Source organism: Urtica dioica, chromosome 10, assembly GCF_054948205.1.
Source record: "Urtica dioica subsp. dioica isolate 48M chromosome 10, U.dioica_male_clone48M_v1_H2, whole genome shotgun sequence".
In the NCBI taxonomy this organism is placed as follows: Eukaryota; Viridiplantae; Streptophyta; class Magnoliopsida; order Rosales; family Urticaceae; genus Urtica; species Urtica dioica.
The window spans coordinates 8,249,056-8,320,521 of record NC_142765.1 but is presented as its reverse complement, the minus strand read 5'-3'; the positions used below and the strand labels follow the sequence as shown (position 1 = coordinate 8,320,521).

The 71,466-nt window shown below is 46.6% G+C and overlaps 4 protein-coding genes across 4 annotated transcripts; 3 read left to right on the top strand and 1 right to left on the bottom strand.

Annotated features, from left to right (window-relative positions):
- Positions 1-12,347: 12,347 nt before the first annotated feature.
- Positions 12,348-13,205, bottom strand: LOC149383381 (uncharacterized). The gene is made up of 3 exons (XM_089627768.1): positions 13,068-13,205; positions 12,749-13,001; positions 12,348-12,367 (listed from the first exon to the last, which is right to left on the bottom strand). Exons 1-3 carry the CDS (start codon positions 13,203-13,205, stop codon positions 12,348-12,350), a joined length of 411 nt encoding a protein of 136 aa, XP_089483894.1.
- A 33,390-nt stretch (positions 13,206-46,595) lies between these two features.
- LOC149383380 (uncharacterized) lies at positions 46,596-49,218 on the top strand. The gene is made up of 2 exons (XM_089627767.1): positions 46,596-46,789; positions 48,891-49,218. The coding sequence occupies exons 1-2, from the start codon at positions 46,596-46,598 to the stop codon at positions 49,216-49,218; spliced, it is 522 nt and encodes a 173-aa protein (XP_089483893.1).
- Positions 49,219-49,683: 465 nt separating this feature from the next.
- Positions 49,684-51,969, top strand: LOC149383379 (uncharacterized). The gene is made up of 2 exons (XM_089627766.1): positions 49,684-51,446; positions 51,615-51,969. Exons 1-2 carry the CDS (start codon positions 49,684-49,686, stop codon positions 51,967-51,969), a joined length of 2,118 nt encoding a protein of 705 aa, XP_089483892.1.
- A 782-nt stretch (positions 51,970-52,751) lies between these two features.
- LOC149383378 (uncharacterized) lies at positions 52,752-53,678 on the top strand. Its single transcript, XM_089627765.1, has one exon. It carries the CDS (start codon positions 52,752-52,754, stop codon positions 53,676-53,678), a length of 927 nt encoding a protein of 308 aa, XP_089483891.1.
- Positions 53,679-71,466: the final 17,788 nt, after the last annotated feature.

Here is a 71,466-nt window from a genome sequence, read left to right as displayed (position 1 = left end):
CAAGGCCCAATGATCAAGTCATGGCCGAGTGAAACATGTCATAAAATGACCTTGTCAAAAATTTATTGACATTCATTTCATCGTTTGTCTCAAAAGACAAAAATACCCTTTTCACTGTTTTCGTTCTTGTTTTGACTTAGCTTCCAGTTTAACTATTCCTATCGATGTGATTCGTGACAGTGACCTCATGGACCCAAATGAACAAAGCTTTAGCTAAACACTTGGACTCAAAAGTTCACAAACCTTTTCCAAGTTTAGCTTAATGCCAACTGACTCCACTAAAGAGCTGACACTGAAAATCTCTCGGTTCAAATGAATTTATTTTCTACTCAAGAATTCACCTAATTATGATGAGCGGATCCACTGAATATTATCTATGTTTACCCTTCATGAATGTCATCAGCTAGTCGGGATTTACTAAATTACCATTTTACCCTTCTAGCTGTTATTTCCTCAACTCCTTTGTCGCTTGTGAATAAGTTAGAAACAATGTATTGACGAGGAGCTAACAAGTCACATTGTTTCATCCAAAAAGAGTCAGGACTCAATTTGGACACTGGCCAGTTCATTTATTCACACTCCAAGGAACAAAGCATGAGGTGACATACATTGCATTTCAGCAATCTTGTACATGAATTCCATATCTATGAGAACTTCACAAAGTTACTCATGACAGACTCACAACTTAGTACTTCACCAATAGGCCTTGTTCGGAATCACATAGTGAGTCCGAACTTTGACTTTCTCAAATGAGAATACTAAGGTGTGAAATGGCATGTCTCATTTCAGGATTAAGGTAAGCATGATGTAATTCATACATAGTGATTTCGAGACATAAGAGGTTAAATGGTTTGTTCTTATATTGTCTCTAGAAGTGCACTGGTCAATTCAGTACCTTCGGAAGATACCTAGAAGAACTATAGAGTCCCCAACTCTCAATGCCTCATAACCAGACATCATAGATTCTTCTAACAATCATACTGAGGTCAATAGTCCTTTGACCCTAAGATTGCGAATATATCGTTTTAAGCAAACTACGAAGAGTTTGTTCATGCAAATCTACATTTGTCTCTTCGTAAGTTGTTAAGTTTGTTTATGGACTAAAAGACTATGGTTTTATCATAAAGCTTCAGACAAGGAAGATTGAATGAACGTTTCAACTTTATTAATGAATGAATAGGCAATTACAAGCAAGAGTCTTCATGAGACTTTATTACATCAAATGTTCAAAATAAAGACTACAACTCTTCTTGTGGGCACCATTGACAACATCTCCGACATGGATGACCCTGTTTCCTATAGCCAAGCGATGGCTTGTTCTGAATCAAACCTTTGGCTTGACGCCATGAAAGTTGAAATGCACTCGATGTATGTCAACAATGTCTGGAAACTTGTAGACCTTCCTGAAGGGATTAAACCCGTAGGGTGTAAGTGGATATACAAGAAGAAAAGGGGTCCTGATGGGAACGTCGAGACGTTCAAAGCACGACTTGTGGCGAAGGGTTATACCCAACAAGAAGGGATTGACTATGAAGAAACCTTCTCGCCAATCGCGATGCTTAAATCCATCCGCATACTCCTATCCATAGCTGCAGCTCTCGACTATGAGATCTGGCAAATGGATGTCAAGACAGCCTTTCTGAATGGCAATCTTGACGAGCGCATTTACATGGCTCAACCAGACGGTTTCGTGGATAAAGGTCAAGAGACCAAGGTTTGTGAGTTGCTTAAATCCATTTATGGACTAAAGCAAGCATCTAAGTCATGAAATATTAGATTCGATGAAACTGTAAAAAGCTTTGGCTTTGAACAGTCGATAGATGAGCCTTGTGTTTACAAGTTGATACACGAAGGTAAAGTTGTGTTTCTGGTACTATATGTCGATGATATACTACTCATTGGTAATGACGTGGGTAAGTTATCTGAGGTTAAGGCCTGGCTGGCAAAGCAATTCGATATGAAGGATCTAGGAGAAGCCGCATACATTCTGGGAATCCAAATCTTTCGAGATAGGAAAAACCGGACCCTGTCGCTCTCTCAAGCATCTTATATTGATAAGGTGATGGATCGCTTCTCGATGCAAGACTGCAAGAGGGGTCAAACACCCTTTAGGCATGGAGTTTCACTCTCTAAGGACCAGTCTCCCAAGACTGCACAAGAGATTGAAGACATGAGGAAGATTCCTTACGCCTCTGCCGTAGGAAGCCTCATGTATGCCATGCTTTGCATGAACAAACTCTTTGTAGTTTGCTTAAAACGATATGTTCGCAATCTTAGGGTCAAAGGAATGTTGACCTCAGTATGATTGTTAGAAGAATCTATGATGTCTGGTTATGAGGCTTTGAGAGTTGGGGACTCTATAGTTCTTCTAGGTATCTTCCGAAGGTACTGAATTGACCAGTGCACTTCTAGAGACAATATAAGAACAAACCATTTAACCTCTTATGTCTCGAAGTCACTATGTATGAATTGCATCATGCTTACCTTAATCCTAAAATGAGACATGCCATTTCACACCTTAGTATTCTCATTTGAGAAAGTCAATGTTCGGACTCACTATGTGATTCCGAACAAGGCCTATTGGTGAAGTACTAAGTTGTGAGTCTGTCATGAGTAACTTTGTGAAGTTCTCATAGATATGGAATTCATGTACAAGATTGCTGAAATGCAATGTATGTCACCTCATGCTTTGTTCCTTGGAGTGTTAATAAATGAACTGGCCAGTGTCCAAATTGAGTCCTGACTCTTTTGGATGAAACAATGTGACTTGTTAGCTCCTCGTCAATACATTGTTTCTAACTTATTCACAAGCGACAAAGGAGTTGAGGAAATAACAGCTAGAAGGGTAAAATGGTAATTTAGTAAATCCCGACTAGCTGATGACATTCATGAAGGGTAAACATAGATAATATTCAGTGGATCCGCTCATCATAATTAGGTCGAATTCTTGAGTAGAAAATAAATTCATTTGAACCGAGAGATTTTCAGTGTCAGCTCTTTAGTGGAGTCAGTTGGCATTAAGCTAAACTTGGAAAAGGTTTGTGAACTTTTGAGTCCAAGTGTTTAGCTCAAGCTTTGTTCATTTGGGTCCATGAGGTCACTGTCACGAATCACATCGATAGGAATAGTTAAACTGGAAGCTAAGTCAAAACAAGAACGAAAATAGTTAAAAGGGTATTTTTGTCTTTTGAGACAAAGGATGAAATGAATGTCAATAAATTTTTTGACAAGTTCATTTGATGACTTAATGTCACTCGGCCATAACTTGATTATTGGGCCTTGTGAATTAATTTCATTTCATAAGAATTTTATTGAAAATTCTTAATGGGCTTTTCTCATGTTGTCATGAACAAATGAAGAAGCTTCTAGAAGCTCCTTCTAGTTGAGAGTTGGGCGCCCAAAATACCCAAGAGAAAGAGTTTATTTTGTGCATAAATGTATTTAGATACTTGCCAAAAGAAAAAGAGGAAACAAATTTTGCATATGGGATGCATAAAGGATCGGCCATGTTGAGAGAAAAGGCAAGCCTTGAACAAAATAGGAAACAAATCAAGGCTTCTAGAAGCCCTAGCTTGGCCGAGTGTCTCAATAGGAAAGAGAGGAATCTGGCTCATGAATATGTGATATTCCATAGAAGAGGAAACTAACTTATTGAAGGTGAGACCTCTCCTATAAATAGGAGCCTCATTTCCTCACATTTCAATTCATCCAAGTTTAAGAGATTTGAGAGACTCTCTCTCTAGAACTTGTGGCCGAAAATCCTCTCTCCCTCTCTCTAGTTTATTTTCGATTTTTCTTGCTTTGGCACCTAGGTCCTCACTCGACCTAGTGTTTAGCTCTGCGACTTCGAGACTCGTTCTTAAGTCGTAGTGTTTAAAAGTGCCCACTCACTGATTCCTTCTTTTCGAGTGATTTAGTGATAGAAACTTTCGTGGTTGCTCGAGGTGCCGAGGAAAGAAAGAGAGACGTGGTACGAGGGGAGACGAGCGTTGCAAACTTTCCACAAGCTTCTTCAAAGTTCAAGATTCAAGAAAGGTTAGTAAACTTCTAGCTCATATTGGTTTTTAATTACATGTACTTGCACTTGTCTAGGTTAGTAAAAACTGTTTTACTTGTAAAAGAAAATTTTTAAAATTCCGCCGCTTACCGAAGCGTTAATTATTTTCTCAAACCCTAGATCGATTCCAACATCTCGAACTTGAGAAACGATGAGTAGCCAACCACCCGTACGTTCTGAGGGCGTGAAAAACCCCGAAAACGTCACTAGGACCAAGAAATACTTCTTGCGCTCCCGAGCGCATGGTGACGAAGAGTCGCTCCACGAAGAGAGCTCGACCCGCTCACCATCTCCATCTCCTGATAGCAGGGACAACCGCATCGTGGAGTTAGAGGAAAGTATCCGCCGACTGAAGGCGAGGAACACAAGGTACCACAGCCGACTGGCTGCGAAGCAACCTATGCGTGACACGACGATCCCCAATGGGGATCCTGAGCACCTCAACGAGGAAAGCCGCGACCCTGATTACGAGGTTACTGACGAGCCGGAGGATATCGAGACTTCTCTCACGAAGGACGGGGGACTCCCTGCCGTGTTTGAAGCCGGTCCGTCGAATCCCTTACCCCGAACAGGCGATGCGCCGGCAGCTTCTCAAGAGGGGAATTCCCGACGTTCGGCTCTCGACCGACTAGGTCCGAGGGAGAATGTTGCGGAAAGTCAGGACGCGCGGAGAGCGCACCGCCGCAAGCAAAGCCGGCGCCTCCGTACGGCCAGCCCTGATCTTAGGGACCACCCCACTGCTCAACGCGTTGGGCGTGGCAATGATCTGAGAGAGCGGCTAAGCTCTAGACCCAATATCCCGCTGGCAGCCCCAACTAACGGGAACCGCCGCGCAGGACGGGGGTCTAACGAGAGGCTGCAAGTGACTCCTCCCGATCAAGGGGTTACTCCAACGACAGGTCTCGATGTGGTCACTATGATCCACAACCTTCGAAAAGAGGTACGAGATCTCCGAGAATACGGAATAGGTGGAAGTGCCTACAGAGTCGTTGAGGAGAACTCATCGCCTTTCACTACACAGATATTGGCTGAGGTTTGTACGGGGAATTTCAAGCTCCCGAACCTCGCTCCCTATGATGGGAAAGCAGATCCTGCTTACCACATCCAGCACTATGAAACCTGGATGACGATGCAGGGTGTTTCTCCTGGTGCCATGTACCAAGCTTTTAGTTTGACCCTCGACGGACCCAGCTTTGAGTGGTTCAAAAACTTAAGGCCAGGAAGCATCCACTCGTTCAAAGACCTGAAGGACATGTTCCTAGCACGGTTCGCTACGTCTATGGTCCAAAAGAAGACCAAGATGTACCTGTGGTCAATCAGGCAAGAGAGTGGCGAGTCTCTTAGACGATACCTCGCCCGATTCACTGAAGAGTCAAACAAGGTCGACCGCTTTGACGACAGTGACGCAATTGCCGCTATCATAGAAGGCTTGCGCACAAGTGACTTCCTCAAGTCTGTCGTCGGCCGTGTCCCTTCCACCATGGCCGAGTTAATGACTCGAGCTAAGACCTTCATGGGAGTCGAAGACTACCTCGACGGCGGCAAGAGCACTAATCAAAGCTCTCGCCGCCGAGAAGAACCTAGCCGCGAGCAGAGCGAACCTCGTAAAAGGCGAAACAAGGGGAACCAGGTTCCTAGCAACCAACCCCCTGTACCTCAGAAACCGCGACTTGCAGAAAACTTCAAAGGGTACTCGTCATTCACGCCGCTGAACACATCGCCGGAAAGGATCTTGGCTCTGGCACGTGACAAGTTCACGCCCCCGGCTCCAATGAAGAAGGATCCCTCAACTCGTGATCGATCCAGGTATTGTGAGTTCCATCGGGAATACGGTCATTTGACCTCGGAATGCTACAACCTCAAAAGGCAAATCGAGGCTTTGATCCAACGGGGTGAGCTGAAGGAGTTAGTGTTGCGCATGATTGGCGCTGCGGGCCCCACCGTGAACAGACAACAGTCTGGTCAAGGAGGAGGAACAACCGCTTCTGCCGACCGAACCACGGCTACTGCCAACGCCAACCCACAACTGCACGTGGTAACCACCATACTGGGGGGTCCACAAGATGGAGATTCAGCCCGACAACGGAAGAAATTCCTTAGGGCCGTGTCTCAGGAAGAAGCTGCTATGCACGTCAACTTCACATATGAAGAACCTCCGTCCGTGCCTCACGAGACGATGTATTTCACCAATGAAGAGGCCAAGCGAGTTGTGCATCCGCACAATGACGCGATCGTGCTCAAAGCCCAAGTGGCCAATAACTTGGTGAAAAGGGTTCTCATCGATAATGGCAGCGCTGCCGACATAATTTTCAAGTCCACCCTAGAGCGCATGAAGCTCGGGGGGCTGCGCCCGACTCCGACCCAAACACCATTGTTTGGGTTCACTGGGGAAAAGGTTATGACCGAGGGCATTATCGACCTGCCGGTCACCTTTGGGACCCCTGGAGGGATCGAGGCCGTTCACATGGTCCCATTCCTAGTGGTCGATCAGGAGTCGCCTTACAACTTAATCATCGGGCGACCCACGTTGAACCGACTAAGGGCAATCACTTCCACGTATCACGTACTGTTGAAGTTCCCCACCGAAGGAGGAATTGGCATTATGGCTGGAGACCAATCCCAAGCCAGAATATGCTACGTGCAAGGAGTTGATGGCAAGTCCGCGGGAAAAGCGGTCAACACAATCTTCCAACTGGAAGACGATTACCCATGCAACCCAAGGGATGCAAGGAAGTTCGGAGAACTTGACCCCCGTGATGAAATCGAAAGACTTAAGGTGGAAACCTCCGATGATCTTGTGCCAATCGTCCTGGACAAATCGAAGCCTGATCAGGTTGTAAAAATTGGCACCCGACTTCCACTCGCCATCAAAACTCAGCTTACCGCCTTCCTTAGGGAGTTCAAGGATGTTTTTGCATGGACTCATGCGGACATGCCCGGAATCGATCCCGAGGTAATAGTGCACCGACTGAACAACGACCCAAAAGTCGCCGAAAAAGTGCAGGCTAGACGAACGTTCAACCCAGAACGATACCTGGCCATAAATGAAGAGGTCGAGAAACTCCTCACCGCAAACTTCATTCGAGAGGCTAAGTACCCCAAGTGGGTCGCCAACGTGGTAATGGTAAAAAAGCCCAACGGGAAGTGGCGAATTTGTATAGACTACAAAGATCTTAACAAAGCCTGCCCTAAAGACTGCTTTCCACTCCCGCGCATCGAACAACTGGTGGACGCCACGGCCGGCCATGAACTTCTAAGCTTCATGGACGCATATTCAGGCTACAACCAAATTCGAATGCACGAGCCCGATCAAATTAAGACAACCTTTGTCACCGATCGAGGTCTCTACTGTTACAAGGTCATGCCTTTCGGCCTTAAGAACGCGGGAGCAACGTACCAACGCTTGGTAAATCGGATATTCGCCGATCAAATCGGCAAGACGATGGAAGTGTACGTGGACGACATGCTCGTTAAAAGCCTACTGGCAACCAATCACGTACGCGACCTAAGGGAGATGTTCACAATCCTCCGCCGATATAAAATGAAGCTCAACCCCAATAAATGCGTATTCGGGGTTGAATCCGGAAAGTTCCTCGGTTATATCGTCAGCCGACGAGGCATAGAGGCGAACCAGGAAAAAATCAAGGCACTCCTTGAAATGAAGTCGCCAAGATGAGTGAAAGAGGTACAAAGCCTGACCGGTCGGATTGCCGCTCTGACACGCTTCGTGTTTAAAGCCACCGACAAGTGTCAACCGTTCTTCAAAGCTCTGAAGAAGACGGACGGCTTTGAGTGGACGGACGAATGCGAAAATTCCTTCCAAGAAATGAAGGCTTACTTTGGGTCCCCACCATTCCTCTCTAAACCGAGAGAGGGCGAGACGCTATACGTGTATCTCGCCGTCTCCGAAAGAGCTGTAAGTGTTGTCCTTGTCCGCGAAGAAAACAAGGTCCAGTGGCCGATCTACTACGTGAGCAAAGCCATACTCGACGCGGAAACGCGCTACACCGAGATTGAGAAACTTTCTCTGGCTCTCGTAACGGCAGCTAAGAAGCTACGACCGTACTTCCAAGCTCACCCAATTGCGGTGCGAACCGAGCATCCAATCGGTAAAGCTCTTCAAAAGGGAACATCGACTCGCATGGCGATCTGGTCCCAAGAATTGAGCGAGTACGGGATTGAGTTCCACCCAAGAACGGCTATAAAGGGGCAGGCCTTAGCCGACTTCGTGGCAGAATTCTCCTACGCTCCCGATATGGGAAGAGCGGAAGCCGACCTTAACGACGATACGCTAACTCGGAAAAGGAAGGTAGACCCAACGGGTCCCATCTGGGAGTTATACGTAGACGGAGCATCTAATGCTCGGGGGGCTGGCGCCGGAATAATCCTGATTAATCCCGACGGGGAAAAGCTGCGATACGCCCTTCACTACGGCTTCCAAGCCTCCAACAATGAAGCTGAATACGAGGCGCTCATTGTAGGGATAGAGCTGGCACAGAAACTCGGCTCTAATAACCTGCGAATACACTGCGACTCGCAGTTGATCGTAAACCAGGTTAGAGGAGATTACACCGCCAAGGAACCCAACATGATCGCGTACCTGGCTAAGACAAACTCCAAACTCGAGGCCTTCTCTTGGTTCGAGATTCACCAAATCCCGAGAGAACAAAATTCGGAGGCTAACGCGCTTGCTCGCCTCGGATCTGGCATCGACGAAGACGGATTGGGGACCGTACCCATTGAATCTCTCCCACGACCATCCGTCTCCCGAGACGAAGTCGGGACCATAGAGATGGCATCTCAGCCCACTTGGATGGACTCAATTGTCAAGTTTTTGCGAAGAGGGGAACTCCCCGAAGACCGCAAGGAAGCCGATAAACTGAGGGCCTTAGCATCCAAATACACGCTCCGTGAGGGCACACTCTATAAGCGCGGTTACTCGACACCGCTGCTCCGATGCCTCGATAGCGTTGAGTCGACCAAGGTCCTCCGCGAAATCCATGAGGGCATCTGCGGAAACCACGCCGCTGGAACTTCCCTTGCGCTCAAAGCGCTTAAGCAAGGCTATTTCTGGCCTACTATGAAGCGAGATGCTTGCGAATGGGCAAGGCGTTGCGATAAATGCCAGCGCTTCGCGGAAATTCCGCGACAGCCCCCGACCCCATTAAGCAGCATCGTTGTCCCACGTCCCTTTGCTAAGTGGGGCGTGGACATCATTGGCAAGCTCCCTAGAGCGCCAAGGCAATACGAGTACGCCATCATCGCCATCGACTACTTCACTAAGTGGGTAGAGGCCGAGCCGCTTGCCAGAATAACTGAAGCAAACACGACAAACTTCATCTGGAAGAACATCATATGCAGGCATGGTATCCCCGCCTCGATTGTGACCGACAACGGAGCACAATTTGACAACGCGCGAGTAAGAGATATCTGCGATCAACTAAAGATCAGCAAGACCTTCTCCTCGCCGCGTCATCCTCAGGCCAACGGCCAAGTCGAGGCAGTCAACAAGACAATCAAAAGCAACCTGAAAAAGAAGCTCGAAGACAAGAAAGGCGCCTGGGTTGAGGAATTGCCATTCGTCCTATGGGCATATAGGACAACCGCGCGAAACGCCACCGGCGAGACGCCATTCTCCCTTGCATACGGGGTCGAGGCCGTGGTTCCAATTGAAACCGAGGTACCCACATTCCGAGTCGATACATTCGACGAGGCGGACAATGACGAGGCCATGCGCCTTGAGTTGGACCTGATCAATGAAAAGAGAGCGGAAGCATTCAAACGCCTCGCCGCACAGAAGCGCAAGGTCGAAAGGTACTACAACTCCAAGATCAAAAGGCGGACCTTTGCCGTTGGAAGCCTCGTCCTCAGACAAGTGTTCCAGAACACACAAGTCCAAGGCGCCGGCGTCCTAGGCCCGAATTGGGAAGGCCCTTACAGAGTCCGCAAAGTCATTCATGACGGGACATACTACATCGAGCACACGGACGGAACTCTGATTCGCCACCCGTGGAACGCGGAGCACTTGAGGCAGTACTATCAGTAGCTAGCGTCCCCCGCATTTTTATCGCTTTTATTTCCCATTTTCAATAAGGCCTAAGAGCCAATGTTTTAGGATTTTAATTTTCTCGCAAGTTTTTCGCAAAAGTAATAAAACTCAAGTTTTCCATTTCAAATTTTGTTTTATGCAAATTTTCTGGTTATCAAAAATTAACTTATCACCCAAAAACATGGGGGGGGCTAGCTATGGTAAGGAAACTCTCAAAACAACACGCTCCACCAAAAAACGTAAGAAGCCTACATGGCGCAACCTAAGACTCCTACATGGCGCACTTAAGACGCCTACATGGCGCAACCTAAGACGCCTACATGGCGCACTTAAGACGCCTACATGGCGCAACCTAAGACGCCTACATGGCGCACTTAAGACGCCTACATGGCGCACGTAAGACGCGTAAAGGCGCAGCCCGTAAGACGCCTACATGGCGCACTTAAGACGCCTACATGGCGCAGCCCGTAAGACGCCTACATGGCGCAACCTAAGACGCCTACATGGCGCACTTAAGACGCCTACATGGCGCAACCTAAGACGCCTACATGGCGCACGTAAGACGCGTAAAGGCGCAGCCCGTAAGAAGCCTACATGGCGCACTTAAGACGCCTACATGGCGCAGCCCGTAAGACGCCTACATGGCGCAACCTAAGACGCCTACATGGCGCACTTAAGACGCCTACATGGCGCAACCTAAGACGCCTACATGGCGCACTTAAGACGCCTACATGGCGCACGTAAGACGCGTAAAGGCGCAGCCCGTAAGACGCCTACATGGCGCACTTAAGACGCCTACATGGCGCAGCCCGTAAGACGCCTACATGGCGCAACCTAAGACGCCTACATGGCGCACTTAAGACGCCTACATGGCGCAACCTAAGACGCCTACATGGCGCCCTTAAGACGCCTACATGGCGCACGTAAGACGCGTAAAGGCGCAACCCTTAAGACGCCTACATGGCGCAACTTAAGACGCCTACATGGCGCAAGTAAGACGCGTAAAGGCGCAGCCCGTAAGACGCCTACATGGCGCACTTAAGACGCCTACATGGCGCACGTAAGACGCGTAAAGGCGCCGCCCGTAAGACGCCTACATGGCGCAACCTAAGACGCCTACATGGCGCACGTAAGACGCGTAAAGGCGCAACCCGTAAGACGCCTACATGGCGCAACCTAAGACGCCTACATGGCGCACGTAAGACACGTAAAGGCGCAACCCGTAAGACGCCTACATGGCGCAACTTAAGACGCCTACATGGCGCACGTAAGACGCGTAAAGGCGCAGCCCGTAAGATGCCTACATGGCGCAACCGAAGACGCCTACATGGCGCACGTAAGACGCGTAAAGGCGCAGCCCGTAAGACGCCTACATGGCGCAACCAAAGACGCCTACATGGCGCCCGTAAGACGCGTAAAGGCGCAGCCCGTAAGACGCCTACATGGCGCAACCTAAGACGCCTACATGGCTCACGTAAGACGCGTAAAGGCGCAACCCGTAAGACGCCTACATGGCGCAACTTAAGACGCCTACATGGCGCACGTAAGACGCGTAAAGGCGCAGCCCGTAAGACGCCTACATGGCGCAACCTAAGACGCCTACATGGCGCACGTAAGACGCGTAAAGGCGCAGCCCGTAAGACGCCTACATGGCGCAACCTAAGACGCCTACATGGCGCACTTAAGACGCCTACATGGCGCAACTTAAGACGCCTACATGGCGCAACCTAAGACGCCTACATGGCGCACTTAAGACGTCTACATGGCGCAACCTAAGACGCCTACATGGCGCAATCCAAGACGCCTGCATGGTGCGCTTAAAACACCTACCTAGCGCGGCCTGATACGTCCGCTTTACGCAATCCGGCACACGTAAGGCGCCTACGTAGCATGGCTGACCCACAGTTGAAAATACTTAAAAACGCGAACCATCCAAGTGACTGGCGTGTTTGAAAAGGTACCCTGCTGAGGTAAAAGGATGGGCAAAACCATTGACACAAACAAATCGACCATCCAAGCATGCCATAAAAGATGAATGTGCGAAAACATTCGTAAGAATAAATAAAAAACCTTTCATAAAAGAAAGAGGCAACTGCCTCAAATCCTAGAAAGCATGCGCTAAGACAAGTGCGCTAAAGGGAAAAATCCTAGTAAGCAAGCACTAAGACAGGTGCGCTGAATGGGAAAACCTAAAAAGCATGCGCTAAACACTTGCGCGAGAAAAATAAATAAAGGAAAAGGTCACTCGGCGGGAACATCGCCTATAGGATCGGCCCCGTCGAGTGGTGGGAATAGCGAGTCGAAGAAGTCGAAGGTGACCCCCCGAGAAACATTCTCGGTAGCTGTGGCGTCCCGACACTCCACCGCCACTGCATGCCTTGTCTCCTCGACTCCGACATCAAAGTCGTCTTGGAGGTCGGACGCAAGCTGTTCCGCCGCGACTTTCTCCTCGGTGACCCGAACCACCTCCTCCGCCAAGGAGTCGCGCTTACGCTCCGCACGAACACGAGCAGCCTCACTCGATGTAAGCTGGCCCTGAAGAATGCCAACTTCTTCCGTGCGCGATTCCAACCGACGTCGAAGGTCCCGCGCTTCGCTCCGGAAGACCTCCGTCGATCGAGTCGCCACTTCGAGGGCTTGACGTTCCGTCGTTAGCTCCTCAGCCATCTTCGCCACCGCCGCCTGAGCGCGGTCGCACTTGCCGCGGGTAACTCCCAATTCCACGCGAGCCTCCTGAAGCTGCTCGCGGAGACTCGCAAACTCCGCCTTTGAGTGAGAACCTTGCTCGGCGTGGGCCAGCTGAGACTTCGCTTGAGCAAGCTCTTCCTGGGCACGGCTCATCCGCCTGATGAGATCGTGAAGGATCTTCTCGCCCCGGGTCGCTCGAGCAAGCACCTGAGAAGGCAAAAAGATAATTTAGCAAGAGAAAGGTTCATCACAAACGAGGCAAGGGAAACTTACTCTCTGTGCATCGGAAACGCCGTGACGAAAGAACTCCACGTCGCTGCTGGCCACGACGCTCTTCCACATCTTCATCGAAGATTGAGCGAGGCCCAGGGAACATTCCCCCCTAACCTCCGCAGCCTCCACGTCAACCATCGAGTTTACGCGCTTGGAGTCCGAAGACGTGTCGGGTAAAGCCGAGGAGGAGGGTCGCTTCAAAGAAGCGCGAGGACCACTCCCCGTCCGATGATCGGTATCGGGTTTCTCCCGACCGTTCCAAGCGGCAATCCGGCAACGGACCGCCGCCAACGACTTCGGGTCCCGAGAAGCCTTCGCTTGGCGCGCTCGAGCCCTTGCCCTAGCCGAAGAGACTACAAAAGCAACAAAAGTAAAAAACCTAAGCTAAAAACAAGAAGCAAGAAGTGTGAAACATCGACATACCTTGCGGATCGCCACTCGAGAGAGATGAAGCGGCACTGGGGGCACTCTCGGTCCGCTGGCTAGGTGGAAATGGCGGGAACCACCCGGTAGAAGCCATCAGCTCAGGGGAATGAAATCGTTCGACGGCTTTCCGAGCCTCTGACATTCCCCGGATCTCCTTCACAAAGTCGAGGTCATCGGCCCCTACGTTAGCAGAAAACTCAGCCAAGGGGCCGAACCGGAGCGGCGCGTCGCCAAAAGCCTCCGCCGAGAACCACACCCATGGTCGTCGATTATACTTCTCTGAATCGACGATCAGCTTAGTATTCCGGCGATCGCGGGCCACAAAGAAACTGGGTTGCCCGGGCGCAGGGAAGACCGCGATGAGGTTGCGAAAATCACTCACGGTCATTACCCGCTCAGTCTGGCAATGCCACTCCATGTGGCACATCGCCACTATACGGTAGAATGTCGGGCTCATCTGACATGCGTGCACCCCCAGACGGGCGAGAAGCTACTTAACGATGGGTTGAAACGGTAGCCGCAACCCGCTTTTGAGACTTGCAACTGAAACTGCGGCAAATCAACGACGAGGCCGGAAAGGACGGTCGTCCTGTAAAGGACGGAGAAGCGCCACGGACGACGGAATGGCGAATGCCTCCCGGAGACCAACGAATGTCCGGTAGGTGAGCGAGCTTGAAGCATCGACCCCCGAACAATCGAAGTCCTCGGGAGCAGTAAGGCCCTCCTCGGGATACCACTCCATCCTAGCAAGCGACCTCGCCGATACTAACGCCTCTGCGTCAGGGGTCTCGGGCTGAGAACCCCCTGGCTCCACGGAAGGGTCCCTGCCCTCCGACACGACCGCGGCAGCTGCCGACGGTACCTCGGGACGCTCCGATGCGAGGCCTTCGGCCCCCGGACATGTCTCTGACTCACCTCCGGGATCTTCAGACTCGGGACCAAAGTCGTCCATGCAGTCTATCTCGTCGAGAACCGACTCTAGCGGAGTCACCGCATCCGCGTCTGTAACATCTCCCGGCACGCCTTGAAAGTCCAAGTCGGACTGCGGCACGTCGAGGCGGACTTTGTCGCGAACCCCCTCGCCAACTAAGTTGATCACGAGGCGAGGGGCAGGCTCCCCGGACGCGGGATGATCAAACTCCCCACCTGTATCGCGCCCAGTTGGCGCGCACTCTTCAAGAGGCTGAGCAGCGGGCACGGTCGCACCCAGCTCGCCTTCCTCCAGCCACTGCTCTACTCCGCTTGGATTTTCTTCCACGTGCAGAGGAACTTCCCTTAATCCCGCGAAGAGATCATCCTCTGCGTGTTCAGAACCCTGAAACAAGAGAAAGAAATCAATCTCGGGACTCTCAGCTGAGAAAAGGGGAGGGACACCCATAATGCAAGCGTAAAAAAAGAAAACAAGCGTACAGAAAAGAGAAAAAATAAAGTGAGGAATAAAGGGAAGGGGGGAGGTCTATTTATAGACTTCTAGGGGGTAGGAGTCGAAATCCTACTCCCACAAGGAGCAAAATCGGAGAAAAAGCTCCAAAAAGTCGGAATTCTCCCGCGCGAGGCGAACCAGCCCCGCGCACGGGGCGCGCCGCGCGCCAAGCCCGCCCGCCGCGCAGGCCACGCTGCCCAAACCGCGCGCCGCGCCGTCCAGGGCGCGCGCCGCGCGGCCCCCTAAAAAAAAAAAAGAAAAAGAGAAAGAGAAGAGGAAAAGATTTTTCCTAGGGGTCACAAGACACGGGAAATATTTTCCTCAAACACCCAATTAGAAGACAAAAAGATCATCGCTGGGACGCCTCCCGAGCGATGAACTTGGGGGGCTAATGTTGTCGGTCGTTTTCGGAAAACCCGAGACGCCAAGAAGGCACGTCGCTCAAAGGGCCGATGGTCTTCAAGCCCTCGCCCAAACTCTTGACTCCTCGAGTCGAGCCTTGAGTCAATCTCCTCGAGTCGAGCTTCGCTCCTCGAGTCGAGCCTTGAATTGTTCCTCGAGTCGAGCCTCGAGTCATTCTCGAGTCGAGTCTCGAGTCATTCTCGAGTCGCTCCTCGAGTCAAGTCGCTAGTTACTCTCGTCGAGTTGAGCCTTGCTCCTCCAATCGAGTCACTCTTGTCAAGTGAAAATCTTCCTATTTTCACGTGGGAAGAATGATATTCGAAGACCCGCAAGAACCCGGCAAGACGAGCCGTTCATCACGCACACAACACGCTACGCCGGCCAGCCGTGCAGTAGACGGCGCGCCGCGCCAGGCAGGCGCGCGCCGCGCGCTCTATGCGCCGCGCGACCTGCGCCGCGCCCGATGACCCTCGCGCCGCGCCCGGTGACCCGCGCGCCGCGCCCCCAGTACCGCGCGCCGCGCGTTGTGCGCCGCGCTTTGTGCGCCGCACGCGCCGTGCGCCTCCACTTGATGGCATGCGCGTTCCTAGTCCCACATGGACGAAAAAGGGACCTTCTAAGGCTCCCAAACACCTATATAAACCCCCTCCCATTGAGGGGAAAGCCATCCCATTGAATCCTATTCAATACACAAAAATTCTCTTCATCTCCTATCGACACGCTCGATTTCTTACTCTTCTCTGCTTCTCTGGATGCCATATTTGGCCTGAAGTAGACTCTCTTCTCCCTCCCTCGTTCTCAAAGGTTCCGAAGCACTCACGGGGACTTCCCGGACGTCGCTCCCTTTGACCGAACGTTCTCCGGTGCTCAAGCACGCCCCTAGGGTTCTCGACTAGAGTTACCCTCACGCGTCTAATACGCTAGACGCGTACGCGATCTCCGAAGTTCTGAGACGCTGCCGAGGACTCCTCGCGCCCCGTCTCCTTCGTCGAGCACGCCTCTCCACTAAGGCTCCGCGCCTCATACTGCGTCTTTCACGCTTGAACTACGTTCTGACCTGATCCCACGCACGGGTACGTAGGCAGCCGACAACCAAGGCACGGTCACTCCTCCTCCTCACCCCGTACCTCTCCCGAGAGGCGGGTTGATTGGACAAAACACTAGCTCGAGACTATCGAGTTCCCACTCTTGGCCCGGGTGCGATCACTTGGTCCGGCCTTGGATCGAACCGCCCGAGGTTTTAAATAGTTGTTCATTTTCGTGCGACAACAGTCTTTAAATGACACATCTACAACCAAGACATGTCCAAGTCGTACACTTACCACAAGTGTGGAATGCTCCCACTTAGTGATCAGCCTTCACCTATGTGTTCCACACATATGACTTTAGATATAGCTTTCCAGGCGTATATTAGTCATCGACCTCGTTTTAGCTCACCGCCCGAACTCAGGTGCCCAGCACGTGACTCAGTTTAATACGGAGGCGATGGAAGACAGTTGTTATTAATTCTAACTGTTTAGAAATCAACTCACTAATCATATAATGCTAATAAAGTAATCTTATTATCGAATTTAGTAATCATTTATTCATTATCTTCAAGTGGGCAATATTCCCAACAATCTCCCACTTTGACCAGAGAATATAAGTTTCCTTCAGCCAATTTAATTCTTTGTCATCATTATAGACAGTTTAGACTTTGACCCAGGATTGAGATTCCCATCATATGGATTCCCAGTTTTATCTATACTCTATCATTTTTGTCGATCTGACATATGTCCCATTTTCATATTATTCTAGTTCATGCATTTTTGCAAGTGATCTTTGACTTACCATTTAAGGTCAAGTCAAATTGTTCATAGTAAATAAATTTACTTTAGAACAAATTAACACTTCGCATACCTTTAGATTATACACCAGAGTTTATATCTAAATATAACAAGTCTCCCTATCAAGGTGTACATCCGTTTGGTGCCAAAACAGGTTGCACCATTGCATGGTTTGACCTCATCACCATTTACTATAGTGTGATTTATTGAACGTGTTTAAATAAGAACATTATTGACCTATTTCCATTACTTGGTTATTTATTGTTGATCCTTGTTTGTCGTGTTCATATTCAATATTTACACAGGACTTTGAGGATCTACTATATTTAAATAACTAAGTATCTCACTATTTCCAGAAATTACAGTGTTTACAACACATGTAGTTATTCTCGGAAATACGACATTGTCTAAGGTCTAATTATTAGTCCTTTTTTAAAGACAATGTCAATAGCCTCAACATTGAGCTCATACCTTATATCAATAAGTATGTTTGAGACATAATGGAACGAGAATGTCGTTTCTAAATTTAATTTTAGAAACAGTTAGCTCAGTCAATTTACTTGTGTCATAATGAGGTCTAGAACTATAATAGTAATGACTTTATTCATGACACTTGTTTAGGAGCTACACTTATCGATCATTCTCAAAATATTGACTATAACAAACACCCATGTATAATCATGATTAGTTTGTTAAGTACTTAGGATCTACCTTTCATATTTCAAAAGGTTTAGTAGTATAACTACTTCGATCCATGTCTTTATCTTGTTGGAACTTCATCCTCAAAAGACGGTTCATCTTCAATTTTGAAGATCCCAAATGAAGTGGTTCGTGGTATCAGAAAGAAGAGTATCATTGATGATAATGTCTCTCCTTAAGGGCTCAATCCCTTACCTTATAGCTTATTAAAGCTTAAACCATTTCATTAATCCTTTTATAGATCTCTCTATTCCTTTAAGCTAATAGCTTAACAGGTAGATCTATTAAATATGGGCTAATAACTTTCAGACAAGTTAGTTTGATCGAGAGTGATATCTCAAGATCATGTCTTTCCATTTAAGGAAAGTTTATTGTTGATGAGAGTGACAAGGATCCATTCTAGGATGCTCCCACTAGGTTATTGATTTTAACGACAAGATAATTCAAAATTATCCTTCCTTTCAATTCATTGATTTATGTGGCAAGGTAATCATTGATTACTCTTCTGTTGTCGGTCGTTTTCGGAAAACCCGAGATGCCAAGAAGGTACGTCACTCAAAGGGTCGATGGTCAGGCCGGAGGTCCTGAAGAGCGGCAAGTCTTCAAGCCCTCGCCCAAACTCTTGACTCCTTGAGTCGAGCCTAGCCCCTCGAGTTGAGACTTGAGTCGGCTCCCCAAGTTGAGCCTCGCTCCTCGAGTTGAGACTTCATACAGTCTCCTCGAGTCGAGCCTCTCTCCTCGAGTTGAGCCTTGAGTCAGTCTCCTCGAGTCGAGCTTCGCTCCTCGAGTCGAGCCTTGAGTCAGTCTCCTCGAGTCGAGCTTCGCTCCTCGAGTCGAGCCACTCTCGTCGAGTAGAGATCTCTATATTTTGTGTGGCAAGAATGGTATTCGAAGACCCCTAAAGGCCCGCAAGAGTCCGGCAAGACGAGCCATTCACCGCGCGCACAACACGCTGCGCCAGCCAGCCGTGCAGCAAGCAGCGCGCCGCGCCAGCAAGGCAACGCGCCGCGCCAAGATGCGCCCGCGCCGCGCGCTCTATGCGCCGCACATCCTGCGCCGCACGTTTTGCGCCGCGCATCGCGCGCCGTGCCCCCTGCGCCGCGCGCCGCGCGCTCCGTGCGCCTCCAATTGATGCCGCGCGCGTTCCTAGTCCCACATGGACGCCAAAAGACCCTTCTAAGGCCCCCAAACACCTATATAAACCCCCTCCCATTGAGGGGAAAGCCATCCCATTATTTTCTCAAGGAACTTGAGACTTCGCTCTGCTTCTCTGGATGCCATCCCTGGCCTGAAGCGGATTCTCCTCGATTTCTCGTTCTCAGAGATTCTGAAGCGCTTTCCGGGGACTCCCGAGTGCCGCCTCTCTTGATCGAACGATTAATCTCGAGCCCACGAGCGCTCTAACGGTTTTTGACTTAAAATCGCCTACGCGTCCACCATTTCTGACAAGAAATCACCTACGCGTCCGGCATTTCCAACTAGGAATCGCCTACGCGTCCGGAATCTCCGCCACAACAAGGAACTCTTGACTTAGAGTCTTCCACGTCTCCAAAAGAGAGAAAACACACATTCTCTCTCGCATACGCGGTCTCCGAAGTTCTGAGACGCTGCCGAGGACTCCTCGCGCCCCGTCTCCTTCGTCGAGTATGCTTCTCCATCAAGGCTCCGCGCCTCACACTGCGTCACATACGCTTGAACTACGTTCTGACCTGATCCCACGCACGGGTATGTAGGCAGCCGACAACCAAGGCACGGTCACTCCTCCTCCTCACCCCCTACCTCTCCCGAGAGGCGGGTTGATCGGAGAAAACCTAGCTCGAGACTATCGAGTTCACACTCTTGGCCCGGGTGCGATCACTTGGTCCGGCCTTGGATCGAACCGCCCGAGGTTTTCAATAGTTGTTCATTTTCGTGCGACACCATCTTCCACTTTAATTATTGAATAATAGCATATACATTCCGGTTAAGGATGTCATCTTCAATGATGGGTTTAATCCTATGAAGGATGTTGCTAATTTTTTTTGAACAACAAGTGGCTATATTTCATTAAAGAAAGCTCCCACTCTTTTTTGGACAATAGTCACTAGAATCCAATTAAGGATGCTCCAACTCAATAATATTGGTTATTTAGTGACTAGGTTCCATTTATGGATGCTCCCACTATGTCAATGAATAAGAGTAGCTAGGTTCCAACTAAGGATGCTCCTACTCAATTATTGAATTTTAGAGTGGATAGGTTCCAATTAAGGATGCTCAAACTCAATCAATAAATCTAGAGTGGCAAGGTTCCATTCAAGGATGCTCCCACTCAATCAATACGAATATTAGTGACTAGGTTCCAATTAAGGAAGCTCCCACTAATTTAATCCATCATCAACACTAACTTTTAGTTGTGTCTCCTTTATTACTTATTATTCGCACAAGTCATTGTCGAATAATGGTAATAATTATTTAGACGCTTTCAAAGCTCTAAATAGTTTTTAAACAATTAAACATATTCAACATAAGAATTTAATGAAGCAATAAAAGCTAATTAAATTCTAACAGAGATAATAACTTAGAAAATATTTATATTTATTTATTGTGCTTCTATATAGTATACGAACAGAAAGAACGTGACCTTCAGATCCTATATCTTTTTCATAAGGACATAAGCATTCATGCATATACAAATATCATAAAAGCAATCAAGGCATTCAATTACAGAAGGAAATATTTAAAGACACAACCATGTGTTCATAAATAATGTAATAAAACATAAAGAGAGAAAGATTCATCCTATCTGGAATAACCATAAAGGCTACAGTCCAGAAAACCTCGGATTATTAAATGACACATCCCATGTTCAAAAATAAATCCAAAAATGAAAGTAATAAAACTAGCGGGAAATTAGATCTTCAAACGGAGCATGAGCTTCTCTATAATTCGGGCTTGAATCCGACATTGTTCAGCAAGCTCGTCTATACACGTGTGCTCCATCAGATCTGCTCTGCAACAAGAAAAGAAGTATGCTCATGAATAATTATCCTCAATACATTTTTAGGATATCTTTAATCATGAATTTTAAGGTACCATACCAGCATTCTTCTTGTTTTTCTCAAGCTCAGCCAAGTACAAAGGACAATGCATCTTCCAATGGCCTTCAGTGTTACAGTGGTGGCATTTACCAATGCTTTCTCGCTTCTTCTCTTTTCCTTTTCCACTTCTCTTGAAGTTCTTCCTTTCCTTCTTAGCGGGACCTTTCCCCTTTGAAGTATTCGGGCGTGCCTTAGATGACTCAGCACCAGAAGTCAACTTCTTCTTGGTTTTAGGCGAAGAACTCTTGTCAGCATAGAGAGCTGACCCTTTGTTCTTCCCATGTCGAGTGATAGACTCGAAAGTCTGTAGTTCATTCAACAGCTGAGACAGTCCATACGTCAACTTGTTCATGATGTAGTTGGACGTAAACTGTATGAAATCACTCGAAAGGGAATTCAGGATTATTCCCACCTGAGTAACCTCATCCATCTGTGCCCCGTGGAGTTCAGCGTCGGTGAAGTAGTTAGTCCTTCATGACATGATCCCTCACTGGAGTTCCCGCAATCATCCTAGTGCTAGTGCACTTACGGGTGAGCTCAATGCGGGCTTGCTCGCTTTGCATCCCAAACATTTGTTGCAACGAGTCAAGGATCTCCACAGCGGTCTCCTTCCCTTCCATCTTAGTTCGCAACGCATCACATATGCTTGCGAGAATGTAGGCCACCGCCTTGTTATTGGCAGTAATCCACTTGTCATAGTCATCCCTCAAGTTCTTGGAGGCACCATGAGCAGGAAGATGAGGTCTGTCTTCAGTGAGGATAAAGCGAATGCTTTCACTCACAAGAACAATGTTGAGATTCGACTTCCACTTAGGGAAGTTATCTCTAGTCAGGACATCTTTTGACAACAGGGCCATCATAGGGTTTGACATGATTACTAAAAACATAAAAGCACATTTATAAGCAATATGAAAAGAAACAACCATCAATATAATTTAGGAAATTAAAACTATAATGCAAACATGCACGGGATAAAATACTAATAAAAAAGAACCCAGTTTTTATATTCCAAGGTAATTCGACTAATAGCCACAGTCCGTTCCACTCTGGTGACGTAAGGGAGTGCACCTAGTGAAAATGAGAACCATCTCAGATTAGTGAGCAATCATAGTACATGTACCTTCATAACTATGCTCACTAACTACCAATTTTATAGGAATCTTTGGCCACATGAGCAACCACCGGTTGGTTCATGCATGAGTCAACCCAACATTTCAGTGAAAGAAATCTAGCTCATACACACTAGCGTAACTAGTACACGCAGAGATCAACCCTCCCACCTATCGTCAGAGACACAACCATGGTATTGGAATCAGAAAATCCCTTCCGAATGGAATTGACCACCATGTTTAGAAAACCACCGGTCACGAAGGGATCTTTCATCCTCACGGTGTTGTGTCAATGCTGGAGACCTTACGACTCAATATACTTTCAGTATTTTAATTTTTCTAGCATTAACTTTAATCTAGGTGATCCACTCGAGTTAACTAAGTCATATTAAAAACTCGAGTGTTTCTAAGCTACCCTTAAAAACAGATGTTTTGATATAGCTTAGTGATTAGGAATTCGTGACATCTAGTCTTGATTATCCTAATAGTATTCCATCACGGAAAAGCTCCCAGTAGAGAAGGTGAGACACTAGGTCTTCTTAAGTACCTCTCAGCTTAGCCTCTTATCGGGTTGGTGACAGAGCTCTCCGATCCGTTCAACTCATTCATTAATTAAACATCCTAATCCAATTGGACAATTTTAATGAATGAAAGCCAATCACAACCATTAACATACGATACATGATACATGATCTAAGTTATAGCATACAAGCATGACATAGTAATTAAATAAACAAGCAAGAGCATGCAAGAATGGTTTGATACGGATTGATCGTTTCCTATTTGATTCTATAACGTAAATCAAGATGGGCCCAATCATATTGGCCCATGGATTCAATTGGGCCCATTCTTATGTCCCTAAGAAAAATAAATCAATATCAAATAATTTAATTTTTCTATTTTTTTTATCGAAAAAATTAATTAAGGGCCCATTCTAATGTCCCATTTAAAATAAATCGATATCATAATCATTTATTTTGTAATGTTTTAAATAAAAATCATTAGGGCTCAGCCCATACAATTAATTAAATAAAACATTTAAAAACTTAATTTTTTTTCGGTAAATTTTTTTTTAATAAGTGGACCCGTGGGCCCACTAGGGTTTCCGGGCTGAGGCCCGGACGAATCCTCTAATCTTGACCTAGGTCAAGATTAGACTTGAGGCTGCACCGGACCGCCGCGGCCACGAGGGTGCGGCCCGGCACGAAGAGGACGGCCGAGACTTGTTACAAAATTTTGTGACAAGTTTTCTTGTGGCGTATTCGTGGAGGCTTTCTTCGTCCGTCATGCTTCTTTGTTGTGTGTCCGTCTCTCGCCGATCGTCGTGATCAAGAATGTCGCACCATCGGATTACAACAATAATAATAATAATTACATAAAGCCTATACCCTTTGAATTTTGGGTTTACAAAAAATCTAGAAAAGCGAGAATCAAATATTCTACGATCAAACCACGAATCACATTGAATTGCATGAAATTCACATCCACATATAATTTCATTCAAACCATATTTAAATTAATTACAAACACGAATCGATTAATTAATCATAACATCTAGCTCTGATACCACTTGTTGGTGAATCAAACACATATCAGACACGAACAATCGCTCTGATACGACTCGTTGGAGATGATTCTACCATATAACCATATTAATGCAGAAAAATAATTAATTACGTTGATCATAAGCTAATTAAATTATGGTTATAATTAACAAGATCTAGTTATGTTTAATTAATTTAATTCACGAGAGCATATTTATCAAGCAACCGATTTGAGCGAAAAACGAATACTTACATTGATTTTCGGTTCAGCTACAGAACGCTCCTAAACCAATCGCGTACTCCTTGCATCGTCTTGATGAAGGACTCGAGGATGACACCGTAGTCTTCCGAAATGTAATCTTCAAGACGAATAAGAAAGATGACTGGGCACAGTCTTTATCTCACTAGATGAGAAACGTGGTGTTTCAAATCTCGCTCTTAATTTACTAAAAATGGAAACGAATTTCCGAGGGGGAGAGGCAAAAAATTTCGCACGGCCAAGAGGGAGAGCAACGAAATTTTCCACAAATTAATTGCTTATTTTTGCCTTCTCATGAACCCCTTATTTATAGTAGTAAAAGGAGATATTCATGGAATCTTCCAGAATATTTTATTTCATTTTATTGTGTTCACACTAGTGGATTAAATCTAGGCCATTGGATCTCAACAAGTGAATCCTACTTTTTCTCTCATCCATCAGATCAATATCTATGGGATATTATTCTCTATTTAAATAGAGAATATTTTATTTAGTGAGAGAATAAAGGAGAATATATTATTTCCCTTTAAATATATTCTCATATATTCTCCTAAATACTTTCCTTTAAATAAGGAGAGAATAAAAGACAATATCTTATATTATTCTCTCTCCTTTATTTAAACAACTAAAGAGAAAATATTGGTAAATACCAATTTGAAATTTTCGAACTTGATTTGCGCAATCCCTAGTGCTAAAAAACCTAATTCGACTTTTCCATGTGTGCAAGGCCCAATTGCTTAAAACCCAATTAATCATTTATTTACTTGGTCCAACAATAAACAAATACTTAATAATTGTTTATTTACTTGATCAAACAATAAATAAACAATTTTACCATAAATATTTATTCAATTCTGCGAATACCCGTTTTCCAGAATTAATGCTGTCAATCACTATTACAGCAAGTGAGATTAATAATGATAAACATTATTATACGAAAGTTCTTATCCGCCTTTATCAGAGCCGAATCGGGGACTATGGACCTAGTAATAGAAGCTTAACAAATCCGATGAAAAAGACGAAATAGTCATTTCTCTTTCTCCATCGATTCGTTTCATCTTGGTCAAATACTCCACTTTGTAAGCCAAGACTGAACTCTCCTTTATACTAGAATTATATTTACTCATCGTGACGAGTGTCCACTGATATAGTCAGTTCGTGATCAAGATCCTCCAGGTTCAACCCGTGTCAAGAGAAGTCAATTTTTCCGTTATACTTTTCTTGATACATATGAGCCCTAAGCATTGTAGCTTCCCCAGCGAAAGATTCTTTCGAACGTTACTTACTTCGAAAGTGCTAGCAATCTATCGGTTCTGGAATCAACCCTTAGGTGAGTGAACATTAACCTTCTTTCAGGAAGGCTGGATTTTGTATCTGTAAATCACTTACCACTCCAATCATGCTCTGAGAGACTCCCAAGACATAAGCTGTGATTAGCATGGACAACCCTTTAGCGAATGAGTCAAAGAGCTCAATAACATGACTCAGTGTCCATGATTACTTCAGGATTCACATCAAGTCTCACTGTGACCATCATAGCGGCCTCGGTTAGTGTGTTGTAACGGTCTTTACACGACACATCTACAACCAAGACCTGTTCAAGTCGTACACTTACCACAAGTGTGGAATGCTCCCACATAGTGATCAGCCTTCACCTATGTGTTCCACATATATGACTTTAGATATAGCTTTCCAGGCGTATATCAGTCATCGACCTCGTTTTAGCTCACCGCCCGAACTCAGGTGCCCAACACGTGACTCAGTTTAATACGAAGGCGATGGAAGATAGTTGTTATTAATTCTAATTGTTTAGAAATCCACCCACTAATCATATAATGCTAATAAAGTAATCTTATTATCGAATTTAGTAATCATTTATTCATTATCTTCAAGTGGGAAATATTCCCAACATTATTTGTGTTTGATTAGAAAGATAATAACATGGTATAAAATAAATAACAACAAGCATAAAACGATTCAAGTAAATAAAAGAAACTAGCAAGACAATATAACTAGTCACAAAAATTACTCGAAATTTTCTCAAACTTAAAAACACGTTTTTTAATATAAAAAAATAAAAACTTTTAGAACTCTTTCTAATGTGTTTTAATAACATCCCAAACTTATAGAAAATCAACATGATTTTTAATTTAAAGGCAAGAGCAATAAATTAAAAAAAAATCTAAGAAAACAGTTCTAACTTGTCACAAAAATTAGTAAACTTTCGAAAACGATTTTCAAGCTCATAATTTTAAATACATATACATGCATATCTTCGACCATAGCTCTGATACCATTTGTCAGAATTGATCTAGGGTTTAAGAAAAAGTTTAATGCTTCGGTAAGGCGGAATTTTAAAATTTTCTTTTAACATGTAAAACGATTTTTACTAACCTAGACAAAGAGCAAGAACATGTAAATAAAAAACCAATATGAGCATTAAAGATTACTAACCTTTTTAGAAGCTTGAACGTTGAGAAGCTTTTGGAAAGTTGCAACGTTCGTCTCCCTCGCAGCACGTCTCTCTTTCTTTACCCGCCAACTCGAGCAACCACGAAAGTTTCTATCACTAAATCTCTCGAGAAAATTAGGAATTAGTGTGTGGGCACTTTTAAACACTTCGACTCAAGAACAAGTCTCAAACGAAGAGCTAAACTCGCTAGGTCAAATGAGGACCTAGGTGCCAAAACAAAAACGAAAAGAACTTAGAGAGAGAAGGAGAGAGGATCGGCCAAGCTAGAGAGAGAAGCTCTCAAATCTCTAAAACTTGGGATGAATGAAATGAGGAGAATAAGGCTCCTATTTATAGGAGAGGTCTCACCTTCAATAAGGTAGTTTCCTCTTCTATAGAATATCACATATTCATAAGCAAATATTGCCTTATTCCCTCATGAGTCACACGGCCAAGGCAGCCTTCTAGAATGCTTGGATTTGTTTCCTTTTTTGTTCCTTGCCTTGCCTTTGACTCTCTTGGTCGAAATTCCCTTATGCATGCATGGGAAATTTGTTTCCTCTTTTTCTTTTGGCAAGTATCTTGATACATTTATGCACAAAATATTCTCTCTTTTCCCTTGGGTAGTAGGCGCCCAACATCATCTAGAAAAGGCTTCTAGAAGCTTTTCCATTTGTTCATGACAACATGAAAAACGCCCATTAAGAATTTTCAATAAAATTCTTATGAAATGAAATTAATCCACAAGGCCCAATAAAACTAATATTGGCCGAGTGATGCATGTCATTAAATGACCATGTCAAAATATTTATTGACATTCATTTCATCCTATATCTCAAAAGACAAAAACGCCCTTTTGACAATTTTCGTAAAACTTGTCTCGTTCTTGTTTTGACTTAGCTTCTAGTTTAACTATTCCTGCTCGATATGATTTGTGACAGTGACCTCATGGATCCAAATGAACAAAGCTTGAGCTAAATACTTGGACTCAAAAGTTCACAAACCTTTTCCAAGTTTAGCTTAATGTCAACTGACTCCACTAAAGACTTGACACTAAAAATCTCTCGGTTCAAATGAATTTATTTTCTACTCAAGAATTCAACCTAATTGTAATGAGTGGATCGACAGAATATTATCAGTGTTTACCCTTCATGAATATCATCAGCTAATCGGGATTTACAAAATTACAATTTTACCCTTCTAGCTGTTATTTCCTCAACTCCTTTGTCGCTTGTGAATAAGTTAGAAACAATATATTGACGAGGAGCTAACAAGTCACATTGTTTCATCCAAAAGAGTAAAGACTTAATTTGGAGACTGGCCAGTTCATTTATTCACATTCCAAGGAACAAAGCATGAGGTGATATACATTGCATTTAAGCAATCTTGTACATGAAATCCATATCTATGAGAACTTCACAAAGTTACTCATGACATTCTCACAACTTAGTATTTCACCAATAGGCCCTGTTCAGAATCACATAGTGAGTCCGAACTCTGACTTTCTCAAATGAGAATACGTAAGCTGTGAAATGGCATGTCTCATTTCAGGATTAAGGTAAGCACGATGCAATTCATATGTAGTGACTTCGAGACATAAGAGGTTAAATGGTTTGTTCTTATTTTGTCTCTAGAAGTGCACTGGTCAATTCAGTACCGTCGGAAGATACCTAGAAGAAGTATATAGTCTCCAACTCTCAATGCCCCATAACCAGACATCATAGATTCTCCTAACAATCATACTGAGGTCAATAGTCATTTGACCCTTAGATTGCGAATATATCGTTTTAAGCAAACTACGAAGAGTTTGTTTATGCAAATCTACATTTGTCTCTTCGTAAGTTGTTAAGTTTGTTTATGGACTAAAGACTAATGTTTTATCATAAAGCTTCAAACAGACAAGGAAGAATGAATGAACGTTTCAACTTTTTATTAAATAAATAAGCAATTACAAGCAAGAGTCTTCATGAGACTTTATTACATCAAATGTACAAGATAAAGACTGGTGTCGCACGAAAATGAACAACTATTAAAAACCTCGGGCGGTTCGATCCAAGGCCGGACCAAGTGATCGCACCCGGGCCAAGAGTGTGAATTCAATAGTCTCGAGCTAGGGTTTCTCCGATCAACCCGCCTCTCGGGAGAGGAAAGGGGTGAGGAGGAGGAGTGGCCGTGCCTTGGGTGTCGGCTGCCTACGTACCCGTGTATGGGATCAGGTCAGAACGTAGTTCAAGCGTGAAAGACGCAGTATGAGGCGTGGAGCCTTGGCGGAGAGGCGTGCTCAACGAAGGAGATGAGGCGCGGAGGAGTCCTCGGCGACGTCTCAGAACTTCGGAGATCGCGTATGCGAGAGAGAATGTGTGTTTTCTCTTTTTTGGAGACGTGGAAGACTCTAAGTCAAGAGTTCCTTGTTGTGGCGGAGATTCCGGACGCGTAGGCGATTCCTAGTTGGAAATGCCGGACGCGTAGGCGATTTCTTGTCAGAAATGGTGGACGCTTCTAGGGTGCTAGACGCGTAGGCGATTTTCAGTCGAAAACCGTTAGAGCACTCGTGGGCTCAAGATTAATCGTTCGATCAAGAGAGGCGGCACTCGGGAGTCCCCGGAAAGCGCTACAGAATCTCTGAGAACGAGAAATCGAGGAGAATCTACTTCAGGCCAAGGATGGCATCCAGAGAAGCAGAGAGAAGTCTCAAGTTCCTTGAGAATGAATGGGATGGCTTTCCCCTCAATGGGAGGGGGTTTATATAGGTGTTTGGGGGCCTTAGAAGGCTTCTTTTTCGTCCATGTGGGACTAGGAACGCGCGCGGCATCAATTGGAGGCGCACGGAGCGCGCGGCGCACAACGCGCGGCGCGCAGGTCACTGGGCGCGGCGCGGGATGCGCGGCGCAGGACGCGCAGCGCAGGATGCGCGGCGCATGGAGCGCGCGACACATGGAGCGCGCGGCGCGGGCGCGTCTTGGCGCGGCGCGCGGCGCGGGCGCGTCTTGGCGCGGCGCGCGCCTGCCTGGCGCGGCGCGCTTCTTACTGCACGGCTGGCTGGCGCAGTGTACTGTGCGCGCGGTGAATGGCTCGTCATGCCGGACTTTTGCGGGCCTTTAGGGGTCTTCGAATACCATTCTTGCCACGCAAAATATAGAGATCTCTACTCGACGAGAGTGGCTCGACTCGAGGAGCGAAGCTCGACTCGAGGAGACTGACTCATGGCTCGACTCGAGGAGCGAAGCTCGACTCGAGGAGACTGACTAAAGGCTCAACTCGAGGAGCGAAGCTCGACTCGAGGAGACTGTATGAAGTCTCAACTCGAGGAGCGAGGCTCAACTCGGGGAGCCGAATCAAGTCTCAACTCGAGGGGCTAGGCTCGACTCAAGGAGTCAAGAGTTTGGGCGAGGGCTTGAAGACTTGCCGCTCTTCAGGACCTTCGGCCTGACCATCGGGCCTTTGAGCGACGTGTCTTCTTAGCGTCTCGGGTTTTCCGAAAACGACCGACAACATTAGCCCCCCAAGTTCATTGCTCGGGAGGCCCCGGGCGGTGAACTTTTAGTTGTTTCCGCAGGGTGTTTGAGGGAAATAGATTTCCCAGAGCTTCACTGTTGCGAAGCCTTTGTGATTATAAAGAATACTCTCACAACTGTAAGTGCTTTTCCGTCTCTCTCGACACGAGTGTGTGATCGATACGTGGAGGAGGATCCAAGCGGATAGGAGGCATAGCTCAACGTGGGCGAGGCGAACGCGCTTGCGTCCGTCGCTCTAGCCCCGGAGCAACGGGGATATGCACGCGCAAGTAGGGCGTGCATTTGTGCAGAGGCGTACCAGCGTGTCGCGGTATGTTGGTCTTTTGGTGAAGTCACGTTTTGTTTAAGGATATTTCAAGCGGAGTCCGTGGGACTCGATTGTGAATAGCAGGGCGACGATCGTGTAATCGTGACCAATTAGGGTAAGATCATGGCGTCCATCTCGGCCAGCTTGGAAGGCAACTGCACTTTTGCATTTTGCAAAGGCGTGCTCGTTCCGAGGTCTCGGAGATGGAGGCTGATGCTGTGGGCCGATGCTCGGAGAAGACAGAGTGGTACCTGGCGGAAGGCTCTGCCGCACCGGAGGGCTTCGACTGCTCGGGGGTCAACACTCAAAGTTTGACCGCGCACCAAGGATAAGTCGGTCTCACGGGGCATCCGCCATCCCAGCCCTGGCGACGCTTCTCTGTCTGCGTTCGGAAGATTGGCCCTTATTCCCCAAACGTGAGTGCGGGTCTCTGCTTTGGCTAACCTGTTCTTCAGGTCGCTCCCAGTGTTTGCTCGAGGAGCGGTACTCGATTCGAGGAGACTGACTCAAGGCTCGACTCGAGGACAGAAGCTCGACTCGAGGAGACTGACTCAAGGCTCGACTCGAGGAGCGAAGCTCGACTCGAGGAGACTGAATCAAGTCTCAACTCGAGGAGCGAAGCTCAACTCGGGAAGCCGATTCAAGTCTCAACTCGAGGGGCTAGGCTCGACTCGGGGAGCCGACTCAAGTCTCAACTCGAGGGGCTAGGCTGGACTCAAGGAGATTGGCTGGACTTTAAGGGATATGACTCTACTCGAGGACCGATGCTCGACTCGAGGAGTATGACTCGATTCGAGGAGCAAGACTCGACTCAAGGAGGGCTACTCGACTTAAGGAGCGATGCTCGACTCGGGGAGAATGACTTGACTCGAGGAGCAATGCTCGACTCTGAGGAGCGATGCTCGACTCGAGGAGAATGACTCGACTCGAGGAGAATGACTCGACTCGAGGAGCACGGCTCGACTCGGGGAGAATGATTTGACTCAAGGAGCAAGACTCGACTCAAGGAGAGTGACTCGACTTTGAGGAGCGATGCTCGACTTGAGGAGAATGGCTAGACTCGAGGGGCAAGGCTCGACCCAAGGAGGGCGACTCGACTTAAGGAGCGATGCTCGACTTGAGGAGACTGACTTGGCGAGAGTGACTCAACTCGAGGATCAAGGCTCAGCTCGAGGATAATGACTTGACTCAAGCAGCAATGCCTGACTCAAGGAGAGCATGCCTCGACTCGAGGAGCGAAGCTTGACTCGAGGAGAATGACTCGACTCGAGGAGCGTGTCTCGACTCAAGGAGATTGACTCATTTCAAGGAGCGAGATTCGACTCGAGGAGAATGACTTGACTCGAGGAGGTTCTACACGACCTCATTTATCGCATGGGACTCTTCCAGGAGGAGCTTGCTTGAGTGAAGTCTCAGCTAGCTCAGGCTGAGCGAGGTTCTCGCTCAGAGGCGGAGTTTGCGAGTTTTTACGAGAAGCTTTGATTAGCTCGCACGGAATGGAGAGTCTCCCAAGGCGGGTGTGATCGTGCTCCGTCGGCGGTGGCGGAGATAGCATGAACTGTGCCTAGTGTGGCGGTTCATGTGCGTTGCGGTTAGTCATCATATGCAATGCCTTGTGGTGACTTAGAGCGCGTCGTTAGAGACGGCTTTGTACGTTGTTTTAGGCATCGTAGGCACGTCGTGAGGGATGGCCTAGATGCGGCATGTAGGTTACTTAGGTGCGTCGCGATGGACGACTTGGTTGGGCCATATGGGCGTCTTAAGTGCGCCATGTAGGCGTCTTAGGTGCGTCGTGAGGGACGACTTGGTTGCGCCATGTAGGTGTCTTACGTGCGCCATGTAGGCATCTTAGGTGCGCCATGTAGGCGTCTTAGGCGCGTCGCGAGGGATGACTTGGTTGCGCCATGTAGGCGTCTTACGTGCGCCATGTAGGCGTCTTAGGTGCATCGCGAGTGACGACTTGGTTGCGCCATGTAGGCGTCTTACGTGCGCCATGTAGGCGTCTTAGGTGCGTCGCGAGGGACGACTTGGGTGTGCCATGTAGGCGGCTTTAGTGCGCCATGTAGGCGTCTTAGGTGCGCCATGTAGGCGTCTTAGGTGTGTCACGAGTGACGGCTTGGTTGCGCCATGTAGGCGTCTTAAGTGCGCCATGTAGGCGTCTTAGGTGCGCCATGTAGGCGTCTTAGCCTGCATCTCTGGGATGGCTTATGGCGCGCCGCGGAGGCGTCTTAGCCTGCATCTCGGGGATGGCTTGTGGCGCGCCGCGGAGGCGTCTTAGCCTGCATCTCTGGGATGGCTTGTGGCGCGCCGCGGAGGCGTCTTAGCCTACATCTCTGGGATGGCTTGTGGTGCACCGCGGAGGCGTCTTAGCCGGCATCTCTGGGACGGCTTATGGCGCAACGCGGAGGCGTCTTAGCCTGCATCTCCGGGATGGCTTATGGCGCGCCGCGGAGGCGTCTTAGCCTGCATCTCGGGGATGCCTTACGGCGTGCCGCGGAGGCGTCTTTAGCCTGCATCTCGGGGATGGCTTATGGCGCGCCGCAGAGGCGTCTTTAGCCTGCATCTCGGGGATGTCTTACGGCGTGCCACTGAGGCGTCTTACGTGCACGCTTGTTCCCGTTTTATGTTCGGGTGTTTTGTTTTGATGGAGCGTGCTTTCTTTTTGTGGAGCGTACTTTCTTGAGGATTTTGAGCGTACTTACCATTGCCTATGTCACTAGCCCCCCGAGTTTTGGGTTTACAAGTGTAATCTTTGATGATTGAAAATCTTTGATAAAGTGGATTTTGAAAGAAAAACATCGAACTTTATTAATATTGCAAAAATAGGAAATCCTAAAACATTGGCTCGTAGGCCTTATTGAATGTTGGAAAGCAAAGAAATAAAATGGGGGGAAGCGCTGGCTACTGGTAGTACTTTCTCAAGTGTTCCGCATTCCACAGGCGACGGATCGGTGTCCGTGTATTTGATGTAGCGTATCTCGTCATGTACGACTTGGCAGACTTTGTGGGGTCCCTCCCTGTTTGGGATGAAGACGTCGCCGCCTTGCACTTGAGTGTCATGCAGAGGTCTTCGTGGATTTCGCGGAGGACCTTGGTCGACTCGACGCTATCTCTGAATTGGGAGATCGTGTTAACCGTCTTTCTAGCGGTCTTTCCATCGATTCCTTGGATGTAGCATACTCTGGCTTGGGATTGGTCTCCAGCCATGATGCCGATTCCGCCCTCGGTGGGGAACTTCACCAGTAGGTGGTATGTTGAAGTAATGGCCCTTAGTCGGTTCAGCGTGGGTCGCCCAATGATTACATTGTAGGGTGACTCTTGATCGACCACTAGGAATGGGACCATGTGAACGACTTCAATGCCTCCGGGAGTTCCGAAGGTGACCGGTAGATCGATGATGCCTTCGGTCATGACTCTCTCCCCAGTGAACCCGAATAAAGGTGTTTGGGTCGGAGTTGGGTGTAGCCCCCCGAGCTTCATGCGTTCTAAGGTGGACTTGAATATTATGTCGGCAGCACTGCCGTTGTCGATGAGAACCCTTTTCACCAAGTTATTAGCCACTTGGGCTTTGAGCACGATCGCGTCATTGTGCGGATGCACAACTCGTTTGGCCTCTTCATTGGTGAAATACATCGTCTCGTGAGACACGGACGGAGGTTCTTCATACGTAAGGTTGACGTGCATAGCAGCGTCTTCTTGAGCCACGGCCCTTAGGAATTTTTTCCGTTGTCTAGCCGAATCTCCATCTTCTGGGCCACCTAGTATGGTGGTTACAATGTGGAGTTGTGGATTGGCATTGGTAGTAGCCGTGGTTCGGTCGGCAGAAGCGGCTGTTCCTCCTCCCTTGCCAGACTGTGGTTTGTTCGAGGTGGGGCCCGCTGCGCTAATCATGCGTAACAAGAACTCTTTTAGCTCACCCCGTTGGATCAGTGCCTCGATCTGCCTTTTAAGACTATAGCATTCGGAGGTCGAGTGACCGTATTCCTGATGGAACTCACAATATTTAGATCTATCGCGAGTCGCGGGATCTTTGTTCATTGAAGCCGGGGGAGTGAACTTGTCACGCGCTAAAGCTAGGATTTGATCCGGCGTTGTGTTCAACGGCGTGAACGACGAGTAGCCCTTAAAGTCTTCCGCAAGTCGCGGCTTCTGGGGCATCGGAGGTCGTCTATTAAAAGTCTGACCTCCTCTGTTTCGCCTTTTACGGGAGTTTCCTTGCTCGTTGCTAGGCTCGTCTCGGTGGTGAGGGCTTTGATCATTGCCCTTGTGACCATCGAGGTAATCTTCGACTCCCATGAAGGTCTTGGCTCGAGTCATTAACTCGGCCATGGTAGAAGGGACACGGCCGACAATGGACTTAAGGAAGTCACTTGTGCGCAAGCCTTCAATGATGGCAGTGATTGCGTCTTTGTCGTCAAAGCGGTCGACCTTATTTGATTCTTCAGTGAATCGGGCGAGGTATCGTCTTAGAGACTCGCCATCCTCTTGCCCGATTGACCACAGGTACATCTTGGTCTTCTTTTGGACCATAGACGTAGCGAACCGTGCTAGGAACATGTCCTTCAGGTCTTTGAACGAGCGGATGCTTCCCGGCCTTAAGTTCTTGAACCACTCGAAGCCGGGTCCGGCGAGGGTAAGACTAAAAGCTTGGCACATAGCGCCGGGAGTGACACCCTGCATTGTCATCCAGGTTTCATAGTGTTGGATATGGTAAGCAGGATCTGCTTTTCCATCATAGGGAGAGAGGTTCGGGAGTTTGAAATTTCCCATGCATACCTCGGCCAGTATCTGAGCCGTGAAAGGCGATGGATTCTCCTCGACGACCCCATAGGCACTTCCGCCTATTCCGTGTTCTCGGAGATCTCGTACTTCATTTCGAAGATTGTGGATCATAGTGATCACATCGAGACCGGTAGTCGGAGTAACTCCCTGTTCGGGAGGAGTTACCTGTTGCCTTTCATATGACCCTTGACCCGTGCGGCGGTTCCCGTTAGTTGGGGCTGCTACGGGGATGTTTGGCCGAGAGATTAGTCGCTCTCTTAGGTCATCCCCACGCTCGATGCGTTGAGCAGTGAGGTGGTCCCTTAGATCAGGGCTTGTCGTACGGAGGCGCAGGCTTCGTCTGCGACGGCGCGCTCTTCGCGTGCCCTGACTCTCCGCAACATTCTCCCTTTGACCTAGTTGGTCGAGGGCCGAACGTCGGGAATTTCCCTCTTGAGAAGCAGCCGGCGCGTCGCCTGTCCGGGGTAGGGGATTCGAAGGACCGGCTTCAAACACGGCGGGGTGTTCCCCATCCTTCGTGAGAGAAGTCTCGATATCCTCCGAATTGCCAGTACCCTCATAATCAGGGTCGCGGTCGTGGCTTTCCTCATTGAGGTTCTCAGGATCCCCGTTGGGGGTCATTGTGTCATGCGCGGGTTACTTCGCAGCCAGTTGGCTGTGGTACCTCGCGTTCTTCGCCTTTAGTTGGCGGATATTCTCCTCCAACTCCATGATGCGGTCGTCCCTGCTATCTGGAGATGGAGATGGTGAGCGGGTCGAGCTCTCTTCGTGGAGCGACTCTTCGTCACCATGCGCTCGGGAGCGCAAGAAGTACTTTTTGGTCCCAGTGACGTTATCGGGGTTGTTCACGCCCTCAAAACATATGGGTGGTTGGCTACTCATCGTTTCTCAAGTTCGAGAAAGTTGAGTTTGTAGAAGAAAAGAAGAAGATGAACAGAAGGGATTTCGGGTTGAATAGGTTGGGAAGTCCCCTCCTTCTAGCGCCAAAATGGTGTCGCACGAAAATGAACAACTATTAAAAACCTCGGGCGGTTCGATCCAAGGCCGGACCAAGTGATCGCACCCGGGCCAAGAGTGTGAATTCAATAGTCTCGAGCTAGGGTTTCTCCCATCAACCCGCCTCTCGGGAGAGGAAAGGGGTGAGGAGGAGGAGTGACCGTGCCTTGGGTTTCGGCTGCCTACGTACCCGTGTGTGGGATCAGGTCAGAACGTAGTTCAAGCGTGAAAGACGCAGTATGAGGCGCGGAGCCTTGGCGGAGAGGCGTGCTCAACGAAGGAGATGAGGCGCGGAGGAGTCCTCGGCGACGTCTCAGAACTTCGGAGATCGCGTATGCGAGAGAGAATGTGTGTTTTCTCTCTTTTGGAGACGTGAAGACTCTAAGTCAAGAGTTCCTTGTTGTGGCGGAGATTCCGGACGCGTAGGCGATTCCTAGTTGGAAATGCCGGACGCGTAGGCGATTTCTTGTCACAAATGGTGGACGCGTCTAGGGTGCTAGACGCGTAGGCGATTTTCAGTCGAAAACCGTTAGAGCACTCGTGGGCTCAAGATTAATCGTTCGATCAAGAGAGGCGGCACTCGAGAGTCCCCGGAAAGCGCTTCAGAATCTCAGAGAACGAGAAATCGAGGAGAATCTGCTTCAGGCCAAGGATGGCATCCAGAGAAGCAGAGAGAAGTCTCAAGTTCCTTGAGAATGAATGGGATGGCTTTCCCCTCAATGGGAGGGGGTTTATATAGGTGTTTGGGGGCCTTAGAAGGCTTCTTTTTCGTCCATGTGGGACTAGGAACGCGCGCGGCATCAATTGGAGGCGCACGGAGCGCGCGGCGCACAAAGTGCGGCGCACAACGCGCGGCGCGCAGGTCACTGGGCGCAGCGCGGGATGCGCGGCGCAGGACGCGCGGCGCGGGATGCGCGGCGCAGGACGCGCGGCGCAGGATGCGCGGCGCATGGAGCGCGCGGCGCGCGCCTGCCTGGCGCGGCGCGCTGCCTTGATGGCGCGGCGCCCTTCTTGCTGCACGGCTGGCTGGCGCAGTGTGCTGTGCGCGCGGTGAATGGCTCGTCTTGCCGGACTTTTGCGGGCCTTTAGGGGTCTTCGAATACCATTCTTGCCACGCAAAATATAGAGATCTCTACTCGACGAGAGTGGCTCGAGTCGAGGAGCGAAGCTCGACTCGAGGAGACTGACTCAAGGCTCGACTCGAGGAGCGAAGCTCGACTCGAGGAGACTGACTCAAGGCTCAACTCGAGGAGTGAAGCTCGACTCGAGGAGACTGTATGAAGTCTCAACTCGAGGAGCGAGGCTCAACTCGGGGAGCCGACTCAAGTCTCAACTCGAGGGGCTAGGCTCGACTCAAGGAGTCAAGAGTTTGGGCGAGGGCTTGAAGACTTGCCGCTCTTCAGGACCTCCGGCCTGACCGTCGGCCCTTTGAGCGATGTGCCTTCTTGGCGTCTCAGGTTTTCCGAAAACGACCGACAACAAAGACTACAACTCTTCTTGTGGGCACCATTGACAACACGGAGGAGGGGCATAGAGTACCCTCTCTTGAACATCTTGTCCCCCTTTATCGTGTACTTCGGCGCCAAGCTTTTCAGCTTTCTGGCTTCCTCTTTGTTTTCGGGGATGACTCCTCGTTTGAGGTACTCCACGAGTGGCGTCATCCATGAGGGGGGTTGCACTTCATCAACCACCCCTACGTCGCTCCTCGAGACGTAGGGCCGGGTTAGTACTTCTATCCCCGACGCAAGGCGCGCCAGGGCATCAGCCTCAATGTTCGCCTCTCGGGGAACTTGGAATATCTCAAACCATGATAGGGCCTCCAGGTTCTTCTGAGTCTTTGATAGATATGCGATCATGTTCAGCTCCTTGGCTTCATAGTCGCCCTTCACTTGGTTCACAATTAGCTGTGAGTTGCAATGGATGCGCAGGTTCCGGACTTCTAGCTTGTTCGCCAACTCTAAGCCAACGATCAGAGCCTCGTACTCTGCCTTGTTTTTGGAGGCCTTGAACTCGAATCGCAGGGCGTACCTCAATTTTTCCCTATCGGGGTTTGTGAGTACGACACCGGCGCCAGCTCCTCGGGCATTCGATGCGCCATCCACGTGCATGTCCCAGATTGTCCCTATCGGGTCACTAGTCCTCTTCTTCGATGACCCGTTGTGGTCGTTCTCCTTGTGTTCCTCATTTTCGTTGTCGTCATTGCCTTTGTCCGTTAAGGGCGTGTTGGTGAACTCCGCCACAAAGTCGGTGAGGGGCTGGCCTTTGATAGCGGTTCTTGGTTGGAACTCGACCCCGTACTCGCCATCAGCTCCGCCATGTCCCGCGGGACCTTTCCAACAATAGTCTTGAGGAAGTCGCCTGTACGAGCTCCCTTTGACCTTGTGGGATTCTTCGATGAAGCGGGCTAGGTACTGCCTCAAGGTCTCGTCTCTTCCCTGCCGGATAGACAAGAGGTAGGTTTTTTATTTCTTTTGTGCCACGAGAGTGGCGAACCGAGCAAGGAAGGTCTCTCGCAAGGTCTGGAAGGACGAGATGCTCCCCGGTCTTAGGCTCCGGAACCACTCGAATCCCGACCCAGTGAGGGTCAGGCTGAAAGCTTGACACAGGGTAACGTCCGACTGTCCCTGCATCGTCATCCATGTCTCGTAATGCTGGATGTGGAAGTTTGGGTCCATCCGTCCGTCGTATGGAGGGATGGACGGTAGTTTAAAATTCCCCACGCATGGCTGCGCAAGGGCCTCTACCTTCTTGACTCCCTCATCTCGATGATCTAGTTTTGGAGGCTTTGGATCATCGTCACCATGTCAAGCCCGTTGGTTGGCCTGTTGACGCTCATTGGACGCTTGATCCTCGGTGTTGACCTGAGGTCGCCCAAGAGTGGTGGCGGGGAGCGCGTCCCTTCAGGAGTTGAGCCTTTCGCGGAGATCCTCCCCTCGAGCGTTCCTCTGTGCCGTCAGACGCTCCCTTAGGTCCCCGCTTGGTGCTTGGCGAGGCGAGGTTGCCCTCGGCCGGATCGTCCGGCGGACGCTTCGGCTATCGGCCCCACCATCCCCGAGGGCGGCCCTCTCCCCGGCGAGGGGCATGTCCGGCCGCCTCTTGAAACCGAGGGGGCAAACCACCTAGAATGGGAGCGCGCATATTGTCGCGCCGAATGGGACGGTCCGGCCGGGGCATCATTTGTCTTTTCGGACCGGAATTGGACGAGGCTGGGCGTTGCCTCGTCGGTTCTTGACTCCCCCTCATAGTCGGGGTCGGAGTCACCCTGGGCGGTCCTATCCTCGACATCATAGCCGTTAAGGTCTGTGATAAGCGTGTCGTCGATGCCGGGGCGGTCTAGGAGCTCGGCGAGCCTTCGAGTCGTGTCCTCTCGGAGCATGGCCTCGGGGTCATTCGCCAGGTCTTGGGGCTGGCTCTCGTTGTCACGAGGCTGCCCTCCTAGACGGTGCGCGAGGTTTCTGAGGCCGTACCTCGAGCCCGTCGCCCAAGTGCCTGCAGAAAAATACGGTAAAATTTGTCGTTTTTTAAAATACTTATGACCGCTACTCGTAAACACGGGCTAGGCCTTTAGCGTGTGTTTACATTTTACAAAACTTTAAGAAAATACTTACTTAATATCAACTGAACTAGAATCAGAGTTCGAGCTGGTTTTAAAGAAAATATAACATTACATGTCTTTCCTGCATGTATCCGTCCTTGCCGCAGGTCTTCATGAGACCTACGTTGACTAGCACTTCCGCTTCGCATGAGCTTCCTTCATCTATAGGGAGGGGTATTGTGGGGTGAGTCACACCGACTCAGTAAGCAGGATATCTAACCTAGTGCTACATGCGATGCACGAAAGGAGATGACAAATGTCGATGATGAATACAGACGATAGATGCTGATGACGAATGCAAATGACAACAGCAGGTAACAGACTCAGCAGAATAACGATCATTCAGCATCAAGGAAATATCTAATTGGCTAACAAGAACAATTTCATATCGAAGTTCATTCATTCATTCAGGAATCCGGCGTTCTCCAGTTTCCTCAAAATCTCATCCATCTCACGCATCCCGACGCCTTACATCAGTGGACTGGGCCCAATCGACACTTCAGTCCACAGCCGCTCATGAGAGATGAGTAAGCTATTCCAAAAACTCGAGCAGCCTAGCTCTCGGATAGCCGAAGTTTTAACGTTTGGGATCCACTAGCACATGTAGGAGGGCCTTAACGCGCGTTTGGTGGAGGGGATCAAACCCTCACCTATCCCTGGTTGCTCCAGGGTTCATATTTCCCTCAGGACAGGTAAGCCACCCGTCGACTCACCTGAAGCCACCCATCGACTACCCATTAAAGGGCCTTTGGGAATGTCACCCGCTACATTTCCGACAAGGGTTCATTACGTTTTACATGAGCTGTCTACAGCCTACCTGTCTATCTTATTACAGGAGGAGATCTTATCGGGATAAAGCCCGACATTCACATTATTAATTTCACTGTATGGCTCTTTAAGTATTTTAGAAGGAATTGTCCACAGCGATGAAGCTGGACCTCTTCCTAGAACAGTTCCTCTTGGTGTTAAATCCGAAGGACATTGTCTTTCTCTCCTCATGTCCTCCTCCTCAGGACAAGGGGTAACCTAGAAGCTATACACAATTTCAAGGCTTCAAGGTTCTTAGATTTCTACTCGTTTAACCCTATCATTTTATTATCTTATTAGTTAGTGGCCGAAGCCTTATTCGATCGTCTTTTCTAATTGAGGGTTTCTTTTTGTTTTAGGATTAAACGAATAAACATAAACAATTATCCTACTAGGCACCATTCCCCGTTGGCGCCTCCATCTTAAATCCCACTTACCTGGATTATTGACGCTCTTAAGCTTCGAACGCTGAGGTCCTTGTCCTCGGATTGCATGCTTCCCGATATGCCTCATTCCGAACGTTATCCTTGAGGTTGTCATACGTGCTGGTTCGACTAACTTATGTGAGATGAAGTAACGTTAGAGTCTTAACCAAGTGTATATACCGAACCTCTACGTACAGACGATTAAGGACACAAAACTCGAGAACGTTCAAAGAACCATCAATCTTAACAAAGACTCGAGGCTAGAGAATCTGGTCACTATACCGAGATCCCAAGACTCTAGCAACTTAGAGTAATGAACTACTTTCTCGAATTTGCTCGACATCCTCAACGAACTCAAAACGTCACAAATAGAAAGTCTACTTGACTTTCATACTAGACATGATCCAAACGTGAAAAATTGACGGTTTAAGCTTGACTTCAAATTTTAGGACTCAATTTCACCCTTCGAAATGAGTTCTGACTCAGGAACGTTTAAAAGTTCAATTAATCGGAAACACTGGTTTGACTTGATTTTATTCAATAAATTCTAAATTATACTTGAGTGAACGTAACATAGAAATAATTTTTAAGAACACTTGATATAATAATTTCCCCCTGAAATTATTATATAACCACTAATAAGCGAAATACTTTTCTTTTAAGAATACATTTCCGATTACAAACAATTAAAATATGACATCATAATTAAACATCTTCGAGCTTCCATGACTTCCGAGCCGCGAGCAAAGACGTTGACTCTTGTACCTAATTAAGACAAATCCCGACGCTCCTCTTATAATTAATACCCACTCGTCGGCGTTGACCTGTGACACCACTGAGACTCGAGAACGGAGGCCCATGCCAACCGAACTCAACCGCTCGTAAAACAACAGAGGGGTTAATAATATTCGACAGACATAAGACCTTAATAACCCTAACTCGACTATACTCGACAACACCAAAATTGATTGGGACTCGGTTCTCAGATCGCTAATCTCAATTCATAACAGGCAACCCAAACGAATTCAACGAGCCAATTCAAATCAATGAAGAAAACCGACAATATCAGAGAACCAAAGGCAAGCAGTCATGGCCGACAATTCAGCAGAGTTAATCAACGAGGTTCTCAAAATAAACAACATTTTCTGAGGCTCAGGGGTAACATCACAAAACAGCCACAGAACCTCACTCGGTCAAGGAAAGTCACACAGCCAAACATAGAATTTGAGCGAGCAAACCCCAAGCAATTTACGCATCAAACAAGTAAAAACCACAAGAGATATTCAGCCAAATCAGATTAACACACTTCAACAATCAATCATCACCGAACCATCAACGAGCAAAAACCCCCAAAACTCCAAACCGAAACCCTAATTTCAGAATTATCAATCTTTCAAAAATTTGAAATCAAAAGAAAAGGGTTTCCTACCTTGAATCGGAGTTCTCCGGCGATTTGCTACTCCGCGTGACGGCGGCTGGCAGCAGACGGACCCGCGATGGAGGTGGCTCGATGGTGGAGGCTCGACAACAGCTCTCATAGCCCTCTTTCTCTTCGTCTCTCTCTCTCTCTCAGTCCCGTGCTCGGTGGCTCTCGTTTTCCTGGTCGGAGCTCGCATACGAGATGGGCCACGGCGACAGCGCTCTCCTCTTTTTCAGCCGACGCTCGGTGGTCAAAGATCTCGCGAGCAAAGGTGATGGCGAGGAAGACATCGATCGGAGGTGATTGCTCTGTGTGGTTCGTCGGTCTGTTCTTGTTGTTGTTTGTTTTTTTTTTCTTTTTGTTCGTTTCTTCTCTGCAGGTTCACGATGGAGAAGAAGAAGCTAGAAGAAGGATGTGAATAAGAGAGGATAACCTTACGGGATTAATCCTATTCTATTCTATGACCTTCACAATGATTTTGGACCAAAATCAAATAAGTCTAATTTAATCATATTCTATGACTACCTATTTTCTTTAAGTACAAAAATACCCTCAATTTTATTAACATTTCGTTTTTTATTTTATTGTAGTATATGAATTTCCTGGTCTCTCTCTTCTTCTCTCTCTCTCTCTCTCGGGTCATCCCGATTTTTTTTTCTGTTCAACTCATCTCTCTCTCTCTCTCTCTCTCTCTCTCTCGTCTTCAACTCGTTTTTCTGTGGCTTCAACTCAAGGGAAGAAGGTTCGCTCTCTTTTTTCTTCAATTTCGTTCACTTTCATAGTTCGTCATTTGCACTCTAGGGTTTAGAGATTTTAACGAAAAAAGTTTCTTGTTGTACTAGCGTTTTAGTCGTTGAATTCCTGTGGTCTTTGAAGTTAAAAAACAACGAAAGAACGATTATTTGAAGCATGGAAAATCTGTAAAAATTTCTGAAAATTTCGGGAAATTCGTTGAAGATTTATTGACATTGTTGCATTTTTATTGACATCAATGTCAATAAATCTTCAACGGTTCTGGGAAAATCCTTTGAAGATTTATTGACATCAATGTCAATAAAAACTAAATTTTATTGACATCAATGTCAATAAATCTTCACAGTTTTTTAATTTTTTTTGTGATGATTTTAAATGTTTATAAAGGAATTTTAAACGTTTAAAATATGAAATTAACATCCCGATTACACTCTTTTATGCAGTAATGGGTGATATTTTAGTGTATGTCAAGCATAGTGGTACATGGGTTAAACCTTCATGCTCTTTCTACTTTAATGCTGGTAAGATCTAAACTAATGTGATATGTTCTTTCTCAAAATTATTTTTCAATAACTCACTGTGACTTTTTATTGACATTAATACTAATAAGTTTCAATGTTTATTGACATTAATATGAATAAAAAAAAGAACATGAATTAATTATTTTTCTATAACTCACAGTGACTTTATTTTTCTATAACATGTGACGATCCTGTTCCTTTGTCTCCGAGAAGCAGTCGTTGAATAAGTTTTAATTTTGTAACCATTTTGTAATTCTGAAGATGATGTAATACTTTATAATTATGGATGTTGACTTTTGTGAATATGAAATTATTCTACTTCTCTTAAAACCAACAGTTTTATTGATAAGGATGTCAATAAAATCTAAGTTTTCTTGACAATGATGGTTTTATTGACAATGATGTCAATAAAAATGTCAGTTTTATTGACAATGGTGTCAATAAAACCTCAATTTTATTGACAACGATCTCAATAATACCACAGTAACGATGTCAATAAAACCTCAGTCTTATTGACAATGATGTCAATAAAATCTAAGTTTTCTTGACAATGATGTCAATAAAACCTAAGTTTTCTTGACAATGATGTCAATAAAAATGTCCAGCCCGGGATATAATATGATTGACTATCGCTGAAGAATTGGCTATCTCGGGGACATCAAGGAAATGCCCAAAATAAGACTGCCTGAATAAATGGTCCCCTTCCTCGGACATTGATTTCTTGATGACCTCATTGAAAACATGTCAACCCTAAATGACAAAAAAATAACTGAAAACATGATAACATTGAAGTAACAATGTCAAACCTGTCGGTTTATTGACATTGATGTCAATAAACTATCAGGTTTATTGACATTGATGTCAATAAACTGTCTGGTTTATTGACATCAATGTAAATAAACCAGACAGTTTATTGACATTGATATCAATAAACTAGCTACTGTCAATAAACTAGCTACTGTCAATACCAAACACATGTTATCAAAATTGGGAAACAACAGCTCTGTATAAAAAAAAACATTTAGGCGCAAGAGTTAGAGATGCATTTTTAGTAACATAATTAACATCGTAACAACATAATAATGGTTTTTCTTCAGCAAAATAAAAATATAATCATTCAAATGACTTTGTGGGATTGGGCTTAGCCGATGGTTTTTTTATGACGAAATCGTCCATGGAATCATCTTCGGTTTCAGATGTGCCTTTCCCAGCCTCTCAATGTAAACAGGCCTGCCTTCTTTATCGACCCCATAATACCCTTGTGGGTAGTACAAAAGGACCTCTTCAAGCTCTTCAAACTCGAAATCCTATCGATAATATCATATCCAAGAGAGTTGTCAGTCAGCAGATACGAAGCCCCACGATAACCGAATCCTCAGAATTTCTTTAACAATCGTACAGTAAAAGTTGGCCTCTTTACATCCAGAATCGTATCCGTTCCACACTCCTTTCTCCAATCAAGCATTTCATCCCACATTTGGGTCGTCTGATAGGTGCGTTAATCACGCGTAAAACTCTTATCTCCCGTACCAAAAACTGACGAGTTCTCAAGTATTTTAACGATTTTTAGTGGGTTTTTGAGTAATTTCAGGTTCAGAAGAGCATTAGAGCGTCCACGGTCAATTTCGTGGAAAGATGACGGGATTCGGAGTCAAAATGGTCAAAATAGAGTAAAAAATGAGATGGGCGAGAAACTTGGCGAATACGCGCGCCGCGCGCCGCGGGAAGGCAGAATATGAGACCGCGCGCCGTGTGCCTCTAGTCGCGCGCCGCGCATACGGGGACACAAACCATGAAATCGCACAGAGTCTTATGCGCGGAGCGCGAATAACCTGGAGATGGGTCCGCGCGCCGCGCATCGACTACCGCGCGCCGCGCGCCTTCGGGCTATTGGAATACGAAATTTACAATTTCTGAAGATTTTTGACCCTTGGATTGAATTGGAAGGCTCAGATGACTCCGAAAAACACGCATTCAGGGCTAAAAACAACTCTTGTAACCTAATTAACTCATTCTAGTTTGGTTTTAGTTTTTTCTACTTTTGGCTGCACTTTTCCTTTGAGAACTTTTGTTTTGGGAGCGAAGTTGAATCGACGATCCGACGAACAAGCAACAGTGAACTCCCATTTTTAATAGTTTTCCTTTCTTTCCCTTACTCTCCATTTACTTTTATTTCTCGATTGAAAGTTTCGTTCTTCTCGTCATGAATCTCATAGTGTTTTTCTTATTTATGATTATGTTGATTATCGTTTTGATTGATATGTTGTTACCTATGGATTCCGTTAGAGGCTAGATTTTTAGCGGGGTTACGATGTAGCCGGATTAAATTGGGTTAGGGGGTTTCGTTAGGGTGAAATTATGCTTTGATTAACTTAATTATTCATGCTTGTGTGGATGTGTTCTTAATGCGTTCTTTAGATTGGCCATCTTTAGGACTGTTTTTAGGAGTTTTCTATCACTCGAGAGAGGGCGAAAACTCTTGCTCATAATCCATGCTTCATTTTGTTCTTAGGTTGCTAGGCGGCTTAGGCTTAATGTAATCGTTTGAATTCTTGTGTTTATTGCTCGTAATAGTTTTAATAGGATTAGAGGCCGAGAGGATATATAATCCGTCAATTGCGTAGGTTGCTAGATCACTCGAGAGAGGCTAGTAATATCATAGGGAGAATGAGATTAGCACGAGTAGAGTATGTCAAGTTGTAGGAACCCGAAACCCCCGAGTCTTAATTTTCTGGTAAAGTCGTGACCCCTACTTTCTCTTATTCAAAGTTTCGTGTTAAATTTCCGTTGTTGTTTTTGTTATTTTAATTATAGTTAATTCTTGCACCTCCCTCTTGAATATCGTGAAATCAATTTGCTTAGGTTGTTTAACGTGCTATAGTAATTTGTCTCTGTGGGATCGATATCCGTTACCTACGTAACACTATTAATTGTTCGATACGTCCGCTTGCGTGCTACTTATAAAAATATCGCAACAAGTTTTTGGCGCCGTTGCCAGGGACTTTTTACAATAGCGTCGAAAAACAATCTGCTTTGCCATTTGATTTCGTTACGCATTGCCTAACTTTGCGTGTCATTTTCTCTGTTTTGAAGGTGCATGCGGAGTGAGGGAACATCAAACCTCCTTCCACTAAATCTTAAGATCGAAAATTTTTGCAAGACGAACAGAAAGCAATCAAAGAAACGAGCAATGGGAGATAGAGCGAACAACGTGGCGAACGAAGAGCCTAAGACCCTATTCCAATATGGGTTACCACCAGCCGACGCCGCGCAATCGGCAATCGCTCTCCCGGCTCTTGCGGGTAACCAGAATTTCGAGATCAAGACCGGCATAATACACATGGTCCAAGCGAATCAATTCTCTGGATCACCTGCCGAAGACCCGCAAGACCATCTGACGAACTTCGTCGAGATCGCAAACACGTTCAAGCTCCACAACGTGTCCGACGAAGCCATCCGCCTCCGCCTCTTCCTGTTTTCACTATGGGACCGAGCCAAGATGTGGCTAAACTCCCTCCCACCGGGTTCCATCACATTGTGGGCCGACCTGCGCGTCAAATTCATCTCAAAGTTCTTCCCGTTCGAGAAGATGCACAAGAGACGTAACTGTTGGAATTGATCTAGTGTTTAAGAAAAAGATTAAACGCTTCGGGAAGCTGCGGAATTTAAAAAATTTCTTTTCAAGTCAAAACAGTTTTTACTAACCTAGACAAAGAAGCAAGTACATGTAATTAAAAACCAATATGAGCTGAGAGTTTACTAACCTTTCTTGAAGCTTGAACTTTGAAGAAGCTTTTGGAAAGTTTGCAACGCTCGTCTCCCCTCGCAGCACGTCTCTCTTCCTTTCCTCGGCACCTCGAGCAACCACGAAAGTTTCTATCACTAAATCACTCGAAATAAAGGAATTAGTGAGTGGGCACTTTTAATCACTCCTTGAGGCTTGGATTTGTTTCCTTTTTTGTTCCTTGGCTTGCATTTTTCCTCACTTGGCCGATTCCCCTATGCATCTCATATGCAAATTTGTTTCCTCTTTTTCTTTTGGCAAGTATCTTGATACATTTATGCACAAAATAATCTCTCTTTCCTCTTGGGTGGTGGGCGCCTATTCTAATGCTAGAAAGGCCTTCTAGAAGCTTTTCCACTTGTTCATGACAACATGAAAAAGGCCCATTAAGAATTTTCAATAAAATTCTTATGAAATGAAATTAATCCACAATGCCCAATAAATCTTATTTTGGCCGAGTGAAACTTGTCATCAAATGACCATGTCAAAAAATTTACTGACATTCATTTCATCCTATGTCTCAAAAGACAAAAATACCCTTTTGACTATTTTCGTTCTCGTTTTGACTTAGCTTCCAGTTTAACTATTCCTATCGATGTGATTCGTGACAGTTACCTCATGGACCCAAATGAACAAAGCTTGAGCTAAACACTTGGACTCAAAAGTTCACAAACCTTTTCCAAGTTTAGCTTAATGCCAACTGACTCCACTAAAGAGTTGACACTGAAAATCTCTCGGTTCAAATGAATTTATTTTCTACTCAAGAATTCGACCTAATTATGATGACCTGATCCACTGACTATTATCTATGTTTACCCTTCATGAATGTCATCAGCTAGTCGGGATTTACTAAATTACCATTTTACCCTTCTAGCTGTTATTTCCTTAACTCCTTTGTCGCTTGTGAATAAGTTAGAAACAATGTATTGACGAGAAGCTAACAAGTCACATTGTTTCATCCAAAAGAGTCAGGACTCAATTTGGACACTGGCCAGTTCATTTATTCACACTCCAAGGAACAAAGCATGAGGTGACATGCATTGCATTTCAGCAATCTTGTACATGAATTCCATATCTATGAGAACTTCACAAAGTTACTCATGACATACTCACAACTTAGTACTTCACCAATAGGCCCTGTTCGGAATCACATAGTGAGTCCGAACTCTGACTTTCTCAAATGAGAATACTAAGGTGTGAAATGACATGTCTCATTTCAGGATTAAGGTAAGCATGATGCAATTCATACATAGTGACTTCGAGACATAAGAGGTTAAATGGTTTGTTCTTATCTTGTCTCTAGAAGTGCACTGGTCAATTCAGTACCTTCGGAAGATACCTAGAAGAACTATAGAGTCTCCAACTCTCAATGCCTCATAACCACACATCATAGATTCTTCTAACAATCATACTGAGGTCAATAGTCCTTTGACCCTTAGATTGCGAATATATCGTTTTAAGCAAACTACGAAGAGTTTGTTCATGCAAATCTACATTTGTCTCTTCGTAAGTTGTTTAGTTTGTTTATGGACTAAAGACTAAGTATTTATCATAAAGCTTCAAACAAGGAAGATTGAATGAACGTTTCAACTTTTTATTAATGAATAAGCAATTACAAGCAAGAGTCTTCGTAAGACTATATGACATCAAATGTACATAAATAGACACTACTACTCTTCTTGTGGGCACCATTGACAACAGTAACGAGATCCATTCGTTCGCCCAATACGACGGGGAGTCATTGTTTGAAGCATGGGGGCACTTCAAGGAGTTAGAGAGGAGGTGTCCCAATCATGGCATCCAAGGGTGGATGATGGTGCAGATTTTCTATAGCGGTCTCTCACCATCGTCTCGCACCCTAGTCAACACGGCCGCTAGAGGGTCGTTCTTTCAGAAGACAGAGGAGGAAGCTCACAGCATTCTCGAGGAGCTGGCCTACAACAACGATCAATGCCCGTCCGAGCGGCACATCTTGAAGAATATGCCAGTCACTCCCGAGATGGAGCTGATGAAGGCACTGGCAGCATAGGTGGCGGATCTTACAAAGTCAGTCCAGGGACAGAAGGCCTCCGTTCAAGCCGTGCACACCCCTGAAGTCTGTTTCTGGTGCAACGGGCAGCACAATAGTAACGAGTGCATTTATGGGGACAACGGCCAACAGGCCAACTTCATCAACAACAGGCCGCCCCAGAACAACTACAATCAAGGCCCAAAGAACAACTACCAGAATGGGGGATGGAGAGGTCCCCAAAACAACATGCCTATGCAACCCGCGCCTCAAGCCCAGCCTCATCCACCACAGAATCAGCCCCGGCCACCGCCATACTAGCCTCCTCCATTTCGGGCGTACAAGGGCGAGACCCACCTAGAGGAGCTCATCGCCAATTTGGCCACGTCAAGAACCGCCTTCATAAACTCCACCACCGAGTTCATGCACGAAACGAAGACGTCTCTCTCGAACCAATCGGCGCAGATCCGAAATCTTAAGACGCAAATGGGGCAACTGTCAACCGCGGTAAACTCACGACCTCAGGGAACGCTTCCGAGCAACACAGACATCAACCCCAGGTCACAAGTCAATGCCATTACACTCAGAAGCGAAAAAGTGATTGACAACTCCGGCAAGAAGAAAGAGAAGGTGGAGAAAGACGAGTCTCCCGTATCGATGCCCCAAGCCACGCCACCTCCGACGAGCGCTCCAGCTTCAACAAGCACGCCAAAGCTACCGTTTCCTCAGAGGCAGAAAGAAGGGAAACTCGACCACCAATTCAGCAAGTTCCTCGAGGTATTCAAGAAGCTTCAGATAAATATCCCGTTTGCTGATGCTCTTGAGCAGATGCTGACGTACGCCAAGTTCCTGAAGGACATCCTATCGAAAAAGAGGAAAATAGAGGATTGCAGCACGATCACCCTCACCGAAGAGTGCTCCGCCATCATTCAGAGGAAGTTGCCGGTGAAGATGAAGGATCCAGGGATTTTTACCGTCTCGTGTGCCATCGGGAACACCTTCTTTGAGCGAGCACTATGCGACCTGGGAGCGAGCATCAACCTGATGCCGTACTCTATCTTCAAGAAGCTCGGCATCAGAGAGGTGAGACCGACCCGAATCACGCTCCAGATGGCGGACAGGTCCATCGTATACCCGCGAGGAGTGATCGAGGATCTCTTGGTCAAAGTCGACAAGTTCATCTTCCCCGCCGACTTCATGGTGCTCGACATAGAGGAAGACCAGGACGTCCCAATCATCCTAGGGCGACCATTCCTCGCCACAGGAGGAGCTCTCATCGACGTCCAGAAAGGAGAGCTAAAATTGAGGGTGCAAGACGAAGAGGTGGTGTTCAACGTGTTCAACGCCATAAAATACCCAAGGGCTAGCGACGATGTCTTCCGGATCGACGTATGTAATTCCATCATCGCCGACTTCTCTCACCGATCCGAGGACCCGCTCGAGGTAAGTTTGCTAAACTCTATCGATTTCACTAACGAGTTTGATGAATGTGAAGCTTTAGAGCACGTGGAGTACATGAACGCAGCCATGCCATACCGATGTAACTCGATCGAGAGTTTGGGGGAGAGCCAACCTCGAGTGCCTCCGTCCATGCAACAGCCCCCGAAGCTCGAGCTAAAAGAATTACCGGCACATCTCCGCTACGCATACTTAGGCGCAGACTCGACCCTTCCGGTGATCATCTCGAATCACCTCAACAAGGGAGAAGAAGAAAGGCTGCTCGTGGCGCTACGCAAGCATAAGGGAGCGATCGGGTGGACTCTCTCGGACATGAAAGGGATCAGCCCCTCCTATTGCGTTCACCGCATACTCTTGGAGGATGGGCATCGCCCCTCGGTGGAGCACCAAAGACGCCTCAATCCGGCATTGAAGGAGGTCGTCCGGAAAGAGATCCTGAAATGGCTCGACATCGGGGTCATTTACCCGATCTCCGACAGCGCATGGCTGAGTCCAGTGCAATGCGTTCCGAAGAAAGGCGGAATGACGGTGGTGAGAAACGAAAACAACGAGCTCATTTCCACTCGGACGGTGACCGGGTACAGAATTTGCATGGACTACCGCAAGCTCAACAATGCCACGCGCAAAGAGCACTTCCCACTCCCCTTCATCGATCAGATGCTCGACCGTCTCGCAGGGCACATGTATTATTGTTTTCTTGATGGTTATTCAGGTTATAACCAGATCACGATCGCACCAGAGGATCAGGAGAAGACCACCTTTACATGCCCTTATGGCACTTTCACCTTCAGGTGAATGCCGTTTGGGCTATGTAACGCACCAGCTACGTTCCAAAGATGTATGATGGCCATTTTCTCCGACATGGTTGAGAAAACAATTGAGGTTTTTATGGACGATTTTTTTGTATTTGGCCCTACATTTGATCAATGTTTGGAGAATTTGTCTTAGGTGCTTAACAGGTGTGAAGAAACTAACCTCGTGCTTAGCTGGGAGAAGTGCCATTTCATGGTACAAGAAGGCATCGTGTTGGGCCACAGAGTCTCGAAGGACGGGTCAGAGGTGGACCGGGCGAAAATTTCCACAATCGAGAAGCTACCACCGCCAACTTCGGTCAAGGGAGTGAGAAGTTTCCTGGGGCATGTCGGCTTCTATAGGCGCTTCATCATAGACTTCTCCAAAATAACGAAGCCACTATGCGGACTACTCGAGAAAGACACCAAGTTCTCCTTCTCCACCGAGTGCTTAGAGTCCTTCAACTCCCTCAAGCAGAGACTCATCACCGCCCCGATCATCACACCAAGTTCGAGATCATGAGCGACGCCAGCGACCATGCGGTGGGGGCAATCCTTGGGCAGCGTAAAGACAAGGCTTTCCACGCGATTTACTATGCGAGCCGGACTCTTAATGAAGCCCAAGTGAACTACACGACGACGGAGAAGGAGCTTCTGGCAGTGGTGTTCGCATTCGACAAGTTCAGACCCTACATCATTGGCAACAAGGTGATTGTCTAGACCGACCATGCTGCCATTAGATACCTCATGGAGAAGAAGGACGCCAAACCCCGCTTAATCCGTTGGGTCCTTCTCCTCCAAGAGTTCGACATTGAGGTCAAAGACAAGAAGGGCACAGAGAACCTCGTAGCTGATCACCTATCGAGACTGGAGACGCTCGAGCACGTTCCAGACAAGACGACACTAATCAATGATGACTTCCCCAACGAAAAGCTTTTGGCCGTCCTCCCATGGTATGCCGACATCGTGAATTGCCTCGTATGCAAGGTGGTGCCTACCAACCTCAAGATGTACCAGAAGCGGAAATTTCTTTCGGAGGTCCGGACGTATTACTCGGAGGAGCCGATTCTCTATCGGCAGTGTGCAGACCTGATTGTGAGGAGGTGTGTTCCCGAGGACGAGATGGAGTCAGTTCTGCGACATTGCCATGGTCTCGAATGCGGAGGACACTTCGGTCCGAACCGCACGGCAGCGAAAGTCCTTCAAAACGGCTTCTATTAGCCAACGCTCTTCAAAGATAGCCGAGACTTCATTATTGCCTGTGACCGGTGCCAACAAACGGGTAATATTTCTAACCGAAATGAGATGCCACTCACTAACATTTTGGAAATAGAATCGTTCGACGTCTGGGGAATAGATTTCATGGGCCCATTTCCGTCTTCCTACAGAAACAAGTACATTCTCCTGGCGGTGGATTATGTATCCAAATGGGTCGAGGCCAAAGCTACTCCAGCAAGCGATGAAAAGGTGGTCTTGAAGTTCTTAAAGACCATCTTCACCCGATTCGGCACACCACGAGCCATCATCAGCGATGGGGGAGCACATTTTTGTAACCGGCAGTTCGATGCACTCCTCGCCAAATACAGCGTCACACACCGGAAAACATTGGCTTACCACACTCAAGCCAACGGACAAGCAGAGGTCTCTAACCGGGAAATTAAGCAAATCCTGGAAAAGACGGTGGGAAGTTCTCTGAAAGACTGGACCGCCAAGCTCGACGATGCACTGTGGGCCTACCGCACAGCCTACAAGATGCCAATTGGTATGTCCCCGTACCACCTCATTTACGGAAAAGCATGCCATTTGCCAGTCGAGCTAGAGCACAGGGCACTTTGGGAGATGAAGAAGCTAAACTTCGACTACAAAGCTTCGGGCCAACAGAGACTCCTTCAGCTGAATGCCCTCGATGAACTCCGACGAGAAGCGTACGAGAATGCCAGAATCTACAAGGAGAAGACCAAAGCGTGGCATGACAAGCACATCGTCAGGAAGGACCTCAAGCCGGGCCAAAAGGTACTCCTCTATAATTCCAGGTTGAAGTTGTTCCCTGGGAAGCTAAAGTCGCGATGGTCGGGCCCGTTCGAAGTCGTGAATGTGTATCCACACGGATGGGTGGAATTGGCAAACAGGCAAGGAGAACGCTTCAAAGTCACCGGTCAAAGGGTGAAGCCATACTTTGGGGGCGTGTTTGAAAGTGAGAAAGTGGTGACCTTCGTCACCACCATTTCGTGAATCAAAGACATATCCCGTCAAGCTATTCACGTTAACTAAAGCGCTAATCGGGAGGCAACTCGACTTTCTTTCGTTGCATTTTCATTTTTTTATTTTGTATTTTCTTTGATTGAACCCAGTATTTTAGTTGCTTGTTAGTTTTCCTGAAAAAAAAAAAATCGCGCGCCGCGGGCTACACACTGCGCGGCGCGCGGACGGAACCTTCGGCTTTCTCCATTCACAGAGTCTTATGCGCGCTCCGCGCGTAAGCCAAAATTTCATTCGCGCGCCGCGAGGAATCATATGCGCGGCGCGAAGAAACACATGCAAGCGCGCGCCGCGGGCTCCAGTACGTGCGGCGCGCGAAAAGAAAATTTTCGCCCGAAGTCACAGAGTCATATGCGCGCTCCGCGCGTATGTCAAGACCCAGGTCTGCGCGGCGCGCAAAACAAGGCGTGCGGCGCGCGGACCCGTGTAAGTTGTTTTAAATAAGGTTTTTTGGCAGTTTTCCTTTTCAAAAAATTTTCTCAACCCCAAATTCTCTCGAACCCTAACCCCATTCTCTTCAAAATCCGACCCTAATCATCATACAAACACGTAATTCACTCATCAAAACTCTTGTCTTCGATTCATTACTTCAATTTGAGTGAGTTTAGTTTATTTTTGGGTGTTCTTCGTCCCACCATCCTCTCAATCCCCTACACTACAAGGTATGACTCTCTAACTCGATTTCTTTTATGTTAGGGTGATGATTTCGTGTTATTAGAGAGTACATTTGAGAATGTGGCTATAGGAATGGTTTAGATACTCTTCATGACTCACGTTTTCATCACAAAATTGGCATGCACTCTAGGTGTTCGATGAAATACCCGACCGAACGTACAAGTGAAAAAGTGAAAAAATTTACGTACGATTACGGGTCAATACGTACGGGGACGAGTTGTGAATATGTTTGGGGGGTACAAAGGAGTAATAGGCATTCATCATAATATCATCGACTCATTTTCCGTCGTGTTTTGCAGATGCAACGAGCTTCGACATCAAGAGTCAACCCCAAACGTGTCCGTCGGTCGGGGGCGGCATTGCCTCGACCATCGACACTACTGGAGGGTGCCGGTGAGGTTTGGGAAGCCGTATCAAAGAAGGGACTCATCGCTGAGCGTGTGGTTGCACCCAATCAACTGTGCGGGAATATGCTGGCACAAATCCGAAGACTCCACTGGGAGAAACTGTGCAACATAGAGACGCCGGCATCACCGCAGTTGGTGCGCGAGTTCTACACCAATCTCTCCGTCACGGAGGGAAACTTTGTCAAAGTGCGTAATGTGGTGGTCAACATCTCTGCACTGGCGCTCAACGACTATCTCGGGATCCCAGAACCCAAGAATGACGACTACGCCGACCTGTGCCTGTATCCACAATGGAAGGAGTGGATTCGCATCCTTGCCCACCCCGGAGCCACCTACAAGACGAAAGTGGTGCATGGCCAGGTAGTCCCGAGCCACCTCCCGATATCGATCCTGAACCGTTACGTAAAGGCGTGGCAGCACTTCATCTGTGCCACGATCCTTCCTAACCTGCGGGAGCACACAATGGATCTCCAACGCCTGGCTCTATTGGTGTGCATCGTCACCGTAAGAGGCGTCAACATCGGAAAAATCTTGAAAGATAGATTCGTGTTCTGTGCAAATCGGGACACCGATGTCACGCTCGGCAATGAGGGGCTCATCACACAGCTCTACCTTCACGAGGGACTTCGACTCCCGGCCTCCGAGACGCGAGAGAAATTGGGGGACCCAATCGACGACCGGAAGATCATGAGCCTAAAGCAGTGGAAGCACGGAGCCGCACATCCGGACGGGCGCGGGTTCATCGACATTCCCGAGCAGTACCAAGGCAACCCCGATGTCCCCATCTTTGACGCCCCCGACGAAGTTCCACCCCCGATTGCGTCTAACGAAGCACCCACCACCGGCTATAATGAAGTGTTAGCCATGATGAACCGGTTCGACCACCACTTGGGTCGAATCGACCAGAGCATCGACACGCTAGGCCAGCGCTATAACGCCATTGGGAGCTTCCTCGCCGACTTTGGCCAACAGCAGCGCGACAGAGACAAGTTCCACCAAAACGTCTACAACACGTGGACGTCGCATCAAAGCTTCCCCGTCTCTCATCCCGATGTTCAAGCCGGAATACATCATGACGCCCCGATCTACCCGGCATACCCGCAGCACCTCATGGCACCATACCCGACATATCCTCCGTGGGAGCCAAACCTCTACGCCCCCCGCGATCCCCACGAGGACGATGACCATGGCCGCGACGAGTAGGGGCGCTCGACCACCCCCGCAAAGGTACGTTCCTCCACCTCTGTTTTGCATAGATACATTGAGGGCAATGTAAGTTTTGAGTTTCGGGGGGGGGGGGGGGGAGGGGGGGGTTTGTTTGTCTTGCGGGGGTGTTTTTCGTTGTATACTAGTAGTTAATTTTTTTGGTTTTCGTGTTTTTTAGGATAATTGGTAGAAATTGGTGTTTTGACTGCTTTGATTGACTCATTAAATGTTTGCCGATGATATGGATAGTCTTGAGCTTTAGGTATTCGAAAAGATCTGTGAATTATCAAGTAAGAAAGAATCTGATTGAGTCTGTGTATGGCCTAAAACCCAATTAATGTTTGTCTCAATGCTTAGCTGAACTTGAGTAGTAGCCTAACTAGTCCTAAGAAGTAACCACCGAACACACTAAGAACCTTTTCGGACCCCTAGTCGAGGCGAAATTGAGCGCATGCTGATCTGGCGAGAGTGATATAGGCATTAGGAATAACCCTTCAAGCCAAAAAGCCAACCCGAAAATATGTATCAAGTAGAACCCACTCACAAAAAGCCGAACATTTTATCCTCTCTCGATACTTAGTCAGAAAAAGCCGAGCCAATAAGTTTGAAATCCCACAAAGAACCCACGTTTACTTTAGTGACTCGTGAGTGACATCTTTGAGTGAATTTTTTCCAATTGTGTGATATATGCTACGACCCCGCACTCTCTGTTGTTAAATTTCGTTCTTAGACACCACGCCGGTGATTTACTTGATTATAACAAAATTGGTGTATAAAAAAAATATGAAAAAAAAGAAAGAAATAGAAAAGAAAAAGAAAAAGAATGTGCCCAATTGGGTTATTTGTAGTTATGGCGTGGTGGTCTATGTCTTTTGAAGAGTGTGGTCGTGGTTGAGTCAAAGTTTGGGGGGGGGGGGGGGATTTGGGGAAGAAAGGCTAAGGAGGTGAGATGTTCTCGATAGGCATTTTCGAAGCCAAGAACATTGAGAAAAATGAGTGAGTGAAGACATAGGGGGATGTTTTGGTGAGGATGGAGTCGCTAAGGTTAATGTTAAAACCACTAAAAACCCGTTTTCCCACCCTAACCTTAGCCTGAACATTACAAGCCTCTAAGACCGATTGACAAGCCAGGAATGACGTGTGCGCATTAGTGGAGATCAAGGGGAAAGAGAAGGCGTATGGTGTGTCGAGTCGAAGATTTTGTCAAGACAAATAAAACGATTCTTGTGGTTGCGTCTTGGGATTGGGAAGGTCACGAGACTTGGGAAGCAAAAGTTACTTGAGATAAAAGAACATTGCAAACGGTTAGGGCTAACACGCATTCGTGAGGATTCTTTTAAACTTGGTAGTTGACATGGAGTTTAAAACCACAGATGTCTATGTCGATGTAAGTCTAGAGGTTCGAAGTTGAGGCAAGCATGAGTCGATCAGTGTAGTCAAGGCATTTAAATTTACCAATTTTAGTCAGGATAACTTCTTTTGCGTAATTTTATGTGTCTACGTTTCTTTTGTTACTTGAGGACAAGTAATGGTTTAAGTTTGGGGGGATTTGATAGGTGCGTTAATCACGAGTAAAACTCCTATCTCCCGAACCAAAAACCGACGAGTTCTCAAGTATTTTAACGGTTTTTAGTAGGTTTTTGAGTAATTTCAGGTTCAGAAGAGCATTAGAGCGTCCACGGTCAATTTCGTGGAAAGATGACGGGATTCGGAGTCAAAATGGTCAAAATAGAGTAAAAAATGAGATGGGCGAGGAACTTGGCGAATACGCACGCCGCGCGCATTCCACCGCGCGCCGCGGGAAGGCAGAATACGAGACCGCGCGCCGCGTGCCTCTAGTCGTGCGCCGCGCATAACCTGGAGCTGGGTCCGCGTGCCGCGCATCGACTACCGCGCGCCGCGCGCCTTCGGACTACTGGAATAGGAAATTAATGATTTCTGAAGATTTTTGACCCTTGGATTGAATTCGAAGGCTCAGATGACTCCGAAAAACACACATTCAGGGCTAAAAACAACTCTTGTAACCTAATTAACTCATTCTAGTTTGGTTTTAGTTTTTTCTACTTTTGGCTGCACTTTTCCTTTGAGAGCTTTTGTTTTGGGAGCGAAGTTGAGTCGACGATCCGACGAACAAGCAACCGTGAACTCCCGTTTTTAATAGTTTTCCTTTCTTTCCCTTACTCTCCATTTACTTTTATTTCTCGATTAATTGAAAGTTTCATTCTTCCTGTCATGAATCTCATAGTGTTTTTCTTATTTCTGATTATGTTGATTATCGTTTTGATCGTTATGTTGTTAACTATTGATTCCGTTAGAGGCTAGATTTTTAGCGGGATTGCGATGTAGCCGGATTAAATTGGGTTAGGGGGTTTCATTAGGGTGAAATTATGCTTTGATTTACTTAATTATTCATGCTTGTGTGGATGTGTTCTTAATGCGTTCATTAGATTGGCCATCTTTAGGACTGTTTTTAGGAGTTTTCTGTCACTCGAGAGAGGGCAAAAACTCATGCTCATAATCCATGCTTCGTTTTGTTCTTAGGTTGCTAGACGGCTTAGGCTTAATGTAATCGTTTGAATTCTCGTGTTTATTGCTCGTAATTGTTTTAATAGGATTAGAGGCCGAGAGGATATATAATCCATCAATTGCGTAGGTTGCTAGATCACTCGAGAGAGGCTAGTAATATCATAGGGAGAATGAGATTAGCATGAGTAGAGTAGGTCAAGTTGTAGGAACCCGAAACCCTCGAGTCTTAATTTTCTGGTAAAGTCGTGACCCCTACTTTCTCTTATTCAAAGTTTCGTGTTAAATTTCCTTTGCTGTTTTTGTTATTTTAATTATAGTTAATTCTTGCACCTCCCTCTTGAATATCATGAAATCAATTTTCTTAGGTTGTTCAACGTGCTATAGTAACTAGTCTCTATGGGATCGATATCCGTTACTTACGTAACACTATTACTTGTTCGATACGTCCGCTTGCATGCTAGTTATAAAAATATCGCAACATCGTCTTCTCAGTGTTAAAATCACTAGCTTTTAAGAACCTGCAAATTGAAAAGAAAGAGACAAGCTATAAACATAATCATCATGATTTTCGGCCAAATTGAATCCAAAACAAGAAATCTGAAAGCAATAATCAAATTCTAAACATAATCCTCACTAATGGAGTCCAAAGACCAAATATCACCATCCAATTTCACAGAATGCTCACGGAATTGAAAAATCCCCAAATTTGAGCATAAACCCTGAATTTGGAATTCAATCCGAGAAAGATGAATTCTTACATCAATCCATGAAATTAACCTTCCTTGCTGAGTTCTCACTTCTTCCCCGACGTTTTCCCTCGCTCCGGCACCGCCGTGGCTCGCGGCGAGACTCGTTTTCCTTAGCTTGGAGCGCGTGTGAATGGAGGAGCCCGGCTGGAGAAGATGGCGCGCGAAGGTGAAGGAAAGAAGAAGAAGAGAAAGGGGTGTTCATCGATAGTGGTCGGGGTATTTGTCATTTTGGGTGGTTTTTGCCGAAGAAATGGAGAAGAACTAGAGAGAGAGAGAGAGAGAGAGAGAGAGAGAGAGAGAGGCACAGTGGGTTTCGGCCGAAGAAATGTAGAAGATGAACTGGAGTGAGAGAGAGGGACGGTGGGTTTGTTTAGGGTTTCGGTGAGGAGAGCGAAATGGAGAGATATAGTGAGTGAAATGGAGATAGAGAGATCGAAGCCTGGTTTGTTTGGTAGGTGGGTTTGTTTGGACGAAGAAGAAGAAAAGAAAAGAGATTTGGACAGTTTCAAATTTTAAATCCAAATAAAATTAATTGATATAGGTAATAAAATTAAAAGAAAAAGGTTTTAATTTTCTTATAAAGAGTGAAAGGATATAAATGTAATAGCTCAATTTATGTAGTCATATTTTAGGATTAAATTGGACTTATTTGATTTTGATCCAAAATCATTGTGGAGGTCATAGAATAGGAATAAAGGGAGCTAGAAATGGGCCTCGAAAATATTAAGCTCATTAGCTCAAAATTGGACTGAAGTGGATTTAATTAAGAACTTAAACCCATTTTCTAGTAGTTTGTATTTATTTTCCAAATAAATACGCTAACTCAACGAATTATAATTTTCAAAACTTATTCGATTTAAAATAAACTCAAGCCTTAACTTGAATAAAATTCAAAATCCAAATACATCAATATATTATCATTGAAGGATTAAGTTTATTTCTTGACTCATCCTTGTCAAGATATCTGAACGTTGAACGTTGAGTTCGAAACGGAATTCATTGATTCTCGTGCGATCAAAGCACTACCCAAATCTACTTCCCTATATTCATAATATCGGAATCCATAATTCCCTTATTGATTTCTAGATATTATTGTGAATTTCCTCATAAATTCTGAATTTCACTTGAGATGCGAGACGAGAGAGTATAGAGAGAATATTCTGATTATCTGAACAGAGAGAATTGAATTCCCATAATTCATTCAAATCGAGAGAGAGAATAAAATTTCCTTTATTTATCCCAGACGAGAGAGATATATACTTTCATTTATTAATTTTCAAGAGAAAATCATCCAGAGATGATGTTCAGAGAACTGGGTTGTGCGGGTCTCACAACCCCTACCCCCTTAGAAAACTTTCGTCCTCGAAACTTGGGAAAACGATGGATACTTCTTTCTCAAGTTCCCATATCGCTTTCTTTGATTTGTGATATTCCACATGCATTCTTACTAAGGGATGATTCTGATTCTCATAGCCTTTTCTTTCTATCGAGAATTACCATTATTGGCCTTCCTTTTACACATTCCTCAAAAATTTACTTCTTGGTGGAGAGAATGTAAGAAGAGATTTCTACATACTTCCCGAGCTCAACTTAAGGGTATCATGCATGTAAAATGTGATCACATGGCCAGAGTTAGCGGTACCTCACGTCTCGAACATACTTTAGGGTCTCAAAAGATCCTAAGTATTGTGCCTTAACTTACCTTTCTTCACAAATCTCATCAACTCATACGTTAGTGAATCATTTGGGAACTCTTTCTCCCGAATTCTTGAGAAGTCGCTAACGCTTATTTACGTAGCTTATGAATATTTTGTCATAACCTCTAAGTAAATCAAACATTGTGATAAGAAAAACAAAATTCAGCTAACTTATCAACGGAATAGGTGGTTCCTATGGAAAGAAACTGGCCATTCTTCGTCAATTCGTCTACAATTACCCAGACTGCATCACAGTCCTGGGGAAACCCAACATGAGATCCATCATGATCTCATCCCACCTTCTTTGTGGGACATCCAGGGTTACCATAACCCTATGGGTTTTCGATTTCAGCCTTATCTTGCTGACTTCTAGACGCATACTGCCACATTATTTCTCTTCGTATTCAGCCACCAATATACCCCTCTTCTGGGTCTTAGCACATCATTCCCATTCCTGGAAAGATAAAATAAGGAGTTCCATAAGTCCCTAGTAGCGATTGGCTACAGAGATTATCATCAGCAGGTACATGAACCCCGTCATAACACGTTACAACTTCATTGTTGTACAGCAGGAACTTACCCATTTTCTTACCATGGGCGTCAATCCTCTTAACAAACAGATGCACACCAGCATCATGCCCTTCCTTAATCTTCATGAGGAGGGTCAGTGCAATACTAACACTTACAATTCTTCATGTTATCAACCCTGTATATATTGCATTTATCTCTACCCGGAATTGAGAGTCTGACCAAACGGACTCATAGTCACTAATGTAGACTTTCAACGGAGGGAAACAATTACGTTACTTGCTCTTCCTAAGTGATAGTCCAGCAAGGAACCATATACATGTTCACAAACTCCATTCAATGTCCTTGCCTCAACAAAATATCCTAATCAAGATCTTAATCCTTCGGAGGAAAAGCAAGAAATGGAGTTGTCGCTAGACGCTCATTTTCGTCTCAACTTGTTCGCTTATTCATGCCTTCATATGCAATCCATTTCCCTTAATTGCTTCAGTCCTTGTTGTATCATCTATAACTCATTCTTTCAATGAGGAGATTATCCACTTTAAGCTAAGTCTCACACTTCGAGAGATTCACGTAGAGTCATTTCTCTTTCACTAAAACAATTTTCTTACATGTCGTTCATGCTCCCAACTAGTCTCCGAGTATATAAGGATATTGTCTACAAGGACGTTCATGAGTCTGTCCAAGAATTCCTCAAACACATGGTTCATCAGGTCTTTTAAACGTTGCAAGGACATTGGTTTATTCAAAAGATATGAAAAGAAATTCATAATGTGCAACTCGTATTCAATTCGTTGTTGTCAAGGTATCTTCACCTTGAATTTTTTAGCTAATGGTACTTTGATCAATTGTTGTTTTTGTTGGCTGATTGAGTAGACCATTGTCAATATAAGCAGCATCCTTAATCTTAATTGTCAATTAATTCAAGACATCACTGCCATTACGAATCTTAGGGTTCTTTCATCTTACTAAACGTACAAAACATGTTGAGCGTAAGAACCCTTATCCATTAACCTCTTTGAATACCTCTTTGAGTTCTTTCACTACCGTCAAAATCATCTGATACATACCTTATTGTATTGGCGTATTCCGGTGAATCAGTGTGTATATTTCCTTCCTAGGATTCTGCCATCCTTTTCCTTCTTTCAGGGGTCAATTTTGAACCCATAACACTCTCTGTTGTGTGTCGCAGCTATTAGCTCCATCCTCCATTGGTTCTAACATGTCGAGGACCAAGGGTCATGGAGTCCTCATCTTGACCCTGAAAGTGCCGCTTCGAGTTTTGGCAGTGAGAGGGGCCAATAGTGTTTTGCACGACATTTGGTGCCTCTCGGCTATTCTCCAGATGCTCGGGGTTAGTCTAGGAGTACGATTCATTGTTCTCGGTGTCTCCAGGGTATCTTGGGTCAAGCTCATTGTGAGGTGTCACAAGTTTCGTCTTCACGGCCTTGCCATGCCTTTGCACGGTGTACCCAAGTAGGGTAGCTATGAGCACTCTGTCTACCCTGAACTTGTTGAGGAGGCCGATGAGGTGCCAATCTACCTCGTCCAGCATAGCCTTGTGGTCTTCCTGATAGCCTTGAGACTGTGGCTAGCTCGTGTTCCCTGGAGGGAGGGCATTTTGTGTACCTTTGCTCGCGAAAACGTAAGTTGTACCTCGAGTTTGTCGCTAGAGTGTTTTCGCAAATGGCGGTCGCTCTAAGGCTCTGATTGTTAGCGGCTCCACCAGCTATCTATAGAATGCCGGTTAACATGCTTATCGATTGATTGAGATGAAAAGAGATAATGATGTGGGAATCTGGTATTTTTACTCGATTCCCCCTCCTTCTACCGCCAAAATTTTAATGCTCGAAAATGGACCAACACTAAAAACGAAAGTGGTTCGACCAAGAGCCGGACCCTGTGACCGAACTAAGGTACGAATCGGTACGAGAATCTCCAACTCCAGCTCCACTTACCGGAATTGCCGATTGGTCATGAGTTTCTTCTAAGCTATGATTATTCTCCAGCTATGCTTGTGTTTCCCTGAGAAGAAAGAACACGTGAGCTACTTGGTCGCGTAGGACATGACTTTGGCGCACTTTCCGTCTCTCAACATTAGTGTGATTGCGTTGGGTGCTTATGAGTTCTCAGGAGTTAGTTCAATGAAATTTTATTTTAGTAGAGATAAGGACATGGCCAGCCCCGCCATTTGTGGAGGGGTCGGCCAGGGAGAGCCGGCCATGCTAGGAGGCCGGCCAAGTTGTGGTCGGCAGGGTGTTATCTGTCGATTCTGAGCCGCCGAGCCCATACGACGGATCTATCTAATGTGGGCCCACTCGGGAGGACACCGCTTGAGTGACTGGGCCGACCAGTCACAGAAGCAGCATGATCGGACGGCCATGCGCCAAGGCCAGGCGTTGACACAACCGACTGATCACCCATTGATGCAACCGGGAGGTCATTTGTTGACACGCCCGGCCAGTCATACAATGGCTTGGCCAGACAGCCAAGTAATGGTCCGGCCGACCATTCTATGACTCGGTCGGACGATCAAGGAATGACTCGGCCGGTCATGCAATTGTTGTCAATGGTGCCCACCAGAAGAGTTGTAGTCTTTACTTTTGTACATTTGATGTAACAAAGTCTCACGAAGACTCTTTCTTGTAATTGCTTATTCATTAATAAAAAGTTGAAACGTTCATTCATTGTTCCTTGTCTTTTTAAAGCTTTATGATAAAACATTAGTCTTTAGTCCATAAACAAAATTAACAACTTACAAAGAGACAAATGTAGATTTGCATGAAAAAGCTCTTCGTAGTTTGCTTAAAACGATATATTCGCAATCTAAGGGTCAAAGGACTATTGACCTCAGTACGATTGTTAGGAGAATCTATGATGTCTGGTTATGGGGCATTGAGAGTGGGCGACTCTATAGTTCTTCTAGGTATCTTCCGAAGGTACTGAATTGACCAGTGCACTTCTAGAGACAAGATAAGAACAAAACATGTAATCTCTTATGTCTCGAAGTCACTACGTATGAATTGCATCGTGCTTACCTTAAACATGAAATGAGACATGTCATTTAACACCTTACGTATTCTCATTTGAGAAAGTCAGAGTTCGGACTCACTATGTGATTCCGAACAGGGCCTATTGGTGAAGTACTAAGTTGTGAGAATGTCATGAGTAACTTTGTGAAGTTCTCATAGATATGGAATTCATGTACAAGATTGCTGAAATGCAATGTATATCACCTCATGCTTTGTTCCTTGGAGTGTGAATAAATGAACTGGCCAGTGTCCAAATTGAGTCTTGACTCTTTTGGATGAAACAATGTGACTTGTTAGCTCCTCGTCAATACATTGTTTCTAACTTATTCACAAGCGACAAAGGAGTTGAGGAAATAACAGCTAGAAGGGTAAAATGGTAATTTCGTAAATCCCGACTAGCTGATGATATTCATGAAGGGTAAACATAGATAATATTCATTGGATCCGCTCATTATAATTAGGTTGAATTCTTGAGTAGAAAATAAATTCATTTGAACCGAGAGATTTTCAATGTCAACTCTTTAGTGGAGTCAGTTGGCATTAAGCTAAACTTGGAAAAGGTTTGTGAACTTTTGAGTCCAAGTGTTTAGCTCAAGCTTTGTTCATTTAGATCCATGAGGTCTCTGTCACGAATCACATCGAGTAGGAATAGTTAAACTAGAAGCTAAGTCAAAACAAAAACGAGACATGTTTTATGAAAATTGTCAAAAGGGTATTTTTGTCGTTTTGGACATAGGATGCAATGAATGTCAATAAATTTTTTGACAAGGTCATTTGATGACTTAATGTCACTCGGGCAAATTAGATTAATTGGGCCTTGTGGATTAATTTCATTTCATAAGAATTTTATTCAAAATTCTTAATGGGCCTTTCTCATGTTCTCATGAACAAATGAAGAAGCTTCTAGAAGCTCCTTCTAGAGAGCATGTTGGGCGCCTACTACCCAAGAGAAAGAGAGAATATTTTGTGCATAAATGTATAAAGATACTTGCCAAAAGAAAAAGAGGAAACAAATTTGCATATGGATGCACTAAGGGAATCGGCCAGGTGAGAAAAAGGCAAGGCAAGGAACAAAAAAGGAAACAAATCCAAGCCTTCTAGAAGGCTGCCTTGGCCGCCCAAATGAAAGAGGTAATAAGGCTATATTGCTCATGAATATGTGATATTCTATAGAAGAGGAAATTACCTTATTGAAGGCAAAGCCTCTCCTATAAATAGGAGCATCATTCCTCACATTTCATTCATCCAAGTTTAAGATATTTGAGAGACTCTCTCTCTAGAACTTGGCCGATCCTCTCTCTCTCTCTCTAGTTAATTTTCGATTTTTTCTGGCACCTAGGTCCTCATTCAACCTAGAGTTTAGCTCTTCGACTATAAGACTCGTTCTTAAGTCGTAGTGTTTAAAAGTGCCCACACACTAATTCCTTTTTCTCTCGAGTGATTTAGTGATAGAAACTTTCGTGTTTGCTCGAGTTGCCGAGGAAGGAAGAGAGACGTGCTTCGAGGGGAGACGAACGTTGCAACCTTTTCCAAAAGCTTCTCAACGTTCAAGCTTCTAAAAAGGTTAGTAATCTTTAATGCTCATATTAGTTTTATTTACATGTGCTTGCTCTTTGTCTAGGTTAGTAAAAACTGTTTTACTTGAAAAATAAAATTTTTAAAATTCCGCCGCTTACCGAAGCGTTAAAGTTTTTCTTAAACCCTAGATCAATTCCAACAGCAATGACTCGGCCGGACGGCCAAGCAATGGCCCTGTCGACCGTTTTCCTCACTTCACGCACACGACGCCACACCTATAAATAGAGGTCTTGGCTCTATTTCCAATGTAATCCGAATTTGGGTCATGAAATGCTATCGAACCTCTGCGTCACTCGTTTCACTCGTCTTTGGATCCTAAACACCATAAATCTTTATCTCTCACCTTAATGCTAATAGTCTTGAGCGTCAGATAGGTAAACAGAGGCAACCTCTCTGTTTCCCTTTTGTAGTTCATCGTTTACATTTCTTACAGGATCGATGAAGAACGAGAAGGACCGACCACTGCTAGGAAGGACTCGTGATACCGAGTTTAGGATGCTCATGCTCGAACGCGACCACTCGGTCCGTCATTGGGTTGAACCGTTCGGAGCCTCTAATTCATTGTCTAGAAACGAGCAACTACACATGGCATGTAAGGAGGCTGACAAGGTGGTGGCATCAAGAAGATGGCTAGAGGGAGATTCGGGACCGGTCACCGGGTCAAAGGATAGACTGGTGTGACTGAGACGCCCTTGTGTCCGTGAATCGGTCACCGGGTGAAGAGAATGACAGGCATGACCGGGTTGGAGATGTGGGCCAGCCGGGAGTCTCCCATCCATTGGTGAGGCATAATAGGAGGTCGGCCAATGCAAAGGGTTGGTGCCATGGCGAGACATGGGCGGTGTGGCAAGTGGTCACCCAAGGTAGGAGGGACCGACTGTTGTCAATGGTGCCCACAAGAAGAGTAGTAGTGTCTATTTACATTTGATGTCATATACTCTTACGAAGACTCTTGCTTGTAATTGCTTATTCATTAATATAAAGTTGAAACGTTCATTCATTCTTTCTTTGTTTGAAGCTTTATGATAAAACCTTAGTCTTTTAGTCCATAAACAAACTTAACAACTTACGAAGAGACAAATGTAGATTTGCATGAACAAACTCTTAGTAGTTTGCTTAAAACGATATATTCGCAATCTTAGGGTCAAAGGACTATTGACCTCAGTACGATTGTTAGAAGAATCTATGATGTCTGGTTATGAGGCATTGAGAGTTGGGGACTCTATAGTTTTTCTAGGTATCTTCCGAAGGTACTGAATTGACCAGTGCACTTCTAGAGACAAGATAAGAACAAACCATTTAACCTCTTATGTCTCGAAGTCACTATGTATGAATTGCATCATGCTTACCTTAATCCTGAAATGAGACATGCCATTTCACACCTTAGTATTCTCATTTGAGAAAGTCAGAGTTCGGACTCACTATGTGATTCCGAACAGGGCCTATTGGTGAAGTACTAAGTTGTGAGTATGTCATGAGTAACTTTGTGAAGTTCTCATAGATATGGAATTCATGTACAAGATTGCTGAAATGCAATGTATGTCACCTCATGCTTTGTTCCTTGGACTGTGAATAAATGAACTGGCCAGTGTCCAAATTGAGTCCTGACTCTTTTGGATGAAACAATGTGACTTGTTAGCTCCTCGTCATATATTGTTTCTAACTTATTCACAAGCGACAAAGGAGTTGAGGAAATAACAGCTAGAAGGGTAAAATGGTAATTTAGTAAATCCCAACTAGCTGATGACATTCACGAAGGGTAGCATAGATAATATTCAGTGGATCCGCTCATTATAATTAGCTGAATTCTTGAGTAGAAAATAAATTCATTTGAACCGAGAGATTTTCAGTGTCAGCTCTTTAGTGGAGTCAGTTGGCATTAAGCTAAACTTGGAAAAGGTTTGTGAACTTTTGAGTCCAAGTGTTTAGCTCAAGCTTTGTTCATTTGGGTCCATGAGGTCACTGTCACGAATCACATCGATAGGAATAGTTAAACTGGAAGCTAAGTCAAAACAAGAACGAAAATAGTTAAAAGGGTATTTTTGTCTTTTGAGACAAAGGATGAAATGAATGTCAATAAATTTTTTGACAAGTTCATTTGATGACTTAATGTCACTCGGCCATGACTTGATCATTGGGCCTTGTGAATTAATTTCATTTCATAAGAATTTTATTGAAAATTCTTAATGGGCATTTTTCATGTTGTCATGAACAAATGGAAAAGCTTCTAGAAGGCCTTTCTAAAGCATAATAGGCGCCCACTACCCAAAGAGAAAGAGAGTTCCTTTTGTGCATTAATGTATGAAGATACTTGCCAAAAGAAAAAGAGGAAACAAATTTCCTATTCAAGGCAATGGGAATTTCGACCAAGACAAGTCAAGGGAGAAGAAAAATAAAAGAGGAAACAAATCCAAGGTGTCATGAAGGCTTATGTGGCCGTGTGACTTGGATAGGAATGGGAAATAAAGGGTTGCTCATAAAGGCTTGGAAAATAAGAGGAAACTACTTCTTTCCAAGGCCAACCCTTCTCCTATAAATACGACCCTCATTCCCCTCATTTTATTCATTCCACATAAGTTAGAGATTGAGAGCTTCTCTCTCTAGAACTTGTGGTTGCCGCCCCTCTTCTCTCTCTCTCTCTAAGTTTATTTTCGATTTTTCTTGTTTTGGCACCTAGGTCCTCACTCGACCTAGTGTTTAGCTCTGCGACTTCAAGACTCGTTCTTAAGTCGTAGTGTTTAAAAGTGCCCACTCACTGATTCCTTTTATTTCGAGTGATTTAGTGATAGAAACTATCGTGGTTGCTCGAGGTGCCGAGGAAAGAAAGAGAGACGTGCTGCGAGGGGAGACGAGCGTTGCAAACTTTCCAAAAGCTTCTCAAAGTTCAAGCTTCAAGAAAGGTTAGTAAACTTCTTAGCTCATATTAGTTTTAATTACATGTACTTGCACTTTGTCTAGGTTAGTAAAAACTGTTTTTACTTGTAAAAGAAAATTTTTAAAATTCCGCCGCTTACCGAAGCGTTAATTATTTTCTTAAACCCTAGATCGATTCCAACACCGACCAGAGTCATCTGGCCGGCGTGGCAAGAGGGGCTGGCCAGAGTCATCATCTGGTCGGTGTGGCACTCATCCGTCGTTGCATAAGGAATTGGCCAGAGTCATTTTGCCAACATGACACTCATCCGGCGAGGGATAATGGGCTGACCAGAGTATCCTGGCATGGCAAGTTGGTCGGCCAAGGCAAGAGGCCAGCCAAGGCACTCAACTGGTGTGGCAAGGCAGGAGGCAGGGGACCGTCGAGGGCTTCCCGCCCGGCATGTCACGAGGTCGACAACGGTCACACGGCCGGCTGAAGTCATCCGGTCGGCGAACACCTCTCATCCGATGCTCCGAAGTGTGTCTTGGTTCCTTTTTCGGAGGGCTTACAACTAGGTCTTCTTAAGGCTTGAATAGCTAGATCGCTTCTCCCTTATTCTCTAGCATTTTACGCATCGCTTGCTGGACGTGCATCTTGTTTTAACGGATTTGAGAACGAGGACATAATAGTTATTTATTTTAAAAAATTGGAGCTAAGAGGAATGATAAATTCATACTCAAAGTGTGTTGAAAAACATCAACTTTTGACGGGCATTGAAATGCCATCATTGTGTAACGGTTTTAGCTCCAAAACTGCTCCAGTCTTGAGTCTATAAAAGGCTAGAGCATGTCTTCATTGAGAGGATAAAAGAGAGCCAAACCAATGGCTGAAAGGCAGCAGCTAAACACACGAAAAATTATATACTGTTGTCGGTCGTTTTCGGGAAACCGGAAATCTAAAAACAAGTTGAGACCGGCCGGGCATCGCTGGCCGGATCACCCAGCGGGCCCAGGCCGGCTAGGCCCATGCGTGCCCCGTGCCCTGCAAAACATGCGCCCCGCGCCCTGCCGGACATGTGCGCCCGTGCCCTGCCGCCATGCGCGCCCGCGCCCTGCCGGCCATGCGTGTCCCGCGCCTTGCCGGCCATGCGCGCCCCGCGCCCTGCCGAACATGCGCGCCCGTACCCTGCCGGCCATGCGCGCCATGCGCGCCTGCGCCCTGCCGGCCATGCGTGTCCCGCGCCCTGCCGGCCATGCGCGCCCCGCGCCCTGCCGGCCGTGCGCGCCCACGCCCTGCCGAACATGCGCGCTGCGCGCCCTGCCGGACATGCGCGCCCCGCGCCCTACCGGACATGCGCGACCCACGCTGTACCGGCCATACATGCCCGCGCCCTGCCGGCCATGCGCGCCCCGCTCCTTGCCCTTCCGTGGGCTTCCAAGTGGGTCGCCCTGGCCTTCCCCACTCCTATAAATACCCCCTCTCACTTGAGGGGGAAGAGACAACTTTCTCTCAAGAGAATTTCCTGGAGGACATTTTCTCTACATTCTCTCCTCCGGCCCGTGCGCGCCCTGCGCCGCCGGCCGTGCGCGTCTCACGCCCCTGGCTGTGCGCCCCGGGCCACGCGCGCCCTGCCTCCCGCGAAGTCGGCCGCGCGCGCCCTCACGCCCCGGCCCGCGTGCGCTCCTCGCGCTTCGGCCCTCCGGCCCGCGTGCGCTCCTGGCACCCCGGCCCTCCGGCCTACGCGCACTCCGGCCTCCCGGCCCGCGCGCACCCCGGCCGAGCATCTTTGCCACCTCGGCCACCTCGGCCGAGCGTCTTTGCCACCTCGGCCGAGCATCCTTGCCACCTCGGCCGAGCGTCTTTGCCACCTTGGCCACCTCGGCCAAGCGTCCTTGCCACCTCGGCCGAGCGTCTTTGCCACCTCGGCCACCTCGGCCGAGCGTCCTTCCCACCTCGGCCGAGCGTCTTTGCCACCTCGGGCACCTCGGCCGAGCGTCTTTGCCACCTCGGCCACCTCGGCCGAGCATCCTTGCCACCTCGGCCGAGCATTCTTGCCACCTGGGCCGGGCACGCCCGCTGCCGGGCACGTCGCGCCTGGCCAAGTCCTGCGCCCGGCACGCCCCGGGCCCATCCGGGCGACATGTCCCGCGCGCCCTACGCCCTCTTAGGCGTGAAGCCTCGCACGCCCCGCTCCCGGCCACCCGGTGGGCCTCAAGGGGCCAGCCCAAGGCCTCCCCTCAAATACTATAAATACCCCCCCCCCCTATGGGAGGGAAAAAGGATATTCATACATTTCGAGAACAATACGTCTCTTCTCTTGAGAATTCTCTCGTGCTCTTGTGACATTCCAAGAGCGCGCACTCCTCCTCCCTCGGCTCAGAAACAAGAACCCCCCTCCACGAGAGGGAGCGCGCTCCTCTTCTGCGACCCGAGCTTCTGCAGTACACACTCCCTTGCTTCTTGGCCCTTGAGCTAGAACTCCGAGCTACGAGCGCGCGACCCCTCT

What these genes read in the sequence shown, in the direction of transcription:
- LOC149383381 (XM_089627768.1), bottom strand. Translation starts at nt 13,205, where the DNA reads ATGGTTGACGTGGAGGCTGCGGAGGTTAGGGGGGAATGTTCCCTGGGC. An exon ending in GCGTTTCCGATGCACAGAGA is followed by an intron (nt 13,002 to 13,067) that starts GTAAGTTTCCCT and finishes TTGCCTTCTCAG; the next exon opens with GTGCTTGCTCGAGCGACCCG. An exon ending in TGAGGAGCTAACGACGGAAC is followed by an intron (nt 12,368 to 12,748) that starts GTCAAGCCCTCG and finishes CCGATCCTATAG; the next exon opens with GCGATGTTCCCGCCGAGTGA.
- LOC149383380 (XM_089627767.1), top strand. Translation starts at nt 46,596, where the DNA reads ATGGGAGATAGAGCGAACAACGTGGCGAACGAAGAGCCTAAGACCCTA. An exon ending in GGATCACCTGCCGAAGACCC is followed by an intron (nt 46,790 to 48,890) that starts GCAAGACCATCT and finishes CATTGACAACAG; the next exon opens with TAACGAGATCCATTCGTTCG.
- LOC149383379 (XM_089627766.1), top strand. Translation starts at nt 49,684, where the DNA reads ATGGGGCAACTGTCAACCGCGGTAAACTCACGACCTCAGGGAACGCTT. An exon ending in TATGGCACTTTCACCTTCAG is followed by an intron (nt 51,447 to 51,614) that starts GTGAATGCCGTT and finishes GGTGCTTAACAG; the next exon opens with GTGTGAAGAAACTAACCTCG.
- LOC149383378 (XM_089627765.1), top strand. Translation starts at nt 52,752, where the DNA reads ATGCCACTCACTAACATTTTGGAAATAGAATCGTTCGACGTCTGGGGA.